Consider the following 72,089-nt stretch of genomic DNA (forward strand, 5'->3'; position numbering starts at 1 on the left):
GTCTACCGGGCTTTTGAACTTTCTTCCTAAATAAGGCAGACAGTGTTAGTTGTTCATTTTCCACTTTTCATTACAAACAGAGCTCTAATTTTGTATATGGTGGTAAATGTGACTCTCTTAAAAATAATCACGTTTCACAGTCTCCCCTGAGGCTACAAGCAGCCTCTTGCCAATGGTCATCTCTGGGAGGGATTTCAGAGAAAGCTCTTTAAAAAGGGGTTGGGGATTGATTTATCTGGCATGCTCCTTTGTCCTTGGACTTATCCTTCTTAGAATGTCACATGCTAAAGATGGTGGAGTGGAAAGTTAGACATATCTTGGGTCCCTCATGGAATCATGGAGACAGTGTTCCAGCCCTGGTCTTCTTACCTCCAGGCCTCTTGCTTCGTGAGAAGAATAAGCTCCTTCTATGGTTAAGCCCCGGTTTTCGTGTTCTCTGTTTCATTAACTCTATGATTCATTATTTCTTCCACTCTTGTGGAACTTATTCATTTCTATCTCTGATTCTAGTATTCTAGTACATTGTGCATGGGTCTCTCACCAGGTTCTAAACAACTTGAAGGAGGCAAATTACCAGTGGGTAGGAGCACAGGCTCTGGGGTCCTGTACACCTGGTGTATCGGTTAGGATGAGTGGTGCTAGGTGCCACAACAGATGAAACTCAAGGTCTTTGTGGCCTCAACAATAGAAGCTTAACTCTTGGTCCTATGAAGCCCTTTGTGGTACACGCTGTCACTCAGGGAACTAGGCCCTTACTGTCTTATAGCTCTTTACAAATGCCTAATCCTGTTAGAGTGGTTTTCTGATGTGTGTAATTAAGAACTTGGATAGATAGAGCTACTTATTAGATTGAGTTGTAAGAAACTGACATTTGAACACAAAAGTAGCCTACAAAATGGCAGTTTCATATGATTCTACCTAATTTTATATGTGTGATTTTAAGCAAAAGACTCTCTACATCCATTTCTTCAGCTGTAAAATGGGGTACTCATACTCCCTTCCTCTAGCGAGGCTATAAAGATTAAATAAGAGGGTGAATGCAAAGGACACACAGTAGGAGGCTCAAATGATTAATTATTTTTTACCCAGTGCCTAGCACAGGATCTCTGGCACATACTAGCTACTCCTTAATTACCTTTTTAAAAATTGAGATATAATTCACATACCATAAAATTCACCCTTTCAAAGTGTACAGTTCAGTGGTTTTTAATGTATTCATAAAGTTATACAGAAATCATCACTAAATCCAGGACATTTTCATCATCCCCCAAAGAAACATTTTACCCAGTTAGCAGTCACTTTAATTATCTCTTGAATGAATAACCTTCGTCTAAAAATGGCTGAGAATATCTGGCTCATAGGACTCACTCAGTATTTATTGATTTTATTGGCACCTACTATAGAGTTAAAGAACAGTCCTTGTTTATTCAACAATTCGATAACCTAATTTAGTGTGTGTGTGTGTGTGTGTGTGTGTGTATAATCACAAGCATCCCACATTTAAGCTCAGGAAATCAGATTCTCCCACACCAGAATAATAAAAAGACAAAATAGTAACAACAGCCATAATGATGTTGATAGTAATCCTGGCTGTGTATTGAAGACTACATGAGGAAGGTGTTGTGATACTGTGAGGCTTCAGGACTCTCCTCCTCCACGTCGGGGAGACAATTCCCCAGGGAGGTTGCAAGGAAGAGCTCCAGTTTCTAGATTCTTCTCACCTGAACTGACCTCCTTCTTATTCTCCCGCTGGCAGTCACTGCAGCTCTTGTGGCTGCAAGAGAATAAACGGAACCAGTATTCAGGAGGGTACCTCGAAAGCTCCTCAACTGTATTAATCTTTCACTTCAGAACATTTTATAAATAGCTCTGTTTTGGGCACACACAAAGAAGGGCAAGTCAAAGTGAAAATAGCCTACTTCTTCTTCTTAGCTAAGAATGCTTACTTTCCACACCTGTCAGACTGGACAGGATGTGTCACTGGGGGAGTTTGCCTGATTCTGTTCAGAGTGATAGCTGCAGAAGCAGATGCATTTTTGCCTACTTTACATTCTTAAAGAAAGGTCATCCTGGAAAACAGCCCGATTTAGTGTTTATGTTACTCTGCTCTGGTGATGGTTCCAAAAGGTTAATCACTGTACTATACTTATTTTGGAGACGGTTCATTGCTTATTTCGAAACAGCCCAGTTCTCTTTTGCACCTGCTGTGGCTACCAGGGCATCGTTCCGGTGTGGGTCCTTCCTTAAAAGTGCGAGCTGCTGTCATCTTAGAAGGAGCAAGAAATACTGTGCACTGCATGAAAATTGAAATATAGGCATACCTCAGAGACATTTCGGGTTCAGTTCCAGACCATAGCAATAAAGCGAGTCGTGTGACTATTTTGGTTTCCCAGTGCATATAAAAGTTATGTTTATACTATACTGTAGTCTATTAAGTGTGCAATAGCAGTATGTCTAAAAAAGCAATGTACATACCTTAATTTAAAATACTTTATTGCTAAAAAATGCTAACCATCTGAACCTTCAGCAGGTTGTAATCTTTTTGCTGGTGGAGGGTTTGAAATATTGTGAGAATTACCAAAATGTGACACAGAGACATAAAGTGAGCAAATGTTGTTAGAAAATGGCACCAATAGACTTGCTCAATGCAGGGTTACCACAAACCTTCAATGTGTAAGAAATGCAATATGTGCAAAGGACAATAAAGCAAAGTACAATTAAACTGGTTACGCCCGTAGTTCCATTATCTTAACACCTGATGCCTGAGAATGAACAGATACAACAAAGAAAACTTTGTTTAAAAAGTTTAAAGAAAAAGAAAAGTTTAAAGTTTAAAGAAAACTTTAATTGTGGATGTGACCAGTCTAATGGCAAAACATTAAAAAAAAAAGGAACAATCAAAATAAAACTTACACACCAGACAAAGAAGCAAAAGTGAAAATAAAAACAGCCCATGGTGGATCCAGCCAACTGGTTACACAGTTGTCTGGAATCACACGGAATATCTCGTGTGACCGTTGACAGAGCAGGAAATTGAGGCTCAAAGGGGTGAAATGACTTGCCCTATCCCTTTTCTGGTCAATATCACTTTTGGCCTCTGGACTCGGCTCTTTAGCATTTTTCTGTCACTCTATACAGCTCCACATGTATCAATTCTGAGTGACAATAACAGAGTTTGGGTACCTGTAACCCCTCTTACCTTGAATTCAGCTAGCTTAGTACTTATATTCAGCTGATGAAGTCTGGAGCAGCCCTGAGTAGGTTTGGGAATCAGGTGGCAATAAAAACCCTCCTTGGTATCATGGACTATGGGTTATGCTTGATATTTGGGCAGAAGCAATTGAGATCTAACTCCAGCACCTTTGTTCACCAGCTGCGTGATGCTGGTGTTTACGTGTCCTAGAGTTGCCAAAAACAAATTACACAAACTGCGTGTCGTAAAATAACAAACATTTACTCTCTCACAGTTCTGGAGGCTAGAAGGCTGAAAGCCAAAATCAAGGTGTCGGCAGAGCCATGCTACCTCTGAAGCCTTCAGGGAAGAATCATTCCTTGCCTCTTCCAGCTTCTGGTTACTTCTAACAATCCTTGGTGTTCCTTGACTTGTAGATGTTTTATTCCAATCTCTGCTTCGGTTGTCACAGGGCTTTCTTCTCCATGTCTCTATATCCAAATTTCCTTCTCCTTTTTCTTATAAAGGCACCAGTCATTGGACTTACCTAATTTAGGATGATTTAATCTTAACTTGGTTACATGTGCAAAGACCCTATTTCCAGATGAGGGCACATTAACAGGTACTGGGAGTTAAGACTTGAACATGTGCTTTTGGGGACACAACTCAACCCACAAACTTGCGTAACTCCTTTTGCCAACCTGTCTGCCTTTCCTTTCTTTGTATAAGGGGATAAAATACCATCTTTCCCGGGGCTGACGTGAACACTCAATGAGATAACGTGTAATGTGCCTGGCACATAGTAGGTGCTTTATCAATGACACCAACTTCCCATCAGGCCTCTTTGTTCCTAGAGTCAAGCTCCATGACTAACACATAGAAGGTACTCAGTAAGTTTACTAGTGTTTGGTTTTTCAGATCAGAGCGGTTAATTCCTGGTAGACTAGGCACCAGAGGGCCTGAAGAAGGACCAGCCATTCGTTCTCTAAGTGTCTCTTCACAAAGCATGACTCTCCTAGTCCCTCTTGGAGAATTGCTGTTGAGACACATTTTCTGGTTCTACATCCTTTCTACATCAGATCACAATGGAATATGATCCTTTTTGCAAATCTAAGGTTCTGCTTGGATTTAGCAGTAACACTTTGATATTATATTATGAGGAAGAAATCTCCACTTTCTGTGTAGAGTTGACACAAAGACATTTGCACTATTGAGTTAGGGCTCCTAATTTGGCTTTATAGGTGAGTCTAGGTTCAGAATACTAAAGAATTAATTTAAATTGCATATATTTTAAAATTGCATAAATGACCTAAAGAAATGTGAATTAGTATAGTGTTTAAAATGGGCAAATTTTATTAGAGAACTGTGTCCTGGAGAAGAACTGTTCAAATTCATAGATGAAATATCTCATTTTAAAAAAAGATCTAGATCTTCAGAGCAAAGAAATTAGTAGTCTGAGTAATGAGTAATCTGCTAATATTTTAGCAGAATCTAATATGGTAAGATGTCTCTAGAAGTTTGTTTGGAGGCAAATTTTAAGCAGCAACTAAAAACAAGGAAAAGCAGAAAAGTAAACAGTGGAGTAATAGAAAGGAGAATTGTTGAGGAATTTGTTTCATAATTATGACAGTTGATGTTCTTTTAGAAAATACATTTAAAAAATTATCTGGACAGAAATTATTTACCAATGTTTTTTAAACCATTTAAAATAGCTTTTTATTTATTATTATTTCTCTAAAATTTTTAAAAATTTAAAATTTATTTTATTGAAGTATAGTTGATATACAGTGTTGTGTTAATTTCTACTGCACAATAAACTGATTCAGTTATACATATATACATTCTTTTTCATACTCTTTTCCATTATGGTTCATCCGAGGATATTGAATATAGTTCCTTGTGCTATACAGTAGTACCTTGTTGTTTATCCATTCTATATATAATAGTTTGCATCTGCTAACCCCAAACCCCCAATACATCCCTCCCCCACCCCTCCTCCCCCTTGGCAACCACAAAAGTCTGTTCTCTATGTCTGTGAGTATGTTTCTGTTTTGTAGATAAGTTCATTTGTGTCATGTTTTAGATTCCACATATAAGTGATATCTTATTGTATTTGTCTTTCTCTTTCTGACTTACTTCACTTAGTATGATAATCTCTAGGTCCATCCGTGTTGCTGCAAATGGCATTATTTCTAAAATAGCCTTCTAAATAGGGTGAGAAAAATCATTCATGTTTTTCATCAAAAATAATTAAAACAGAGATGATGGTGCTGATTTCTTCACCTTGCTATGTCCCTCTGTGTGTAGGTCCATGTTTTCCTAATTGGTTCTATATCCCAGTCTGACTTAGTTAGACATACTTATACTTGACTTTCCAAATTCAGCATCATTGGCGATATAAAGCCTAGATCCTACTGTGGAAGAACAAAAGTATTTAGGTCTTGCAGTCTAGGCCTGGTAATCTAGCAGAAGTCTCTGAGGGATAAGGATGTCCCTGTAAGGTGTTACTAAAAAGTAGGCCTTTTTAAAAACAGAGACACGAGAAGCTATACACTTGTCTTGCTTGATTAAACATAGCTAAATTTTTGAAACTGAAAGTAATGAGCTGATTTTTTTCAAACAACACATGTTTACTAAAGAGACAGTGATGTGAAAAGACCACAGTTCTGAATGAGATAAAGTGGCATTGTCATCTTGACCCTGGGCTGTTGGTTTCTGTGATGGTCCAGAGTCAGATATCCTATGTAGCTATCCTGAACTCCAGTATTCTGAGGTGTTGTCAGATTGGGTTTTTTTGAGTTTTCTCAACACAGGCATCATTCAGCCCTGAGGTCTTGGGTTACGTGGCTTTGCAGGGCTGTTGGTGGATTGAGTTCTTGTTTCAGCAGAGACCATGACAGTATTTGATTGTCTTTTTAATCACTATTCCTAACTTCTTGGCTGATACAGTTCATGCTGTACTTCTGGACAGTCTCCCTAGGGATGTGATGGTTACCCAGCCAGGTGAATCCTAGCATTGGGCCCCAGCTAAAGAGGAGAATGCTTGGATTAGATTTTCATATTGGTTTCATTGACTGTCACAGGCATAGCAACATAGGATGCATGTTAAGTTTTGAGGACTCCAAAAAGTTTACCTAAGCAAGATGACATCTAAATGGACTGTCCTCCACGGTGAACCCTTGGGAGGTTGTTGAAACACTGATAACACATTTACAATCACCTTTTTTTTTTTTGAATTGCCAGCAGGGCCATTAATGATCCATATAAAAATATCATTTTGTGAATGTCTTAATCACTTGTATTACTGATCATGGATCTGAGAAATTTTTTTGCCGTTTACAAATATAAATTGACCTCAAAAGCTAAAGATTTCCTGTCACAAGTGACATATAAAAAACCATGCCTCAAGCTCTGACAGTTATTCTTAAAACAGAGTTCTAAAATTCACTTTGACCAATGTCAGAGTCATTGCGATGATTATATAGCTTTAAAGAAAATGACTTTTGAAGGGGAAAACACTCAGTTGGATGTAAGTTATGGCATATTTTCTAGAAACTAATTATATTGTTTTATTGAACATTAAAGAAGTCAGGTATAGATAGTAAGATGAGTTATGCTATTCACCTAGTAAAAATGGTATGTTTATTTTTGCCATTATACAATGCATTCTTCTATAAAAGGTGACAGTGAAAGCTGGATCTAATGAAAGTTGGATCTAAGGATAGCTCTACTACCAAGTTCAGAAAATTCACCCTAGGGGAAAAATGCTTAGCAGTTTGTATTTAAACAGCTTTCTTAAATATATTCCTGTTACTCATTGCATATGACCTTACATATAATTCATGTTTATTTATAACTACTTGAGTGAGAAGGAGTATTAAACTTTTGGAATTACAAATTATTAACTTTAATAGTGTATTATGAAAGTTAATTTCAGCAGATACATAGAAGGCCTGCAGCAGCTTGTTTGATAAGAAGGGAATTTTAGTGAGTAGGTCTTAGCCCTGCCTGTTCAGGAGCAAATACAGCCCTTCCTTCTCCTGCCTCATTCATATCATCTTGTTCATTTTGGTCTTCAGATGACCAGCATTACCTATAGCTGCTGACAGAGGAATTTTGTTCTCTTTGCTTTTGATTGCTATGGCCCATTGAGTTGAATTGTTATGTCCCATTGAATCCAAGCCCACATAACACCAGGTAAATATTCTTGCTGGTTCCTCCTTCCCATTCTGTCTCTAGGCCTAACTCTCCAGACTTTTAGCAGGATAGGAAAGGGAGATAAGAAACTACTTTTCCCACCTCCTTTAAAGCCTGTGAAACATGACTTTTTTCCCTTAGCTTTTGCTCACTTCACTGTGTCTGAGGAATGTAAATCATACCCTGCAAAGATAGATGCTTCCTTTTTACCACCCCCTTTACATTGTACCTCTCCCTTCCCAACTCTTGAGGAGGGATGCCCAGGGCTCCCTGTCATTTGTTTTCCCATTTGCATGTAAGATCCAGTTGGCCCCATCCTAGGTGTTCCCAAGACCTCTAGACTTCCAGAGCCACCAATCCTTTAATATTCAAATGGAATGATTGTTGTTTCCACCTCATGTGCCATGGGACCTCCAGCATTCTCCCTTAGTTTTCCAAAAATTTTTTGGAGAGAGTTAAGATCTGGTCATTTGGTGCTGTGGTCTGCTTCCCTGCTTTAGCCTAAGTGAGGGGCTGCTGGCCTCCCCCTGTGCCCACCCCATCCCTTGCACACAACACTGCCCCTCTTCCTTTATTTCTTGTTCTCTCCTCTTTGTATGTTTCAGGTGTGGCTCTCACGTTACAAACTCAGGCTGAAGAGAAAGGTGACTTTCTTAATTTTTCTACGATTGTGTCTCGTGATCACCATTCTATCCAGTCAGAAGCTTCATCTTAGCCCATTTCAGGTTAAACTCATGATTTATCCCCTTCTGTCTTTCTCCCCTTTAAATTCTGGGCAGGGGTGGGATGGGCTTAGATGGTGTCAGAGCTTCGAGGGTGGTGGTGGGGTGTGGCCTTTCTTCCCCCATCTGTTCACACTGGTCTTCATTTGAGTTTATCTTGTCTGGTTTTGTCCCTCTTACTTCTTCACCCTGGCATTTGTTGAGATGTTCTTTGTTCTGTTCACTCTCTTCAGATCAAGGCTGGTGAGATCTCCTTGCCCTGACTGCAAAGCCTCCGGGTCTGCTGCTTGTCAGTGCCACATCTTTGCTACTCTTGGCCAGTGAGGAAGATATTCTGCTGAGTCCTGCAGCACCCTGAGGAGTCCCAGGATTCAGTGAGGCTGCCTTAGGCTTGCCATCCTTGACGTGTCACATAGACATCTCTACCCACACCCTGGGGGTGCAGAGGACCTCTAAGAGGGTGCGCATCTGGAAAGCAAGGCACTGGTTCGCTTTGCTCCCAATCCCCAAACTCTGCGGGGATCTTCCCCAGGGCTGGTCTGGGGACAGGGAGCAGAGATGTTTTTCTTTTCTTTTCTTTTTTTAAATATTTATTCATTTTTGGCTGTATTGGGTCTTCGTTGCTGCGTGTGGGCTTTCTCTAGTTGCAGCGAGCGGGGTCTACTCTTCGTTGCGGTGTGCGGGTTTCTCGTTGCGGTGGCTTCTCTTGTTGCGGAGCACGGGATCTAGGCGCACGCCCTTCAGTAGTTGCAGCACGTGGGCTCAGTAGCTGTGGCTCGCGGGCTCTAGAGTGTAGTGTCAGTAGCTGTGGTGCACAGGCTTATTTGCTCCGCAGCATGTGGGATCTTCCCGGACCAGGGCTCGCTCGAACCTGTATCCTCTGCATTGGCAGGCAGATTCTTAACCACTGCGCCACCAGGGAAGTCCAGAGCTGCTTTTCAAAGGCACTAAAGAAAAGTTTCATTTCTCTTCTCTCTGACCTTCCCTTTCCCTAGTCCAGAGAATAGGGAAAATCTCGAAGTGGGAGTAGGGGCAGAAGGAATAGAATTTGACTAATTACATATTATTTAAAATCTATAATTTATGCCTGGAATCCTAAGATTTTAAACGCCAAAAGCCAAGAATCTGACCCCTTTGCTCTGCTCCGACATCCTTCTCTTTGTGTAATGCCGGAGCTGAGAATATGGGGATGTGGGAGGAGGAAGGTCAGAAAGGAGGAAGTGCTGGAAATGGAGCCACAATGGGTAAGGTTTCAAAATAATATCCTGCTGCTTGTATAAATCTTTTTCTGAACTTTTGGGAGAAATGAGTAATGGAGGGTGTTAACGGCGCAGTGAAGGGCAGGGAACCACTTAAAAGTCCCCCCAACCTCTCCAGGTCTCCAGGAATTTCTCTCTAGCTGTCTCTTCCTCAAGTTCTGCTCTTTCACAGTTCCTGAGCTGTTTCCCTCACTCTTTTTCTTCTCCTCCCATCTCCCCAAGCCGCCTCCCTTTCTGGTCTGCCTACAGATACTCCAAGTTCAATTCATTTACTTAGCCTCCTTTTTGTATTATTCACTGCTTCCAGACCCAGGCCTGGACAGGGTGGGGATGCGGGGGAGTCCTTTCACATCCAAAGATTCCCTCTAGGAATTTTCTGTAAAAGGAGCAACTCCCCATCCTCATCCTCTGCAAATGCATGTGAATTACGCCTCCCTCTTATTTGAAAGCAACTGCAGTCCTATTTTGCTGTAAATAAAATTTCCCCTTTCTCTTTCACTCAAATGTAAACATTTATTTTTGTTTATTTTTTGAATTATATTTACTTAAAAGTAATGGAAATCACTTCTGAACAAAGATTTGCTAGTAGTTTCACCAGGAACCACAACCCAGGAAAACGGAGCCAACTAAATTTGCATGCAGAGCATCACATCTCCCTGCTTCTAAAAATTCATACTTCCTTAACCGTTCTCCACCTCCTGGGGCTCAGAGAATTGAAACCCAAACCTACCACAGGCACACCGCCCAGTTCCCTCAGTGACACAGAAACTGAATGAAAACTGCTGTTAAAGGGGCAAGGGATGGAGGCGCCGAGGACGCTATATTCATTTACGTGTTCTTGGTTTACCTCGAATGTTAAGCATGATTTTGAAGTGGGCCAGATATGTCACCCTAAAATATGCCTTAAAATTGATATCAACGTTATTTTGAGCTAAAGGCACTTTAAAAACCAGCACGTACAAGAAGGATACTCTGATCCTCCCTCCCCTTTTTCCTTCTAAAAACAGGGGATAAAACCCTCATATGGAAGATGTCTTTCCCATACCAGAAGGAAAGTAGCCTACCTGTCATCAAGCCTGGAAATTGAGACTGAGAAAATTCGTACAAATAGACCTTGTTCAAATAATTCTTATCTTCCTTTAGCCTCTCAGCGGGATTTAGTTACTTTGCCACAATTACCATTAATTCAACCTAGTATAAAAGCATCTAGATTTTGCCACTTCCTTGGGTCTTCATTTCCTTTTGAGGGTTTCTGTGTTATGTATATCATATGCTAAATAAATGTGTATGCTTCCCTCCAGTTTATTTATCTTTATTTAATTCTCAGTCTCAGTGAAGACCCTAAGAGGGTGGAGGTAAACTTTTGGCTCTCCTACAACTTCTTTAGGTAGGTGCGTGTGTGAGAGAGGGGTGAAGGTGTGCAGGGGCCCGAGCCAGCAGACCAGCTCAATGTTTATTTTCATGGCCTTTTTTTCCCCCTCTTTCTTTCTTTCCTTCATTTTAAAAAAAAATTATTTATTTATTTATTTATGGCTGTGTTGGGTCTTCGTTTCTGTGCGAGGGCTTTCTCTAGTTGTGGCAAGCGGGGGCCACTCTTCATCGCGGTGCGCGGGCCTCTCACTATCGCGGCCTCTCTTGTTGCGGAGCACAGGCTCCAGACGCGCAGGCTCAGTAATCGTGGCTCGCAGGCCCAGTTGCTCCGCGGCATGTGGGATCTTCCCGGAACAGGGCTCGAACCCGTGTCCCCTGCATTGGCAGGCAGACTCTCAACCACTGCGCCACCAGGGAAGCCCCTCCTTCATTTTTTTAATTGAAGTATAGTTGATTTACGATGTTGGGCCAGTCTCTGCTGTACAGCAGCAAATGACTCAGTTATACACATATAGACATTCTTTTTTTTCATATGCTTTTCCATTATGGTTTATCACAGGATATTGAATATAGTTCCCTGTGCTATACAGTAGGACCTTGCTGTTTATCCATCCTATATATAATAGTTTACATCTGCTTATGGTTACTTTATTTCATTATGATTCAGAGTTTCGCAAAATATGTTTTTTAAGGAATTAATTTGTATTTTTGTCTGCATTTATTCTTTTAAACGTCAAATAGCACTAGAAGGGGAAAGAGTCTGGGGAGGGATGTTTTCACATTAATGTTCAGACTTCGACTCAGTCTCCTGCAAGTCTATTTGCCCCTCTATCTCTTCACACATACCATCCCCTCTCCGATTTTTCCAGAAAAGATACAACTCCCTTTCTCCTATGAGGGTGGGGTGGATGGGCACCATGGATCTAATTGCTCCATATGTAGACTCAGTTGTTCACTTTTTAATTCACCCACATCCCCTGCACCTCTCAGACTTCCATGGTGTCTCGTGTTCGTATTCTGAGCTTCTCAGGATTCTGCTTCTACTTTGCCAAATCCCTAACCATCCCTCTACCTGCTGTTTCTCTTCATAATTTGGGCTTCTGCACCACATACATTTACTGCTATAGTGGCCACGAGAAGGCTCTTCTTGTATCTCCCACTGCCGGGAGTGAGATTGATCCAGGGCGTGGTGGTCACCACTGAACACTGTTTTTACCAGGTGTTGTCCTGCTGGGGTCCATGGCCTCCTCTCTCTCCTGGGTACGGAGTCCTCTCTTGTTGCACACTGGGGCCTAGGAATTTATTTTTGGTGGCCGCCTTGAGCCCACACAATTCCACAGCTGTGCTATAATCAGTGGTAAAGGAGGAAGGTTGCCTCGCTCCTCTCTGCATTCAGGCAAATGGGTTTCAAAGCAGAGTTACTTGGACCTAGTGGTTTAAGTTTAGAAGAACAGATCTTTCTTCCCCTTATTACTCCCAGTGCTCCCTCTGTTGGACCCACACATGTGCACAGACATCTCAGCTGGGGCCAAGTCCAAATGAAAGTCACTTTGATATTGTAGGAATGCATCACGTCTTACCAGGGCAGTTAGAGCAACCTCCTCTACAGTGTTCTAGCTTCCAGCGCTTCCTTCTTTTTTCAACCTGTCAGGCAGGGGAAATGTCCCGCCTGCCCCTCTTCGTTCTTCTGGCTGGTCTAATAACTAACTTGACACAAGACAGATTAACAGGAGAAAAATTTAATTTGTATGTATGGGAGCTCATGGAACATGAGACTCAAATAAGTGACAAAAGCAGGAAAATTTTTATACGTTTTAGACAAAGGAACAATAAATTTGTGAAGAATTGACAAGACAAAAAAGTTTGTACTTGGGGTAGTAAATTAGTAAAGAAGTAACAAGGTTTGTTTATACAGCCTTCTTGGCCTTGAAGTCCCTGTCTCTGGTGATAAGGATGTTTCTCTATTTCCTGGTACAGGGAGGGTACCTTTCACATGGGAGGTTTACTTCCTGCTTTCAAGGGGACAAAGAGGGTCAGAATGTCCTTCTTTTTTTTTTATAAATTTATTTATTCATTTATTTTTTGGCTGCGCTGGGTCTTCGTTGCTACACGTGGGCTTTCTCTAGTTGTGGCGAGCGGGGGCTACTCTTCATTGCGGTGCGTGGGCTTCTCATTGCGGTGGCTTCTCTTGTTGCGGAGCACGGGCTCTAGGCGCACGGGCTTCAGTAGTTGTGGCACATGGGCTCAGTAGTTGTGGCATGTGGGTTCAGTAGTTATGGCTCGTGTGCTCTAGAGTACAGGCTCAGTAGTTGTGGTACACGGGCTTAGTTGCTCTGCGGCATGTGGGATCTTCCCGGACCAGGGCTCGAACCTGTGTCCCCTGCATTGGCAGGTGGATTCCTAACCACTGCGCCACCAGAGAAGTCCCTGAATGTCCTTCTTATATCTGCTGTTTCTTAAGTAATTTTAATTCAAAATAATTGATGGGCCAAAGTGGCATATTTTGGGGCTGCCTGCAATCTTTATATCACCCAAGACATGCCACACTCACTCTCTTCTTTTTCACATGGGATAAAATCCAAACTCCTTGGACTTCATTTAGGGCCCTTCACCATCTGGCTTCACCCCACTTTTCCAGATGAATCTCCTACTCTTCCTCTATGCCAGCTCTCTACACTGACAAGAATTGACTGCTCATAGCCTCTCAATGTGCCTTACTCATTTTGTGGTCATACCTAGCTCAGAGTTTTCCTCTTTTCCCACTCCAAATGTTCTCTCTCATCTCCCTAGGTCAAGCTTAAGGCTGTTCTCTTCAAAGCATCCTCAGTCTATTCCAATTCAGAGGTCCAGCTCTCTGTGAAGCATTTGATAGCATTTATGGTTATAGCTTTCATTTGACAATTATATGGAGTCTTGCACTATTTCATGTATAGTGATACCTCAAAAAGCAAATTCTCGGCTGACATAGATCTATTCATCTGAGCACAGACCCAGCTGGAGGGAAGCTGCGGGATTCCTTGGTGCTAATTAGTGGTAGTAATAGGTGAGGAGGAAGAGGCAGTGATAGGTGAGGAGGCGCTGTCTTGGATCTTGGAGAAAGGCCAGAACTGGGCTCCGGTAACTCTGCAAAGCCAGCGCTTCCTGGGGCTTGGGCAGCCCTGGCACTGAGCCTAGGGAGGTACTGTGTGGGCTCCGCCTCTGTACAGCCCATGGTCTCCAGTGGAGTTCCACATCAAGAGGATTTTCCGTTCTTTAGACTCATCTTAACCCTAGGGTCTTTGCACAGCTGCTTTCTCTGCTTGGAACCCCCAGCACCCAAATTTTACCCTGGCTGCTCTTTTCATTAGGGTCCCTGCCCGAATACTCCCACTTCATCCCTTTCAGATCTCAATTAACCTCATCCCAACACTCTTTACTGCATCATCCTGTTTTTCTTTTATTTTTTATAGCACTTATCTGAAATTACCAACTCTATTTAATTCTTTACTTGCTACTGTCTGCTCCATGAGTTTACAGTGACCCTGTCAGTCTTGTTCATTCCTGAATTCCCAGCACTTAGAGCAGCACTGGAGTATAGTAGGTGCTGAATACATTGTTTATGAAATGAGTGAATAAACTGGGGAAGGACCTTTGGGCAGTTTCCTACACTTGAGTAAAGAGAGTTGTAGCTCTTTCTTGGAAGATAGGGAGAGGAGGTTGTGAGTCACATGACTCCAACCAGTGCCCTGAACTCTGTCCTTTCTCATCCAGCATCCAGGTTTCGAGAGAGAACCATATCCATGGCTACCAGGGCCCAGGCCACCTGCTGATCTTCTAGTTACCCCACTGTATTAGCTCATCCAATCAGACACCCCCTACAAAGTCCAAGGGAACTTAGGTCAGCTGGCCATAGTCATTGAAGGTGCTTCCTTAACTGCATTTGGGTGTGTAAACTCCAGGCTGGCAAGCTACCGTGCTGGAACAGTGGTTCCTGAGTGAGTTTCATCTTTTTACAGTCTAATTTTCATATTTTTATTTTTGACTTTTTCATCTTTCTCATTGAAGTGTATCTTGTATAATGTAAGATGCACGAATATTAAGTGAAATTTTTACATCCGTACATGCCTGTCTAACCACCACCCAGACCAAGATGTATTCAGCATCCCCACAGGTTCCGTCATACTCACTCCAAGTGATATCCCCCAAGGGTAACCTGAATCCCCATGGATTATTTTTGCCTTTTTTGGAATGTTGTATAAAAGGAATTATACAGCAAGTGTTTCATTTTTAAAAAGTGGTCATCTAATCTGACACTGAATGAATAGAAGTGGCCTAGAGCATTTGCAATCTGCCTCAGTCTGCAGTAAGCAGTGGGACTCAGGCAGTGCCGGGTTTGAATCATGATTCACTCCCTGTATAACCTAGAGCAGAGCTTATTTAAACTTTTTGACCCTTGGTCTCTTCATCTAGAAAATGGAGAGAATAATCATTCCTACGTTGGAAAGTGCTTGTTAGGATGATAATTATATGTAAAGTGCCTCATTGCAGTACCTGGAACATAGTGGGTGCCTGATAAATGTGTGTTGAATATATATTCTTGGCTATAGTCGGCATTCTTTAAATATAGATTCAAAGACTCTATTAGCCATATTCCTGCTTGTAGTATGGATTTCTCTTGCCTTCTGTGAACTACCTTACACCTCCAGGACTTCAGTTTAGGTACTTTTTTTTTTTTTTTGCCCAGTGGCTTTCCGGATCTTTGTTCCCTGACCAGGGATTGAACCCAGCCCTGGCAGAGAAAGCGCCGAGTCTTAACCACTGGACCGCCAGGGAATTTCCCAGGACTTCAGTTTAGGAATGTGTGTGGGTGTGTGGCCAAGGACTTCTGCAAAGACTTTTCGCACTTTCTGGCATTAAACGTTATGACTTTGGCTTCCTTCCCTCGGATTTTACTAGCCAGGATTAAATACCAGAGTAGGGGGTGGCGGGCAAGGATCATTTCTCGGAAAATGGGCCAGAAGTGTTGACCTTTTTCGATCTTTTTCAGACATTTCACTTTAATACAAGAAACATTTATGGAACAAGTGCAAAGCTCGGTGCTTGTCATTCATGTTTTATTCGTTCCCTCACTCACTCACAAGTCAAATCCAACCTTCGCTGCATCTCACTTCCGCGGCATCGGTTCAGGATGAGGGGCGGTCCCTTTAAGGCCCTGGAAAGGGTCTCGGTGTTGGTTTCGGAGGGGAGGCCACGCCCCATCACGTGCGCGTGGTCTCAGCGGGGCGGGGCCGGCGTCTCTTTGCTGCCGTCACTTCCGTTTCTCTGTCAGTAGCGAGCGAGCGAGCTGGAGGCAGTTCGGCTACAAGAGCGGAGCGTGAGTGCTCGGACCCCGCCCCCACCCCCTCGAAACCGCCCTCGGCCGGCCCTCACCTTGCCAGCCCGGCGGCTGCGCACCCGCAGCGCCGGTCCCTCTCGTCGTCGACGACGGCCGCGGGAAATGGCGGCGCTGCCTGATCTCCCCCATGCTTCCTCGGCCTCCCCGGTCCCCTCCTCGTCCCCGACCCCGCGCCCCACGCGCTTCAGGCCTCTCGGCCCCCGAAGCTGGCCCCCGGGAACGACCCAGGGGCGGCGGGGGAGGCGGCGCCGGGCGGGGGCGAGGAGCCGCGGGAAGGGGGCCGGGGTGCCCCCGGGACAATGCAGCGGCGGCCCGGGCGGGGGCGCGTGCGGGGCCTGCGCCTCCCCAAGGTCTCTCCGGGGTCCTCATCCCTGCCCCCAGGAGGGGGCACCCGGTCGGAGGAAGGCCGGCGGTGCGGCGGGGGAGACTGGCGCTGGGGGAGTGAACGGCTGCTTTGCTGGGGGGCAGTGAGCTGTTCGAGGGAAGAAAATGGCGCTTGGTGCAAGTCCCTCCTCTCCCACGCCGTCTCCTCCGCACTTCGCCGCCTCCCACGCCCCCTCCGACCGACCTGTCTCCCACCGCCCAAGGCGTTGTCAGCCCCGGGGTTCTGGCGGCTGCCTGGCGTCGCGCGGCCCCCTTCCTCCGTGTTGGTGCTTATCACCCTCGTACCGAATTCGCGTGCCTTTTAGTCCTAGTTTGTTTTCACCTCTTGTTTTCTAATCCCTCCTTCCCCATGCCTTCATCAGAGATCGGAGATTTCATTTTTTAAGTTGTGTTTTGTATATATTCCACACCAGCGCTGTTAGTAGCGCCTTGCCAGAATTGCGAGCCTGCCGCCCTGCCCCCGCTTTTTTCCCCTTGAACGGTAAAGGCTCATTAAGTAAAAGTGAAAATATATTTTGTTAGAAGTTCAAACAGCCTGGGTTTAGTTACCGTTACCTTGTTTTCGTGTCGGATGGACTTATTTGGGTTAAACACGAGGTGGTTCTTTGAAATGATCTTAGGCCCCCAGGAACCTTTCATGAACAGATGGTATAGTTATGCCTGACCGTTTCAAAGTGAAAAACAGGGTACGTTCAGTTGGATTACCTTTTAAAAAAAATGCTTCTTGGCATTATTAGCTAGCATGAAAAACAACTAAATTGATTTTGGAGATTAGGTTGGAAAGCGGAGCAGTAACAGGATTAATGTATAAAACGTGGATATAGATGTTGCTTGCTCCCCTCTGAATTTACTACTCTTGGCATCAAGAAATTGCCAGATAAAATCAACATGGCTGGCTTGGGCATGGTTTGAGCTTTTTGAATTTAGTGGCTAGGCTAGGGATGGCCCATTTCTTTTTCCTTGACTTCCTGTTTTGGGATACATTCAGTGCCCTTGCTAATGGCAAGTTTAGTCGAGATCTGGATTATTTATGGTTTTTTTGAAGTCTTTTTTTCCCCTTTTTTCAGCAAACATTATAGTGTGTGTTGTGTATATTGGACCCTTTAGGGCATACAGAAGTTAATAGGACTCAAGTCTCTACTGAGATGGAGGTGGAGAGAGCAAAAGATACTTGTTTTGAAAATAAGCATTTTACCACTTGGTATTATAAGTGCTTTGAAAAGAGGTACAGCGTGAAATTCCTTGAATTTTGGGAAACATAGAAGCACAACACTCTGCCTTGCCCTCAGGCACTCTGTAAACATCCACAGGGAAAGCAAGGCACTGGCCTATGTACCTCTGTCTGGGGGGACCTGGGGAACTAGGGTCATAGTAGGAATTGGAGGAAAGGTTTTGCCCCTCCCATAAGCAGATTCTTCAAATTTTAGTTGTATTCCAGAGTAGAAAATCAGTGTAAAATGTAAATGAACTGTGAATTTGTATAACTTTGATTCAGTACTTGCTCCTTTGATTGGCATGGTCAAAAAGCCAAAAAAATTAAGAACATATACAAAATATGAAAAATAGGATTATAATGGTAAAATTAATTAGATATCCACATCTGTATAGTACAGTTGGTTCACCATGCTGTGTGTAAGTTGATATCAGTTCTGGCAGTGAATAATTGTACATAAGTCTCCTCAGTGGCAAGTATAAAGCAGTACTGAGAATTACTCACATTTCTTCTTGGTTTTAACAGTGATTGCTGTCAGCTGCCTTTTTGCAGTTTACCCTAAACATAAACATCTAACCCTGCTAAAATGAAGTATAAAAAGCCCCATTGACTTTGAGAAAGAGAGAGGTGTAGGAGTATGAGATGTGTATGACATTTAGTTCTTCTTGCTGGGTTCAGAACTCTTCACTTTGCATGTTATTTTCAATTTGGAAGAGCATAGATTAAGAACATAACTTCTGTGCTCAGTGTAACAACTCCAGTACCAAAAATGGTAGAAAGAACTGTGGAACTTCTTGAATCTTTGATTGGGGGAGAGTTAAGTTGAAGGTAATAGAGCAAATTATGAATTATTTACATAATGTATTTTTCTTTCAGAATGCCGAAGTCAAAGGAACTTGTTTCTTCAAGCTCTTCTGGCAGTGATTCTGACAGTGAAGTTGACAAAAAGGTGACTATACACCATGTGATTTTTGTGATACTTAATTCAGCAGTATTGCCCACATCCAGTTCTGAAGGACTGCACAGCATATCAGAATTTTAAAATGAGAGCCAGGATGGATGTTTCTGAAAGTGCAGATGGCCCCTGAACCACTTGACTAAAGTGCCTAGGGTGCTTGTTGTACACGCACACGCCAAGCCCCACGTCAGACTTGAGCAAGTCTTCTGACATTAACAAGCTTCCTGTTGTGGCTTTTTAGGACTCCTAACGCTCCCTAGAGGAATAGCACTAGATTTAGGCCAAAGCCATTATTTGCCATTATTTAGTAATCTTCCTAATCTGTAGGTATTCTGTGTAGTTGTTGAGCCAAATTATCTGAACTCCTTGAAAGCAGATGTCAGTTTGACAGTCTTCTCAGCCTTGATGTTTATCCAGCCTTCAAGGATTACATAAAATTTGGCTTGGTACGTTTTAAATTAGAATGTTATTTACTCTGGTCCCCTCCTTTTAGTTAAATGAACACCCAGCAAAGCTAACATGAAATTACCCATTTTGATGGAAGAGGCTTTTTCTGCATTAGGTGATAATTGTGCCGTAAGCTTAACTGTGCATTCTGCTTAACTGAGCATCTCACACTGTAGTCAGGGCTTCTTCCTCGCAGAATTGTCCTTTATCTCCTAGAACCTTACGTAGTTGTGTCTCTGAGCTCAGTTAGCAGTGTTAGTTAAAAGAAAAGAGAGCTTATATGAGAATCTTGGAGGAGATGGACTTTTATAGGGAAGTACATAGTATAATATCACCTGGAAGGTTGAAAAAAAACTTCAAAGAGCATGCATGGCTATATTCGAGAAGGGAATGTCTCTTAGTTTTTTAACTTGCACACAGTATAGCATTTGAATACATGGATTTAACAAGTTTTTTATTGAGCTTTTATGTGCCAGGTATGTGCCATTCCACAGGGACTATATAGACCCTGACAAAAAGAATAATTGCTTTCTGCTTATTGAGCTGAGGTAATTTTTGCTATTTATCCCAAATAATACTGTTAATCCTGTAAGCACTTACATTAAATGAATCCAGTCTTTCAGTTTGTATACATAAATACATACATCATATCAGTATTTTACCTACCGTCACATAATTTGGTAAAACATTAATAGTTTATACCTTCCACTAAGGAACATGACTGCCCTCTACTGTTTGGTTTGGGAACTCTACTGGATTTCATGGACTGTTGGCTCATTTTTAAAATAAATAAATAAATAAAATTAATTAATTAATTTGGTTGTACCGGGTCTTAGTTGTGGCAGGTGGGCTCCTTAGTTGTGGTTCCAGGGCTTCTTAGTTGCAGCATGCATGTGGGATCTGGTTCCCTGACCAGGGATCAAACCCAGGCCCCCTGCATTGGGAGTGTGGAGTCTTATCCACTGCGCCACCAGGGAAGTCCCTGTTAGCTCATTTTGAGAATGAAGTTATATGAAAAACTTTTAGAGTAATGCTGCTCTTAAAACATTGTTTTGATTTTGAATGCTAGTGTAACACATTACTGTTTATCTTAAGTGATTTTTTTGTGATGAGGAAGTTTTGTGATGAGTTGTTGACCTCTGGTGCCCAGTACAAAATACCTTTCTTAGCTTTGCCTACTCATAAACTTGCTAAGCCAATTTAAGTCCCTTTTGGAATTGGCAGAGGCATAAATAATCATAAGTTGGTTGTATTCTTCCTAATTAGTACATTTTCTTTGTAAAAATAAGTAACTGACTAGTTTACTAGACTTGTGGTTTCCAAAAGTTTAAGTTTATTCAAAAGCAGCAGCCCCCGTACCCCCATCTTTTTTCTCTCCCAAGGAAATTTTATGAGGGATCCCAGTCTATAAAATAACTGTTTCTCTGGTGAATACCACTCTAATGCCCGAAATATCTTTTGGGTTTCTGAGAGCACAGTTTGAAAACACTATTAGATAGCAGTGCTAGGTTAGTTTCATAGTTCTGTTGTCAAGTGAAACTTGCTTGTGTATATATTTGTGATTTTTTTTATTAATAAATGGAGTGTTTTGATCCTTTAAGTCTTGAAAAGTAATGGAATGTTTTGAACCTGAGATGTGTTTTGTTCTTATGCAGATTTTAACCATATTCTTGTTTTTCTTTCAAGTTAAAGAGGAAAAAGCAAGTTGCTCCAGAAAAACCTGTAAAGAAGCAAAAGACTGGTGAAACTTCCAGAGCCCTGTCATCTTCTAAGCAGAGCAGCAGCAGCAGAGATGATAACATGTTTCAGGTAAAGTGCGTTATTTCCTTAGTTCCAGAGGAATTATTACCTGGCTTGATCTAAAGAATGTTAAAAGTACCTTAATCTGATAATGCATAATAATCTTTTATGTATGTTATAATTCTCTTGACTAAGGATATTCCTTGAAATATAATAACAAGTTAGTAGAAATGAAAGCAATTTATATGATGCTAGATGATTGTTGAAATCTAGAGTTCTGTAGTTTTGCTGTATTTAAAACAATGGGAATTTAAAAGTTAGAGAAATGCAAAAAAAGATTGAGAACTGCACGTTTAGAGAGGAGGTAGGTCTAGTATTGGTCTAGTATTGGTCTAGAACTGCACCTTGGAGGAGGTAGGTCTAGTATTGGGCTGTGAAGTATGGATAGGATGTTACTGGAGGGGAAACAGCAATATGACCTGCCTAGTTTTGGCTTGATAACAGAAAGGGTGAATGGGTTTACTAAAATGGGCCCTCAGTTTATATATTGTGGGGATTAAGGTTGAGTAGTGAGGTAAAGTGAGGGAAGTTCATTAGAGGGCTTTGACGAAATTACTCAGGACTGGCATAGCTTCTTTCCTTGGGTTTCTTATCTTGTTTTAGGGAGACTTGTTATTAGCATCATGGTACAAGGAGGATTTATGGGAGAGGCAGTGGGGATAAATTATGTGAGGTGATAAGGGCTTAGATGGTTTTTCCAGAAGATGAAATAGTGATGATTAAGATCGCTGGTGAGGAAGAATGGACTAGAGGAATGAAGCAATCAGTGAAGACTGGTTTTAAATTTGAGGGACAATAGAGATGAAGGTTTCATTGATAGATATGAGGAAAATAAATTAGTTTTAATGGCAGAGGTGGTCAAGTTTGGCTTTTTGGATCTGATTGTAAGTGTGATAAAGTGTCTCTGCTTTAGAACCTAGAAGGCTTAGTTGGGAACTGTTCATGTGGGATCATTAGTATGGTTGACTGAAACCTTCCACTGAAGTATGAACCAGAGGGAGAAGAGGAGGTGACTGAGGACATGTCTTGTGATACTCAGGATGGAAGGAAAAAAGGATATAGGTTAGAGAAGGTGAAGGAAAATAGGAAGAGTACAGTAATGGGAGCAAGAAAAAAATAAGTGCTTTGTGGGAGCATAAACAAGATAAGCGTTTCAAGGAGACATTAGTATTAGTCGAAGTCAGAAGATTGGACAAAATGAGACTGCAAACATTTACTTGACTAGAGACAGTACCAGGATTAATGTGAGAATGGGAAAATAGAAGTTGGATATTTTTACTCAGTTTTGTTATAACTCTAGATAAAGAAATAGACACATGCTAGCTATGCTTAATACTGTATTGAACATTGGAGATGTACTAAGTAGATTTTCAGGCGCACTGATCATACAAAAAATGGTAAGTATAAGGAGAGGATATGTTAGCTTGAGTGTAGTAGTCTTTCACTCGGAATATGTACATTGAATACTAAATCTTAAATACATACATTTTTAAATTAAAAATTATGTAAAAAAGAAAAGTGACAAAATGCAGATCGATTTTTACGGGTTTTAGTCTTCTGACTTTTGTATATTTTAGAGGAACTAGGAGCAGATTAGATTAATTTGATAGAGAATGTGCAGATGCCTTGAAGTGGGAAAGAGCTTAGATTGTGCAGGAATTATGAAGCCCTTGTGCCTGGAGCCTAGAAAGTTGGCTGAGAGTGTAGGTAGGAGGTCTAGTTGATAAGGAGGGTGAAGGCCAGATCTTTCAGGGCTTTCCTGTTGGGAGACCAGTTTTAGGAGTTTTAGTTTTATTCTAAGTGCAGTGGGAAGCTATTTTAAGGGGCAGAATGAAATGTAAAATCTGCAAGAAAGTATCCCTTCCTTTCATAGACTTTCCTTCTATATAGAATGAAGGACTGCTTTGGAATATTTCAACTTAATGTTTGTACTAAAGGTAAAAGCTTTCAAGTATTTGCTTGGCAATTATCTTGGGCTTTTCTCTGATCAATTCTGTTCACTGTATGCCTGCTTGTACTTGGATAATAGAGCATCTGTGGCCTATTAATGGATTTCATCTTGTCTCCCTTACTCCCGATTGTACAGATAAAGAAACTAGGGCCCACATTTAGAGATTTTATTCTATTAGAGCAGTTTTGGGAAACCAGTTCTTTTTTTTTTTTTTTTTTTTTTTTAAAATGGTAAACTTACTGACACAGGATATTTAATATTTTTTTTAATTTATTTATTTTTATATTTATTTTTGGCTGTGTTGAGTCTTCGTTTCTGTGTGAGGGCTTTCCCTAGTTGCGGCAAGTGGGGGCCGCTCTTCATCGCGGTGCGCGGGCCTCTCACTGTCGCGGCCTCTCTTGTTGCAGAGCACAGGCTCCAGATGCACAGGCTCAGTAGTTGTGGCGCACGGGCCTAGTTGCTCTGCGGCATGTGGGATCTTCCCAGCAGGGCTCGAACCCATTGTCCCCTGCATTAGCAGGCAGATTCTCAACCACTGCGCCACCAGGGAAGCCCCAGTTCTTTTTTTATAGGGAGGTTATCTCACCAAAAGAAGTGAGTTCAGTTCTTAAGCCCTCATTTGGAAGGTTCCCAAGCCTCAAAGGCTATTAGACTCCTCACCCTTTTGAAAGTGTCTTTAGGAGGATCATATAGGCCTGATTTTCAGAGTGACTTTTCACAGACCTAGTGAATACATTGGTTATGTAATTTAAAAAGAGGACTTCATTTTTATTAGTAATAATGGTTTGATAATTTTATTAGGAAAGACAGGTGAAGGATGGGGTTTTTGGAAGGAAAATCAATTATGCTCATTGTGTTTTGTAAAGTTTTAAAAAATTCTATTTATTTAATTAAAAAAATAGAGATATATATTTCCTATATTTTTCATTTACAAGAAATGCCTTGAAGACAGCTCCCAGAGTGGAACTTTTTTAGACATTGCTAGTATCTTTAAGGACCTGGGTTATCAGGTATACTTTACCAAAGACAAATCTAAAATCTAAATTAAAGTTGTTTGAGTATTGCTTAGTAGCCATAAGACAGGGTTTTTTTTTTTTTTTTTTTTAACCTAAACACCCATCTCTTGAGAATAGAACTGGAGGAAATGATCTTAAATTTTGGAAAAGCAATGTGCATCAAACATAAGCAGCTCTCTGAATGTAATATTTGAAGAGAATTGTGCCCAAGGAAAGTCACTATGCTAATCTTTTAAACTGTGGAATGATTTGGGCAGATTCCTGAGTAGAGAGGAGATACTACTAGATGCTTGCTTTTGTCTGGTTTCTTCAGCTCTGAATTTTGAGAATTTGGTTCCAAAGGGATGTAATTTACCTGAGATGACTTATGTGATGTGGATTGGAGAACTATCTTGTAATTACTTAGTACCTGTGTCTTAAAAGGTCAGAATGATTGAGGCAGGGGACTTTGATCCCTATTCTTCTTCAGAGGGATCCCTATTCATCTTCAAAGTTCAGCACAAAGGATCAGTAATACTGCTTTAGTTGATTTGATGATTTTAAGGATAAACCTGTTACTTTTTAAATTATGTTATTACAGAGTCAAGTGTTCTTAACCTGGGGGTTTATTTTGGGAGTCCATGAAATTAATATTTTATTTGGATTTTTTTGTATTGAAGGGATTATTTATAACCATCAGTACCCCAAAGGGGACAGGAAATCAAAAAAAATTTAAGAATCACTGTTCTGTATGACGTACATATTATTTTTTTCCTGTTAACCTCCAGATTATGTGTGTGTGAAAATACATACATTCTGTTGTGTGATTGTTTTCTCCTATGACATGTAAGTGCAGTGATCTTTATTCTTTCTACCTTTAATTATATCTATACTACTACCTCCTCATTTTTCTGTGGTTTTTTTGTTTTTTGTTTTTGGTAAGAATTTGTCAGCTTTATTTCTCCTCAAGGAAGAGGTGACTATTGGGCGAGTTCTTTTCTTTTTTTAAAAATAAACTTTATTGAGATACAGTCCATATACAATAAAATGCACACATTTAAAGCATAATTTGGTGAGCTGTAAAAAAAAGTACATGCTTTTTAAATTTTTATTTTATTTTTGTTTTAATTTTTATTGGAATATGGTTGATTTACAGTGTTGTGTTAGTTTCTGCTGTACAGCAAAGCGAATCAGTTGTACATGTACATATATCCACTCTTTTTATTGGGTTGGCCAAAAAGTTCGTTCGGGATTTTCCTAACATCTTACAGAAAAACCCGAACGAACTTTTTGGCCAGCCCAAGTCGATTCTGTTCCCCTATAGGTCATTACAGAGTATTGAGTAGAGTCCCCTGTGCTATATAGTAGGGTCTTATTAGTTATCTATTTTATATATAGTAGTGTGTATATGTCAATCCCAATCTCCCAATTTATCCCTCCCCTCCCTCCCCCGACTTGGTAACCATAAGTTTGTTTTCTACAACTGTGACTCTATTTCTGTTTTGTAAATAGGTTCATTCGTACCATTTTTTTAGATTCCACATATAAGCAGTATCATGATATTTGTCTTTCTCTAAACGTACATGCTTTTGTAGTGAGGCCGTTTCCATCACCCTGGAAAGTTCCCTCTAGACCTCCCTTTATAGTCCATTCCCTTTCCCCAGGTAAGCACTGATGTAATTTCTGTCCCTAGAGATTTATTTCGCCTGTTCTAGAGCCTCATATAAATGGAATCATACAGTCTGTATTGTTTTGTGTCTGGCATCCTTTGCTCACCATAATGTTTTGGGATCATTCCTTGTTTCAAGTATCAGTGGTTCTTTTTTATTGCTGATTGGTATTCCATTGTATGATTGTACTACAGTTCGTTTATCCATCCATTTTGGGTGGACATTCGGGTTGTTTCTAGTTTGGGGATACTAGGAATAAAGCTGCTGTGAATATTCTTGTACAGGTCTTTTTGTGGACATTTTCGCCTTTTGGGTAAACACCAGATGTATTTGCTGGGTCATAGGCTAAGTGTATGTTTAACTTTAAGAAACTGTCAAACTGTTTTCCGAAGTAGCTGTACCATTTCACAGACCCACCAGCAGTGTATGAGATTCCAATTGCTACACATCCTCACTGGGTATCACCAGTCTTAAAAATTTTATCCACTTTAATTAATGGATGTGTAGTTTTACTTTGTATTTCCCTAATGTCTTATATTTTTGTTTGAAGATTCTATTCAGATCTTTTGCCTATTAAAAAACGGTCATTTGATTCATTGAATTTGAGGGGTTTTTAAAAAATATTTTAAATACAAGTCCTTTGTCAGATACAAGTATTGTGAATATTTTCTGAGTCTGTGGTTTACTTTTTTAATTTAAGTATCTTTAAAAAGCTTTGATTTTGAAAATGTCCATTTTCATCAATTTTTTGCTTTTTTGGTTAATGCTTTTTGTTTCCTGTTTAAGATATAGTTCTCGACCCCAATGCCACAGAAATTTTGCCAATGTTTTTTTTGCTACACTTTTTATAGTTTTAACTTTCATGTTTAGGTCTCTAATCCATGTAGAATTAGTTTTTTCTGTGTATAGTGTGAGATAGGGGTTGAGACTGATTTTTCACCCCTGTACAGATAATCGAGTTGTTCCAGTACCATTTGTTCAAAAGACTATTCTTTTCCTGTTGAATCACCTTGGATCTTTAAAGAAAATCAGTAAATATACAAAATATTTATCTGTTTCTAAACTCTGTTGTAGTCCATTGATCTCTATGTTTGTCTTTAGTACCACACTGTCTTAATTACTATGCTTTTATGGTGAGTCTTGAAATCAGGTAGTGTAAGCCCTTTAACACTGTTCTTCACTTTCAGAATTATTTTTGCTATTCTATGTATTTTGTATTTTCATACACATTTTATAATCAGCTTGTCAATTTTTATCAAAAAGTCTACTGGGATTTTGATTGGGATTGGGTAAAGCTGAAGATCAATTTGGGGAGAGTTGGCAACTTGACAATATTGAAGTTCCTGTTCATGAATATGGTATCTCTGTCCATTTATTTAGATCTTTTTTGATTTCTCTGTTTTGTGATTTTTCTGGTACATCTTTTGCTAAATTTATTCCGAAGTATTTTGTGTTTTGATTCTATCGCAAATGTATTGTTTCTTTTTTTTTTGATTTATTTTATTTTATTTTTTTAACATCTTTATTGGAGTATAGTTGCTTTACAATGGTGTGTGAGTTTCTGCTGTATAACAAAGTCAGTCAGCTATACATATACATATATCCCCGTATCTCCTCCCTCTTGCGTCTCCCTCCCTCCCACCCTCCCAATCCCACCCCTCTAGGTAGTTACAGAGCACTGAGCTGCTTCCCACTAGCTATCTGTTTTACATTTGGTAGTATATATTAAGTCCATGCCACTCTCTCACTTCGTCCCAGCTTACCCTTCCCCCTCCCCGTGTCCTCAAGTCCATTCTCTACGTCTGCGTCTTTATTCCTGTCCTGCCCCTACGTTCTTCAGAACCACTTTTTTAAAATGTGTTGTTTCTTAACTTCATTTTCCAGTTCATTGCTAAACAATATGTACAATATTACATAATATATGTTAAGTATACATATAACATATATTCTATATTTTATATATTTATATGTTACATATGTATTTTTTAGGACTTCTTAGATTTCTCTGTTGATGATTTTTGTTTTTACATCATCCTTTTCATTTTTTTTTTAAAATATTTTTATTTTTAATTTTTTTAAATGCTATTCTTGTCTGCTTACATTCTTTTTATGTATGTATGTATGTATGTATGGCTGTGTTGGGTCTTCGTTTCTGTGCGAGGGCTTTCTCTAGTTGTGGCAAGCGGGGGCCACTCTTCATCGCGGTGCGGGGGCCACTCTTCATCGCGGTGCGCGGGCCTCTCACTATCGCGGCCTCCCGTTGCCGAGCACAGGCTCCAGACGTGCAGGCTCAGTAATTGTGGCTCATGGGCCGAGTTGCTCCGCGGCATGTGGGATCTTCCCAGACCAGGGCTCGAACCTGCGTCCCCTGCATTGGCAGGCAGATTCTCAACCACTGCGCCACCAGGGAAGCCCATCCTTTTCATTCTTTTTCTTGCTTTATTGCTAGTATTTCCAGTACAATATTGAAAAGAAGTGGTGAGAGCAGACATCCTTGCTTTATTCCTGATGTTAGGGGCAAAGTATCCTTCTGACTCTTCTTTTTCCTCTAATGCCTCTATTGCTTAAACTCTGGAATGAATGTGCATACTGTGGATTTGGTGCTTTGGGCTGGGAGAATGAAAAGTCATAGGATAAACGTGGTGCAGTTTTCTGTAGGGCCCATCTTTATTTGAAAATTCGCGTTAAAGCTTTTTATGCTAAAATGAACACTGGAGAAAAAAATTAAGTGAACACTGAATATATTAAGGGGCAGTATACAAAAGAAAACGCACAGTAAGTTTTTGGTTACAATAAGGGGTTCAGATGTTGGTAGAGCAGCGTCGGTCTGCGTCCTCAGGCTTCCCCTCCTTTCACCCCCACAGTTCTTTGGTGCTGGTGTTCCCTGAATCATTATTGCCAGATTTTAAGAGAGTCAGTTTATTGACCTATACCTTTTCCCTACTTTGTATAGTTTCTTATTTAGAATAGTCAAACACAAGTTATTTGAAGAGTGATTAGGGACTTCAACATGTAAATTCACAAAGTTTTAAGTACGTGGAGGGTCAGTCACGTTTGGGAGAAAGAAAATGCCTCTTTTTAAGTTCATCTGTAGCAAACAAAAACATTTATACACACCTCATTGAAACTGTGGGTGAGGAAGCTTGTTAGAAGTTTCTAGGGATCTAGGGTAGAAGTGAAGCTAGCTAACAATGTGTTGTGTTAACTGTATTGTACCATGCTTTTTACATAAAATAACTGAGTACTTGTTATTACTAATTTAAGACTGGTAAAATGCCGTTCATATACTTATAACTGTTTTTTAAAAAAAGGTTGCTTTCAGTCTTGATCTTTAACTTTTTTTCTAGTGAAATTTTAAAGTTGTAACCCTGTTTTTCTGCTTCTGGTTTTCTTTTTTTCTTTCTTTTTTGTCCTTAGTTCAGGGACCTATAAAGGCTTCAGAATTCTCTTCCTGGCTTTTCAAGTCCTTTTCAGTATAGCTCCATCTATTCAGCCTTTTGAATCTCATCAGTATTGTATCTTTCACTTTTTTCTCCCTTTTGCTTAATTAATGGCCTGTCATTTTTCAAGGTCAAATTCCACCACTGGAAGTCTCTTCCACTACTCAAGCCCACACTGAATGCTTACTTGACTTACCTGATCAATATTACTCTAGTAGGTTTTCAGTGTATTTTAATTTTATCTGTTCATCTGTCACATGAGCTTACCTTAAAAACCAAAATGAAACAATGTTCAGTTCAGTGCTGTAGGTGCCTAAGATACTTAAAAATATGTTAGGAATTAAATCAGTGTTATAAATCACTATTGGGAGTTTCACTGTGATAATTATTTTGGTCTTATTTATTTAGTTCATCCATTAAAACAGTTTGCTGGGAACCTGGTATGACAGGCACTAGGGGACACAAAGAGGACTGTAAAAAATAAGCCGTTAGGGCTTCCCTGGTGGCGCAGTGGTTGAGAGTCTGCCTGCCAATGCAGGAGACACGGGTTCGAGCCCTGGTCTGGGAAGATCTCACATGCCGCTGGGCCCGTGAGCCATAATTACTGAGCCTGCGTGTCTGGAGCCTGTGCTTCGCGACAAGAGAGGCCGTGATAGTGAGAGGCCCGTGCACTGCGATGAAGAGTGGCCCCCGCTTGCCACAACTAGAGAAAGCACTCGCACAGAAACAAAGACCCAACACAGCCATAAATAAATAAATTAAAAAAAAATGCAAACCTTTAAAAAAAAAAAGTAAGCCGTTAAAAATGACAGTAAGATCACTGGTGACTTTAGCATAGGCATTGGGAGTTTAATCAATGGAAACAGCAATTCTTGCCTTTCAAAGGTTAGCAGTAAAGGGAGGAAGGAAACATGAGGAAAGTTATACAATGCAGATTAGGGAAAATGCCTTATAGAAAGAGGAGAATGAGCATGTTTGGAAATGGTAGATAAGAAACCAGCGGAAAGGGAAAGAATGTACAGTTGACCCTCAAATAATGCAGGTTTGAACTGCCTGGGTCCGCTTGTACACAGATATTTTTCAATACTAAATACTGCATGGTTTGTGGTTGGTTTAATCCTCGGATGTGGAGGGCCGAGGTATAAATTATACTTGAATTAACCTCTGAGTTGTTCAAGGGTCAGCTGTATATGCAAGAAATGGGATACAAAAGGTAAAGAAGAACTTAAGAATTGATGAAGATGTGGGTAAGTACTGAGAAGAGAGATTTGAAGGCACTTAACCACACCTGATGGACTGTATTTTCTCCATAAAGCATGAGGCATACCCTGCAAATAGGGGCCACACCAGTGGGACGAGAAATTTGAGAACGAAAATGAACAAGACCCGAGACAAGAAAAAGCAGCCTGAGAGGACATAGGCAAGATGGAAGCCATAAATGTGTACTTGTATCAGCACAAGTGTGCTTCTACTATAGCAATACTTGATATCCCAATAAAAGGGATTATTTAATCATTAAGGGACCCAGGTTTGTAGGGAAAGCAACTTTTACACGATGATGTGTTTCAAGCACAAGATCATAGCTAGTATTTAAGTCAGGAAGATTGAAGAGTACGTTTAAAATGAGTCAGATAGGTAGAGGTAGTAGAGGTTTTGATCAGATACCCTGTAAAGTGCTTATAGACACTTAGTTGAGTAAGCCTTTTCCTTCCCTGTGCAATCTGTAGTTTGTGTTAAGCAGCAGTAGAAGGTTTTTGAGAAATAGTTTTCTGTGGACAGTTTTAAGTTCTCAGCTTGAGACTGTAAGTGGAGTGTAATTATTTTTTAGGACTTCTTAGATTTCTCTGTTGATGATTTTTGTTTTTACATCATCCTTTTCATTCTTTTTCTTTATTGCTAGTATTTCCAGTACAATACTGAAAAGAAGTTATTTGAAATGAATGTCTAAAAGGAAAAGCTATCTCATGTTACTATTGACTGGAACTTTGGATTCTTATATTCAGAATGGTTGCTAAACCAATGTAGCTAGCTGAGTCTATGGATTCCTGTGGTCGTGGTTTGTGCAAGATTTTGCTTTGTAATGATCTTTATGGTAAAAAAAAAACAAAACACTTAACATAAAACTTAACCATCTTAACCATACAGTAATGTTAAGTATGTTCACTTTATTGTGAAACAGAGCTCAAGAATATTTTCATCTTGTAAAACTGTTACATAACAATTCCCCTTTTCTCCCGATCTCCCCCCAGCCCCTGGTAATCACCATTCTACTTTCTATCTTAATCTGACTATTCTAGGTACCTCGTATTTTTTTTTTAAAGCATATGAAATTTAAAAAAATTTATCTATTTTTTGGCTGCGTTGGGTCTTTGTTGCTGAGCGGGGGCTTTCTCTAGTTGCGGCGAGTGGGGGCTACTCTTTGTTGCGGTGCGCGGGCTTCTCACTGCGTTGGCTTCTGTTGTTGCAGAGCACGGGCTCTAGGCACGCGGGCTTCAGTAGTTGCAGCACGTGGGCCCTAGAACGCATGGGCTTCAGTAGTTGCAGTGTGTGGGCTCAGTAGTTGTGGCGCAAGGGCTTAGTTGCTCCGTGGCATGTGGGATCTTCCCGGACCAGGGTTCGAACCCATGTCCCTGCATTGGCAGGTGGATTCTTGACCACTGTGCCACCAGGAAAGTCCCTAGGTACCTCATATTAAGTACTGGAATCATCCAGTATGTATCTTTTTGTGATGAGCTTATTTCACTTAGCATAGTGTCCTCAAGGTTCATCCTTGTTGTAAATAGCATGTGACAGAATTTCCTTCTTTTTTAAAGCTGAATAATACTCTGTTATTTATGTCCCAATTTAATGTAAAAGTGATTGGAAACGTGAGATATGCTTTGTTTCATCTTTTTAGAAAGATTTCTTTTTAACAGTGATAGTTCCTTTGGTGTAGTTTTGATATTGAGAATAGTAATTATTTTTGTGACTAAAAGTAGAGTGAGTGTGCAGCAAGTGTGAATATAAATATGGATGCCATTGTTGAACACCTTTTTATGTTTTTGTTTCTTTTGCAGATTGGGAAAATGAGGTATGTCAGTGTTCGGGACTTTAAAGGGAAAGTCTTAATTGATATTAGAGAATACTGGATGGATCCGGAAGGTGAAATGAAACCAGGAAGGAAAGGTAAGATTTAATTTCCTGAATTTGGTCCTAATGTTGGGACTAAATTTAAAATTATCTAAGCTTGAAATTGTTTGGACTTTATTTGAAATTGAAATAATGTTGATGGTGCATAGGGCATGGGAGATCCTCCTTGAGCTGATTCTCTTTATCTTCTGTAGCCTTTTTGTTTTTGTTTTTGGCTACACTGTGCGGCATGCAGGATCTTAGTTCCCTGACCAGGGATGGAACCTGTGCCCCCTACAGTGGAAGCGTGGAGTCTTAACCACTGGACCACCAGGGAAGTCCCTGTAGCCTTTTTGGACGTGACACTTAACTTATTTTAATGAAATGTCTTAAATAAAGCTTGTTGAAATATCTCCCTCCCTCCCCCCAGTAATACCCCTAATATCACTTCAGTTGGCTGCTAATTTACTTGAATGTACCTTTAAAAAGATTACATCAATTCTGAAGTAGAATGGGGGCACTGGGAAGGTGTAAAATCAGGAATGGAAAATCCTGGTTTACAGTGTTTCCTTTTGGTTCATCTCCAAACAGATATTCTTTAGGGTGGTATCCTTTAAGTGGGTCTTTGTCCTCCTTCCATTTTTGCTTCATCCAGTCCCAAGCATGTCATCATCACAGAAGCATGCTTTATTCATTCACCAAATAGCTACAGAACATTTGTGTACCAACAGAAATTCATATATTTGGCTGGTTAGCTGCTTTAGGTTGATCCTTAGCTAATGAAAAAAATGCCTTCTTATTTTCTTCTACTCTGCCTGCATGTCATTTTGAAAAATACCACTTGTTTGCTTCATGTAATTTTTGACTGTATTAAACTTAACCTTTATATGTTTTCCTACCCTTTTCTTCTTCAGGCTAATTTTGGATTGATCATTCAAGTTGTCCCAGTGTAGCCAATGCCAGATTTCTTTTCTTGTTCCTGCAAACATTTACTAAAATGATTTGATTAGCCCTTCCTAAGTATTGCCCTAATATATTCTCCTCTTTCCTCTCAATTTCATGGCCTCCCAGCAGTTTTCTGAGAAATTCATTAATCTTCCAATTCTAGTTTATTTCTGTGCTTGTAAGGGTCAAGCATTAGAACATTGTAAGTTTAAAGCACAAAGTACTTTCTGTTCATACTTTTACGTCTTAAATAGGAACATGTCATTAGCTAATGTTTTAAATGTTTACGTGTCTGGTGATAGGCTGAGATCTTATTCACATTAGCTAATTTAATTATTCACACAACCCTTTGAGTTATAAGCAGCATTTTACTGATGAGGAAACTGAGGTTTAGAGGTAATTAATTTTTTAAAGGCCATAGAGTTAGTGGCAGTGAGGCTGGGATTTGAACCCTGGCAGCATGACTCCAGAGTGCATTCTTAACCAGTATGCACAGTCTAAGAAGTCCTGTTTGGATCGTGTCTCGGGGATTTTTCCAAAGTGAAGTGAGTGCTTCTGGAAGAACTCAGCACAAAGTCATTCATGCTGAGTTCCTGTGGAAATTTTGAGCAAATGTTGGAAACAACTGGTTGTAGAAACAGGGTGTCACATACCGAATCTGGGTCTGGCCACATAGCCTGGAAGTTTGCAAGCACTTGTGAGATAAATCTTCAGATCATCATTTGCGCTCACTGGGTATAATAGGCATTATGCAGGATGCAGTGTTGAAAGTAAAACTGGGTATAAGATTGACCTGCTAAGGTAATTGTGATGAATGTGTAATTAACAAATGTAAGGGATTTGATTCTTAATGTACTATTGTGCCATTCAAAATGGCAATTTAGATAAAACAATATTTTAGTTGGAAGTATGAAAATCCTCAAGAGAGCTTAAGTAGATACTCAATTTTTGATTTTTAAACTTCTTTTTTAGGTATTTCTTTAAATCCTGAGCAGTGGAGCCAGCTGAAGGAACAGATTTCTGACATTGATGATGCAGTAAGAAAACTGTAAAATCAGAGCCATGTAAAACCTGTACTGTTCTAGTTGTTTTAATCTGTCTTTTTACATTGGCTTTTGTTTTCTAAACATCGTTTTCCACGCTATTGTATATTTGGATTGCAGAACAATTTGTAAGATGAATACTTTTTTTTAAATGCGCATTATTAAAAATATTCTGAGTGAAGCTAATTGTCAGTTTTATTAAGGAGGATTGCTTTTGTGTCCACCACCTAGTGTAAAATAAAATCAAGTAATACAATCTTAACTGTTGTGGCCTTCTTTGATCAGAAAAGTTGGTACTTTTTAAGGCCAAAAGTAACAGTTTATCGACCTTTTAGTTTCAACTCAGCTTTTACGTTCAAAAGGATTAGCATTGCATTGAATTTAGAAAATTTTGGTTTGTGAAATTCATGGTTGATCTGTTTCCTTCTAGTCAAATATCCGGACTTGTTTGATTTTTTTCTTTTCCCCCCACCCCAATGATATTTCACTTTCCCCTTTTTTTCTTCACTTCATTTTCCTTTTAATAACTTGTTATGTTCAGTTTTCATTTTGCTTTTTGCTCTTTTTCTTGAGTATATTATGCTAATTTGGAAATTCTGAAACTGTCAAAATGTTACTTATCTCAATAAGGTACTTGTAAGTAAAATATTATATGAGAACTACAATCACTAATTCTACTGTATTAAATATTAGGCGATATAGTTTGATAAACAACATGGCTTGTATGAAAACTCCGAGCAAGTAAATGTATGTATGTCATTACCTATAGTGTTCTGTGTAGTTGTTATCTTATTGCTTAGTCTGCAGAAAATAATGACTTAGATGTCTGATTTGCTTTCACTTATTAAACATATTCACCATGGGATGATGTCTATAAAATCAGATATTGTTAAATTAGACTAGGATTTAATAAAAATTGTGAAAGCTTACTGGCCTAACATCTTATTTTATGACATTGAGTATGGATTATATATAGCCAGAGATATAACTGAGCTTAACTGTCATAGTAGATAATGTGGTCAGTTTTTAGGGGAAAGAGCACAAAGAGCACATACTTGTGTTTTTTGGCCTTTGCTTCAGTAGACTTGGTTTTTTTGCAGTTCATTTATGGGACAATGGCATTCTAGACTTAATGTTACTAAGTTTTAGCAGGCACTCTCAAGTGATTTTCATTGAACCATAATGATGAAGCAGACATAGGTTGAGACACAGATTTCAGGGGCTTTGCAGCAATAAATAGGGCATGGTGTGCCTTAGGAGAAGAATGTAAAGAAACTATAACTGAAATTTAAAAAGGTGGCAGTGAAGAGGAAGCAATTCTCTTCACACTAAATGATAACACATGATATTTTGATCACATTGATAGGACACAGTTCTAGATAGAATAGTAAAAAGAAAGGTTTAAAGACATGTAAAAAATTATTGCTGACATTTGGTAGCTAATCTCAAATGGTTACTGCCATATCAGAGAGTTGCACTATTATACCAAGTTTGATTACCATGTCTAAAACATTTTATAGTAGAGTTGTCAAGGACTTCATTTCAAAACCATCTGCCAGGCCACATAGAGTTATCAGTTTTTTTCTGGCAGCTGTTCTAAGTGTTTCTTTTACATTTTTAAGATTTTTAAAAAGTGTTTTTTAGCAGTAACCCTAATATGTGCATAATTGGGGAAGTAAATCCTCTTTTCTGGTATTTTAGCTTTCATCACATAATAGATACCAAAGTGTTCAGAGTACGTATTTTAGACAAATCATACTTGTTTGAAAACTTTCCCCTTATTTGGGAACATATTAACTGAATTGGGTAGATTTGTAAAGTATTCCTTATTGTATATACAGAAAGGGTAGTTAGAAAACAGAACTCTGATCTTGGTGTAGATGAAGAGGGAATAATGGGTAAATTTCCTAGGTTTATGTGAAATTACAAGGTGTATGCATTTTGAAACAATCTGTTAATACAGAGATGTGCCGAAATCTGTTACCTAGGCATTTTCTAGCTGTTTAGTATTATGTCATTAAAACTTTCAAATAAGGAGTGTTTCTCTGGCAGATTTTGGTAATGTTCTTGGTAAATTCATTTAGTACATTACTGGATATGTAATATACAGAAATTATTAATCTCGTGTGTGTGTAGAAAAGGATGAGAACTGGGTTGAAAGAAGAGACTTTTTAAAGTAACTTGTGCTGGAAAGAAAAGATAGGGTATATTGTTTTCTATTTAAACTTTACCTTCTTGGTAAGATTTCTTCCAGGAAGAAAGTGTGACATTTTCAGGCACTGGTTTCTTACCTGATAATGCCAAAATGAATTTAATTCACGCCAGCCCATGAATCTGTGCGGTAGCAGGGCCTTTCTAGTGGATTTTTGTCTTTGTCTTTTTAAAGTACAAGCAGCATTTGACCAATTTCTAATGCTTTTGGCGTTTGAAGAACAACCACTAATGAAAAACTCTTATAATTTTATTCTTTTTTATTTTGCTTCATAAATTCTTAAGAACTTCTTTTGAAAGAAGAATACTCCTACCTCATTAGCTAGTCAAGATGCTGTGATGGTCAAGCCTATTCTTCATAATGTGTTTAGGAAAAAAGACAGGAAAAGTAAGTACGTCCTGGCTTGGCTATTGAGGGGAAAAGAGAAGGAATTGAGTATTAATTATTTAAATGTTCCTGATGGGGGTATGTTAGAAGAGAACTATAAAAGTTTGAAATTTTAAAAAAAGTGCTAATATTTAGGTATCGCTCCTTAAATTCTTTGCAACTCACTTTTTATGGAAAATCCAGTGAAACACTCAAAAGTTTTTGCTTTTTTTCTTTAAAGCGGTGTTTTTCCAGATAAACTCTAGGGGTGTAAACATTCACATAGTAACAAATATGTAATTCTGTAATTGTGGAATACCTGTCTGCTTGTTTGGTACATCTTCCATGGAGATGTCAATGAATATACTGCATCTGTGAATATTTTAAATGTTGAAATAAAAACAAGAAATGTGCCCTGTGTGTCATCCCAGTTTCACAAACCCAAAGGTGAATCGCTAAGTTATCTGTTGAATGGGTTTTATTAACAAATAGGATACCTTTCTGTGTGAATGCTTTGGAATGTGAATTAGCCTTTGAGTGTTAAATCTTCTGAGGACCTCTGGGACTGGGTGCTGTGGTCTCATTTTTTTCATCTACTTGATCCAAATGAAAAAATGCAAATATTAAGCTGTACGTGGCCTCTTTTACTTTACCTGTATGAGTGCTTTGTGGTCTGATTATTCCTTGTTATAATTAATGTATAAAGTCTCTATTTTTCTCTTCTTGATTAGTAGTTTTGTTTATTAATATTGAGATCTCTCATTGTTTAAATTTCTATTTAGGGAAATTTAGGCAGGGATAGAGAGATCCATGGAAGGTTACTTATAACTCTTGTTCCACTTTGAATTTTAGTGAAACATATTGACTTAAAAATCTAGTTAAGAAGAAAATAGTACTTGAAATTTATACAGTTAATCACTGACTTTCCAGTTTTGTTGTATGGTTCAAAGGAGTTACGGGATAGAAAAGGAGTTTGAAAAGTGTGAAACATTAAAAAAATTATGTGAAATTATTTACTATATAACATTTTATTCAAGACTTACGGCCATCTGTGTCAAAGATCTTGCTACACAGGCATTCCCCTCTTCCCCCACTCACTTCGTGTAAATTCATCACAGAGTTCAGACCTTCTCAGACCTCCTTTTGCAGCCATTTAGTCCTGGACTAACAATGACCTACTGTTTCTACCTCAAGTGAAGCATCTTATTTCACTCTTTGGCTCTTGATAGAGTTTAACTAGTTTATCTTTCTGCTAGATAACTTATTTTAGCATGGAAATGATTTAGGCCACTTCCTTTTTCTAAACTCTGCTAGAAAAAAAAAGCACTTATCCTGAATCTCAACAGTTGGATACTAAAACCTGCCTTGGTAACAGAATGCTGTATGCAAGGCGCTTCTCCTACCAGCCAAGCCAGAACTTAACTAAAATTGTGTGTGTTGTAGCTCATGTGTTTTGGAAAGTGGTGTGAAGTTCCAGTTTGGCCCTCTTCTGATTAAGCCCAGTGTACTGATTGCTCTTACTCTGGCTTTGTTTCTCAAATGAGTTATTGCAAGAATGATACAGAGAATTCCCATATATCCCTTCACCCAGAGATTCCATTCAGATTTTGCCAATTGTTCTAATAATGTCTTTATAACAAAAGCTTCCAACCAATTTCATTGTTAGTCTTCACTCTGACACAGTTCTTCACTTTTTCCTTTGCTTTTACAACACTGACGTTTCTGGTGTTTTGGAGGTTCGAAGGTCACGAGTGATGTAGACAAGGGTGGACAAGGCCTAGAAGCTGGTTGACTGAGGAGTTGGAGACTTAGCTTGGTTGTGAATGAAAAGTGGGATGGCAGCTGTGGAAGCATGTGGGATCAAGGGCGGTTGTCTGATTGAAAGAAACACAGTGTGTGCAACATCTGTGACATGCAGAGTTGGCTGCGTTCAGTACATGTTTAAATTGACCTTTGATGTCAGCTACAATTTCAATCACTTCCCACTTTTGTTTTCTGGTGACTTTTTCATAAGTGCCGCCTGAACTGTGAGTACTTCTAATAATTTTTTTTTTAACATTTAATTGGAGTATAATTGCTTTACAATGTTGTGTTAGTTTCTTCTGTATAACAAAGTGAATCAGTTATATGTATGCATATATCCCCATATCCCCTCCCTCTTGCATCTCCCTCCCACCCTCCCTATCCCACCCCTCTAGGTGGTCATAAAGCACGGAGCTGATCTCCCTGTGTTATGCAGCTGCTTCCCACTAGCTATATATGTCGGTGCTACTCTCTCACTTCGTCCCAGCTTACCCTTCCCCCTCCCCGTGCCCTCAAGTCCATTCTCTACGTCTGCGTCTTTTTTCCTGTCCTGCCCCTAGGTTCATGAGAACCTTTTTTAGATGCCATATATGTATTAGCATACGGTATTTGTTTTTCTTTCTGACTTATTTCACTCTGTATGACAGACTCTGGGTCCATCCACCTCACTACAAATAATTCAATTTCTTTTTTTTTTTTTCAATTTCTTTTCTTTTTATGGCTGAGTAATATTCCATTGTATATATGTGCCACTTCTTCTTTATCCATTCATCTGTCGATGGACACTTAGGTTGCTTCCATGTCCTGGGTATTGTAAATATTGCTGCAAAGAACATTGTGGTACATGACTCTTCTTGAATTATGGATTTCTCAGGGCATATGCACAGTAGTGGGATTGCTGGGTCATATGGTAGTTCTATTTTTAGTTTTTAAGGAACCTCCCTACTGTTCTCCATAGTGGCTGTATCAATTTACATTCCCACCAACAGTGCAAGAGGGTTCCCTTTTCTCCACACCCTCTCCAGCATTTATTGTTTGTAGATTCTTTGATGATGGCCATTCTGACTGGTGTGAGGTGATACCTCATTGTAGTTTTGATTTGTATTTCTCTAATGATTAGTGATGTTGAGCATCCTTTCATGTGTTCGTTGGCAATCTATATCTTCTTTGGAGATATGTCTGTTTAGGTCTTCCGCCCATTTTTGGATTGGGTTGTTTGTTTTTTTGATACTGAGCTGCATGAGCTGCTTGTATATTTTAGAGGTTAATCCTTTGTCAGTTGCTTCGTTTGCAAATACTTTCTCCCCTTCTGAACGTTGTCTTTTCATCTTGTTCATGGTTTCCTTTGCTGTGCAAAAGCTTTTAAGTTTCATTAGGTCCCGTTTGTTTGTTTTTGTTTTTATTTCCATTTCTCTAGGAGGTGGGTCAAAAAGGATATTGCTGTGATTTATGTCATGGGGTGTTCTTCCTGTGTTTTCCTCTAAGAGTTTGATAGTGTCAGCCCTTACATTTAGGTCTTTAATCCATTTTGAATTTATTTTTGTGTATGGTGTTAGGGAGTGTTGTAATTTCATTCTTTTACATGTAGCTGTCCAGTTTTCCCAGCACGACTTTTTTTTTTTTTTAATGTTTGTAAAGCGTGTTTATTTTTTTAATTTTATTTATTTATTTTTCGCTGTGTTGGGTCTTTGTTGCTGCGCGCGGGTTTTCTCTACTTGCGGTGACTGGGGGCTACTCTTCGTGTGGTGTGCAGGTTTCTCATTGCAAAGCACGGGCTCTAGGCACACGGGCTTCAGTAGTTGTGGCACACAGGCTCAGTAGTTGTGGCTCGTGGGCTCTAGAGCACAGTCTCAGTAGTTGTGGTGCATGGGCTTAGTTGCTCCACGGCATGTGGGATCTTCCCGCACCAGGGATCAAACCCGTGTCCCCTGCAGTGGCAGGCAGATTCTTATCCACTGCACCACCAGGGAAGCCCCCAGCACCACTTACTGAAGAGGCTGTCTTCTCTCCATTGTATATTCTTGCCTCCTTTATCAAAGATAAACCCACACACATATGGTCACCTTATCTCTGGGCTTTCTATCTTGTTCCATTGATCTGTATTTCTGTTTTTGTGCCAGTACCATACTGTCTTGATTAATGTAGCTTTGTAGTATAGTCTGAGGTCAGGGAGCCTGATTCCTTCAGTTCCGTTTTTCTTTCTCAGGCTTGCTTTGGCTATTTGGGGTCTTCTGTGTTTCCATACAAATTGTAAAATTTTTTGTTCTACTTCTGTGAAAAATGCCATCGGTAGTTTGATAGGGATTGCATTGAATCTGTAGATTGCTTTGGGTAGTGTAGTCATTTTCACACTGTTGATTTTTCTAATTCAAGAACATGGTATATTTCTCCATCTAAACAGTATTGTCTTTAATTTCTTTCATCAGTGTCTTATAGTTTTCTGCATACAAGTCTTTTGTCTCCATAGGTAGGTTTATTCCTAAGTATTTTATTGTTCTTTTTGTTGCAATGGTAAATGGGAGTGTTTCCTTAATTTCCTTTTCAGATTTTTCGTCGTCAATGTATAGGAATGCAAGAGATTTCTGTGCATTAATTTTTTATCCTGCTACTTTACCAAATTCATTCATTAGCTTTAGTAGTTTTCTGGTAGGATCTTTAGGATTCTCTATGTATAGTATCATGTCATCTGCAAATAGTGACAGCTTTACTTCTTCTTTTCCGATTTGGATTCCTTTTATTTCTTTTCTCTGATTGCTGTGGCTAAAACTTCCAAAGCTATGTTGAATAATAGTGGTGAGTGGGCACCCTTGTCTTGTTCCTGATCTTAGAGGAAATGGTTTCAGTTTTTCACCATTGAGAATGGTGTTGGCTGTGGGTTTCTCATATGTGGCCTTTATTATGTTGAGATAGGTTCCCTCTGTGCCCACTTTCTGGAGAGTTTTTATCATAAATGGGTGTTGAATTTTGTTGAAAGCTTTTTCTGCATCTATTGAGATCATATGATTTTTTTCCTTCAGTTGGTTAATATGGTGTATCACATCGATTGATTTGCGTATATTGAAGAATCCTTGCATTCCTGGGATAAACCCCACTTGATCATGGTATATGATCCTTTTAATGTGCTGTTGGATTCTGCTTGCTAGTATTTTGTTGAGGATTTTTGCAACTGTGTTCATCAGTGATATTGGCCTGTAGTTTTCTTTTTTTGTGACATCTTTGTCTGGTCTTGGTATCAGGGTGTTGGTGACCTCGTAGAATGAGTTTGAGAGTCTTCCTCCCTCTGCTATATTTTGAAAGAGTCTGAGAAGGTGTTCGCTCTTCTCTAAATGGTTGATAGAATTCACCTTTGAAGCCATCTGGTCCTGGGCTTTTGTTTGTTGGAAGATTTTTAATCACAGTTTCAATTTCAGTGCTTGTGATTAGTCTTTATATTTTCTGTTTCTTCCTGGTTCAGTCTTGGAAGGTTGTGCTTTTCTAAGAATTTGTCCATTTCTTCCAGATTGTCCATTTAATTGGCATATAATTGCTTGTAGTAATCTCTCATGATCCTTTGTATTTCTGCAGTGTCAGTTGTTACTTCTCCTTTTCCATTTCTAATTCTGTTGATTTGAGTCTTCTCCCTTTTTTTCTTGATGAGTCTGCCTAATGGTTTATCACTTCTGTTTATCTTCTCAAAGAACCAGCTTTTAGTTTTATTGATCTTTGCTGTTTTTTCCTTCATTTCTTTTTCATTTATTTCTGATCTGATCTTTATGATTTCTTTCCTTCTGCTAACTTTGGGTTTTTTTTGTTCTTCTTTCACTAATTGCTTTAGGTGTAAGGTTAGGTTGTTTATTTGAGATGTTTCTTGTTTCTTGAGGTAGGATTGTATTGCTATAAACTTCCCTCTTCGAACTGCTTTTGCTGCATGCCATAGGTTTTGGGTCATCGTGTTTTTATTGTCATTTGTTTCTAGGTATTGCTTGATTTCCTTTTTGATTTCTTCAGTGATCTCTTGATTATTTAGTAGCGTATTGTTTAGCCACCATGTGTTTGTATTTTTTACAGTTTTCTTCCTGTAATTGATATCTAGTCTCATAGCATTGTGGTTGGAGAAGATACTTGATATGATTTCAATTTTCTTAAATTTACCAAGGCTTGATTTGTGACCCAAGATATGATCTATCCTGGAGAATGTTCCATGAGCACTTGAGAAGAAAGTGTATTCTGTTGTTTTTGGATGGAATGTCTTATAGATATCAGTTAAGTCTATCTTGTTTAATGTGTCATTTAAAGCTTGTGTTTGCTTATTTATTTTCATTTTGGATGATCTGTCCATTGGTGAAAGTGGTGTGTTAAAGTCCCCTACTATAATTGTGTTACTGTGGATTTCCCCTTTTATGGCTGTTAGCATTTGCCTTATGTATTGAGGTGCTCCTATGTTGGGTGCATAAATATTTACAGTTGTTCTGTCTTCTTCTTGGATTGATCCCTTGATCATTATGTAGTGTCCTTCTTTGTCTCTTGTAATAGTCTTTATTTTAAAGTCTATTTTGTCTGAAATGAGAATTGCTACTCCAGCTTTCTTTTGATTTCCATCTGCATGGAATATCTTTTTCCATCCCCTCACTTTCAGTCTGTATGTGTCCCTAGGTCTGAAGTGGGTCTCTTGTAGACAGCATATATACGGGCCTTGTTTTTGTATCCATTCAGCCCGTCTGTGTCTTTTGGTTGGAGCATTTAATCCATTTACATTTAAGGTAATTATCAATATGTATTTTCCTATTACCATTTTCTTAATTGTTTTGGGTTTGTTTTTGTAGGTATTTTCCTTCTCTTGTGTTTCCTGCCTAGAGAAGTTCCTTTAGCATTTGTTGTAAAGCTGGTTTGGTGGTGCTGAATTCTCTTAACTTTTGCTTGTCTGTAAAGGTTTTAATTTCTCCATCAAATCTGAATGAGATCCTTGCTGGGTAGAGTAACCTTGGTTGTAGGTTTTTCTCCTTCATGACTTTGAGTATATCCTGCCACTCCCTTCTGGCTTGCAGAGTTTCTGCTGAAAGATCAGCTGTTAACCTTATGGGGATTCCCTTGTATGTTATTTGTTGCTTGCTGCTTTTAATATGTTTTCTTTGTATTTAATTTTTGATAGTTTGATTAGTATGTGTCTTGGCGTGTTTCTCCTGGATTTATCCTGTATGGGACTCTCTGTGCTTCCTGGACTTGATGACTCTTTCCTTTCCCATATTAGGGACATTTTCAACTATAATCTCTTCAAATATTTTCTCAGACCCTTTTTCTCTTGTTTTTCTGGGACCCCTCTAATTCGAATGTTGGTGCGTTTTTTTATTATTAATGAATTTATATTTTATTTTTGTCTGTGTTGGGTCTTCGTTTCTGTGCGAGGGCTTTCTCCAGTTGTGGCGAGCAGGGGCCACTCTTCATCGCGGTGCGCGGGCTTCTCTGTCGCGGCCTCTCCTGTTGCGGAGCACAGGCTCCAGATGCGCAGGCTCAGTAGTTGTGGCTCATGGGCTTAGTTGCTCCGCGGCATGTGGGATCTTCCCAGACCAGGGCTTGAACCCGTGTCCCCTGCATTGGCAGGCAGATTCTTAACCACTGTGCCGCCAGGGAAGCCCTGTTGGTGCGTTTAATGTTGTCCCAGAGGTCTTTGAGACTATCGTCAATTCTTTTCATTCTTTTTTCTTTATTCTGCTCTGTGATAGTTATTTCCACTATTTTATCTTCCAGGTCACAACCGTTCTTCTGCCTCAGTTATTCTGCTATTGATTCCTTCTAGAGAATTTTTAATTTCATTTATTGTGTTGTTCATCATTGTTTGTTTGCTCTTTAGTTCTTCTAGGTCCTTCTTAAACGTTTCTTGTATTTTTCCATTCTATTTCCAAGATTTTGGATCATCTTTACTATCATTACTCTGAATTCTTTCTCATGTAGACTGCCTATTTCCTCTTCATTTGTTTGGTCTGGTGGGTTTTTACCTTGCTCTTTAATCTGCTGCATATTTCTCCGTCTTCTCATTTTGTTTAACTAACTGTGTCTTGGGTCTCCTTTTCGCAGGCTGCAGGTTTGTAGTTCCCGTTGTTTTTGGTGTCTTCCCCCAGTGTGTGAGGTTGATTCAGTGGCTTGTGTAGGCTTCCTGGTGGAGGGGACTGGTGCCTGTGTTCTGGTGGATGGGGCTGGATCTTGTCTTTCTGGTGGGCAGGGCCACGTCCGGTGGTGTGTTTTGGGGTGTCTGTGAACTTAGTATGATTTTAGGCAGCCTGTCTGCTAATGGGTGAGGTTGTGTTCCTGTCTTGCTATTTGTTTGGCATGGGGTGTCCAGCACTGGAGCTTGCTGGCCGTTGGGTGGAGCTGGGTCTTAGCGTTGAGATGGAGCTCTCTGGGAGAGCTCTCACCGATTGATATTAAGTGGGGCCTGGAGGTCTCTGGTGGTCCAATGTCCTGAACTCAGCTCTCCTATCTCAGAGGCTCAGGCCTGGTAGCAGGCCAGATCACCAAGACCCTTGTCAGGCACACTGCTCAGAAGAAATGGGAGAAAAAAAAGAAAGAAAAAACATTAATAAAAATTATTCAAATAGAAAATAATAAAAGAGCAACGAAACTAATAAAGAAATCCACCAATGATAACAAGCGGTGAAAACTATACTAAGATAAACATAAAAAATCAGAAACATATCAGTCTCAGACAGCAAACCCCAAGTGTGTAATTTCTCCCAAAGTCCACTGCCTCAATTTTGGGATGATTTGTTGTCTACCCAGGTATTCCACAGATGCAGGATCCATCAAGTTGACTGTGGGGATTCAATCCACTGCTTATGAGGCTGCACAGAGAAATTTCCATTTCTCTTCTTTGTTCACACAGCTCCTGGGGTTCAGCTTTGGTTTTGGCCCCTCCTCTGTGTGTAGGTCACCCTCAGGCATCTGTTCCTGCCCAGATAGGACGGGTTTAAAGCAGCGGCTGATTAGGGGGCTCTGGCTCACTCCGGCCCGGGTTGGGGGCGGGGGAGGGAGGGATACAGTAGTTAAAATTGAAATGCGGGGCAAGCCTGCCGTGGCAGAGGCCGGCGTGATGTTGCAACAGCCTGAGGTGTGCCGTGTGTTCTCCCGGGGAAGTTGTCCCTGGATCACGGGACCCTGGCAGTGGCGGGCTGCACAGGCCTCCCGGGCGGGGAGGCGTGGATAGTGACCTGTGTGCTCGCACACAGGCTTCTTGGTGGCTGCAGCAGCAGCCTTAGCGTCCCATGCCCGTCTCTGGGGTCCGCACTGATAGCTGCGGCTCGTGCCCGTCTCTGGAGCTCCCTTAAGCAGCACTCTGAATCCCCTCTCCTCGCGCACCCCGAAACAATGGTCTCTTGTCTCTTCGGCAGCTCCAGACCTTTTCCCGGACTCCCTCCCGGCTAGTTGTGGTGCGCTAACCCCTTCAGGCTGTGTTCACACAGCCAACCCCAGTCCCCTCCCTGGGATCTGACCTCCGAAGCCGGAGCCTCAGCTCCCAGCCCCCACCCGCCCCTGTGGGTGAGCAGACAAGCCTCTCGGGCTGGTGAGTGCTGGTCAGCGCCGATCCTCTGTGCGGGAATCTCTCCGCTTTGCCCTCCGCACCCCTGTGGCTGCGCTCTCCTCCGCGGCTCCGAAGCTCCCCCCTCTGCCACCCACAGTCTCTGCCCACGAAGGGGCTTCCTAGTGTGTGGAAACCTTTCCTCCTTCACAGCTCCCTCCCACTGGTGCAGGTCCCGGCTCTATTCTTTTGTCTCTGTTTTTTCTTTTTTCTTTTGCCCTACCCAGGTATGTGGGGATTTTCTTGCCTTTTGGGAAGTCTGAGGTCTTCTGCCAGCGTTCAGTAGGTGTTCTGTAGAAGTTGTTCCACATGTAGACGTATTTGTGGGGAGGAGGGTGATCTCCACCTCTTACTCCTCCACCATCTTGAAGGTCCCCTACTTTTAATAATTTTAAAGAAAAATTTATTACCTACTTTACCCTGTTTTAACATCAGGAATCTGATCATTTTGGTTCTCAAACCAGTCTCCGCTACTCCCCAACACACACACACACACACACACACACACACACCTGCACTTCTTACTTTTGGCCCATGGACTTGTCCAACACTGTGGGCAGCTGTGTGGTCATGTTTGGTGTGTGAGCCAGTCATGAGCCTCCCCAGTTTATTGTTTTTTAAAGCATAAGCTCTGTTGCCTCTATTCACTATTGGCCTTGGAAGATAAAAAGAAAACATTTTCATTTATTCACACCTGAGTGATCCAAAAAGATGAAAGGGTAGTGAGAATATATATAGTAGAAATCTGAGGATTTTGAGGAGTTTAAGAATTTCAGTCCTCGATCTAGGATCGCAGTAGTGAGGTTTGAAGACTAACTCTTTAAAATTTTTTTGGTAAATATTTATTTATTTATTTTGGCTGTGCCGGGTCTTAGTTGCGGCATGTGGACTCTTAGTTGCGGCATGAATGTGGGATCTAGTTCCCCGACCAGGGATTGAAGCCAGGCCCCCTGCATTGGGAGCTTAGAGTCTTACCCACTGGACCACCAGGGAAGTCCCTTTTTAAATTATTAATTGAAAAATAATTTCAGAAGCCCTATGGTTTTCCTTAAAATTCTTGGTTCAGAAACAAAGGTCTTTTGGTATTCAGGCACTCATAAATAGGTTCTTTTTTGATCTGTAACTTTTTTTCCCCTGAATATGGAGAAATGCTTCTTGCTCACTGCAGAGTGGTTAACTGGTAGGCAGAGAAAGCTCTTAGAAACAATTGAGAACATTTTCAACACATTGGAGTCCTGTGACAATGGTTCTTGAATTTTTAAGTTGAAAGAAAGCTATTACTTGCTGTAAAGAAGTACTCAAAACAGTGTTGTCAGCAAGCCACTTCCATTAGAAAACTGCCTCCAGAAGGTTAATGGGTGTGATAACTTTAAAAGAAATAAAAAAATACTTTATAGTCTGGGTTTTGCAACCTTTTTTATTTTTTATTTTTTATTTTTGGCTGCGTTGGGTCTTTGTTGCTGTGCGTGGGCTTTCTCTGGTTGTGGCGAGCGGGGGCAACTCTTCGTTGCAGTGCACGGGCTTCTCATTGCGGTGCTTCTCTTGTTGCGGAGCATGGGCTCTAGGCATGTGGGCTTCAGTAGTTGTGGAATGCGGGCTCAGTAGTTGTGGCATGCGGGCTTAGTTGCTCTGCGGCATGTGGGATCTTCCTGGGCCAGGGCTCGAACCGCTGTCCCCTACATTAGCAGGCGGATTCTTAACCACTGAGCCACCAGGGAAGACCTGGGTTTTGCAACCTTTTAAACTCTAGCAATCTCTAAGGGGGGAAAAACTAGAGTGCTTACAACTCTTTGCTATAAGTATTGGAAAGGATTTGGGTTAGACCTTCCCATGTTTGAAAATTTTTTATCTTTTTTATCTTACTGTATTGTAAGTTTATTTAAACCATCCCTTATCGTAAACTACCCAGTGGAATAATAACTCCATTTGTTGAGTGCTAAGGTGGAGAAGTGTCGACAGTGGCAGATATTGGGAATTTTATTTATTTTTCCATTTAATATTCATCATCCCATGAGGAGGTACTCTCATTACTCACATTTTACAGGTGGAAATGGAGGTTTCCAGGGAAGAGTTGATTTGGTCAAAGCGACACAGTAAGTTGAAGAAGCAGGATTGGAATCCACATCTGGCTGATTCCAAAACCTGAGGCTGTGTTTACCTCACTGTGTTCCTATGGTATATACCTTAGACAGTGGCAGAATTCTCTTGTGGTTCACTGATTCAGCAATGGACTCTATTGGAAGTAACCCTCACCCTGATTTCCCCTGTCCTCATAAGCTAGAATTAGTGCCTGACCCAGCACTTCTTGTTGAGTTTCTCAAAACCATTTCCCCACATTCCCAGCAGCAGCAGAAGGGGCTGTTGTCCATACTTGCATCCTCAGCACCTGGTAGCATGTCAGGGTATGTTAATTTGCTGAACCCTTTAATCAAGGCTAAACTCTATGAAAGTTGGTGTTGGTTTGCTACAGTTAGATTTTGCCACTAGCCACAATTCCTGAAACGGGTAGGTTGAATTCTTCTTGAGTATAGTGACTAGGATTTCCTTTTGGCCACCAACTTGAGGTACCACAGGCCTTGTGATTGTGTAGAAAAGCTTAACTTGTAATGAAGACACTGGGAAAGAGAAGAGAATTATGTAAAATCAGACTTGATTCTCTTTCCTCCCAACTTTTTAATGGTTATAATGAAATTGAAGCCTAGAGGCTCTGTATACCGTATGTGGGCTGTCTTCTGGGCACCTTCAGATCCACTCTCCGCCCTCCCACTCTGGTTGGCTGGCCTGGATGGACATGGCAACAGGCTCCCCTGCTTTCTGGCTCCTGGCTGGCTTTGGCCAGTGCAGAGCCCCACTAGGAAATTGGAGAGACGGAGGAACGGAGGTCAGATATTTATTCCTCTGGCTCTCTCCCTTCAAGGTCACCTTGGGCTGGCTTTGTCCCTCAACTAAATGTGACCTCTTGAGGGGGCCTCTACCCAATTCTCTTCTGATTTCCAGTAGTCCCTTCCCTGTCCCTTTGAGCCTAATGTATTAACTATCCCTTCGGTTTTCCTATACTCATAGTTGTAATTGGTCTCTATTGAAGTCTCCTCAAGTCGTGATTTGTGTGCCATCTGCTTCCTGTTGATACTGTGACTGCTACAGTAGTAGGCACCAGAGATGGCCCCAGGAAACGTCAGAGTGGGGGCAATGGGACACTAGTAAACTGTGGTATGTGGTGGTGTCACAACCACTTAAGCTAATCAGTGTGGTAGCATGGAAGGCTTCCAGTTGGAGGGCAAGACTTCGATAGACCAAATGGCTGTGGCACCTCGTCACTATGGCTAGTTGTGACTATAAAGATTTTGCAGACACCTCGCTTTTGACAGTCCTGAGAAGGCACTGGGGAAAGAAGTAGTAAAAGCTGTGAACATAGAAGAAGTAAGACACATGAGGAGCTAGAGAGCCCCTATGGCAGCTTTGAAGGGGTCCCTCATATGTGGTCACAGCAGTTCGGGGACAAGCCCAGGCAAGGGATGCATAGTTGTAACACCAATTAAATGCTCAGTCCTATGAGACCTCTAAGGGCGCTAGTTGGGAAAGGAGGTGGCATTTGGGCTCCAAATCTCCCTGGGCCTCTATTGCCTGCAGAGGCAGGCCACACTACCCCTACTGCCTCTAGTTCCATAACTCCCAACATGTCCCGGTTAGACTTACAGGGCCTGCTCCCGGAGGAGAACCTATAAACAGAGGAAGACATTTGAAGATTTCTCCAGTCTACTGGAGGAGCCTAGAGAGCCTTTGTGGGAGTAGCTGCTAAGTGTGTGAGGTCAGGGGGGGTCATTGGTGGGAGTGGCTCCTTACATCTAGTGACCACTTGAAGAGTGCTTGTTCCATCCCAGTGACCTTAGACTTGAATATCTCCCTCCACATATTTTATTTTGAAACTTTTCAAACCTACAGAGAAGTCGAACAGTAAAAGGAACGCCCTTATATCCTTCACCTATTAATTCGCAACATTCTGTTTCCCTTTTTGCTGAACCGTTTGTAATGATGTTTGGGTTGCAGTATGTGAAGAAAATTCAGCCTCCCAGAAATATGTAGTTGGAAAAGGGAGGAGTATTTTAATAGACTTTTCAGATAATTGTGGATACTCTTTGATAACAACCACAGAACTTGACAAGTGGTAGTTTCTTAAAGGTCAGTTGCACTATGTAATTTTTGCTCGAAAGCTTGAATTACACCATTGGCAACAAATGCTGTCAGTTGTTTTCCTTGAAGTGACGAGTTCAGTTTGTTCGTTTTTGAGAGATGTCTGCTAATTCCACAAGTCAGAGTAATCATGGTTTGTCAATTGTTCTTGCAAATAAAAGTGGTGCTCCGTAGAAAGAAACGGTAGTTCAGTTCATGTTCTAGACAGCTGTGCTTTTTCTTTTCCTGTGCTTAGGCTTAGGCTTTTTCAGCCATTGAACTTCAGTGTCTTTCCCAAGAATAAAGACATTCTTCTACCTAATCTATTAGCACAACTTGGGAAAATTCAGTAATTTTATCTAATAATCAGTTTGTATTTAAATTTCCCCATTTGTTCCCCCAAATGTTGTTTCTTCCCCGATGCGGTATCTAATCAAGGTTCATGCCATTCATTTGGTTATTAGTCTCTTTTAATCTAGAATAATTACCTACTATTTATGTTTTCCATAACATGACTTTTTAAAGAGTCCAAGCCAAGTATCTGGTAGGATATCCCACATTCTGGATTTGTCTATTTCCTCATGGCTCAAGTCAGGTTAAATGTCTTTTTGCAAGAATACTACAGAGGTGAGGTCCTGCACTTCTTGCCTCACACCGGAAGGCACATCAGGCCAGGTTGCTTCACTCTGTTTGATCACTAGGCTAGTTACGGTGGGGATTGCCAGATCTCTCCATTTTAAATGAAGATACCTTCTTCCTTCATCCTTTTTATTAAATTCTTTGAAGAACATGTGAGTTTTGGGGACTTAGTGTGGAGGGGAGGAATGGTTCCAATGAATTGGCAGTGGAGATTACCCTCTGGCCATCTTGTGCTTCTCATGCCACTGACCAATAATAGGCAGAATAGGGAGGTTTTGTATGGATTGAATTGATTGATCTTGATTGTCTCGAGGAAACTAGGCTGTGGAGAACTATGTTTGGAAACCAGGGATTTATTGATCTTTTATACTCCCTTGACCAGTTGTCCTGGTAAGTAAAAGACTGCGGTGACTCACAGAGAAAAGACTTCCAAGAACACAGACACTGTAGCAGTGAAGAGTTTGGACTCCCCATCTAGTAAAGAACCCTGGTCCAGCCAAGATGCTGGGAGAGGTTAAGGGGCACATGGAATGGGCAGTGGGAAAAGACAGCTACAATGACCAACACAGACCTTTTGATGTCAGGAGTGTCACAACAATGTTTTATGTAACTTAATTGTTTCTTGTCTCCCTCCTTTCCTCTGAAGTAAGTTATATGGATAACAACAATGCTAGCAAAGTTTTAGGGTTTTGTTATTTATTTATTTAGGCTGCACCGGGTCTTAGTTGTGGCACACGGGATCTTTAGTTGAGGCATGCAGGCTTCTTAGTTGCGGCATACATGAGGGATCTAGTTCCCCGACCAGGGATCTAACCCAGGCTCTGTGCATTGGGAGCGCGGAGTCTCACCCACTGGACCACCAGGGAAGTCCCATGTTTTAGGTTTAGATGGGAGTATAAGAAAATTGATACCAATTTGGTATCTGACATGGTAGCTGATAGAACTTCATGCCCACTCAGTGATGGGGGCTCAATCTTTCCATTAGATGAAGGACCAGAAAGGATGCTGAGGGCAAAAAGGCGTGGGTGGTATCTCTAGCTCTAGATCTGTATCTCATATCTATCTACTACCAGTCATCTATCTATATTGTGAAGTGTATACATACACACACACACACAGCACACACACATATATGTATATATATGTATATATAGATATGTTCTATCTCTCCAGATCCATCGTACCTGTTCTATGTCCTGGGAGGCTGCTGTGTATAGATTACATCGGTGGGCTGTGCCCTCTCATTTCTGGTTGGGGTTGGTCCATGGTGAAAGGAGACTGAGGTGGAGTTGGGGTCACATCAGGCTCCTCCTATGTGAGTTTCTTGTGTTGGGCTCCAGTGACTGCTCCTGTCCTTCACCTTTTGGCTGTGGAATGGTGACAGTTCTTCCATTATTAGTAGTTCAGGGTTATAACATGGTTACCCTTTGGTTTTTCTGACCTTTACCCACTCTTTTGTAAATAATCTATTTTAATAAACATACTCCTTGAATTAGCTTAATTTGAGTATATCTTTTCAAATTGGGAAACTGGTAATTGGCAAATAGAATTAGCAGAGAGAACTGTTTTCGGGAAGAATCTCTGTTGCCTGGCCCTCTGAGTGTGTCTTCAAATCTCTGTCTTTGGCCTTGCAAAAAACTTTGTTCACTTATTTTTAGAGTGTTTGTTCCTCTCGTGCTGTGTGGCTTCTAAAAACAGTCATATACATGACCATAAACATCTCCTAAAATCATCAACCAGAAATCAATCCAAGAAAGAAGAGTTTTTCAAAGTCTAGTCCCCTAATTGAATTAGGCAAACTCCTCTCTACTCCAAAGCTACATATTCTCTTTGGCCCATCTCAGTACCAGAGAGAATCACAGCTGTCAGGGGGACACGAGATTACTGGCAATCGCTAGGGTGGCTGCCTGCCGCTGTGCAGGGATGAGTGCCAGGGGCTGCCATTCCACTGCACACGTCCCTTGACGGAGAAGCGGTTCCCAGCATGTTCAGCCCCCAAGGTTGGTTGCCAAGTGGCTCAAGCAAACGTGGTCAGAGTTAGATAGGGAGACGAGGGCGTTTCTGAGTGCTTGAAAGGTGTGGGAGATGTTGGCCATCTTAAAGCATGGCCAGAGTAAATCCCCAAGGCGGGCACCCAAGTTGGACATCAGAATCCCAGTCTCAAGTGGCAGACCTGGAAGCCTGGATACTTTATTACATGAGGTGATGTCAACTTTTGGCCGCAGACAGGTTTTCATTCTCCTTGTCTGCCCCATGGGTACAAATCTTTTTACAGGGGAGGAATGTACTGAAAGCCAAAGGCTTTGGCAGTTTATAAAGCCCAGCATCCTAACCACTAGGCTACCAGGGAATTCCTACAACCCTGTATTTTTAAATACAGGAATATTCTGTGAGTGGCTTCTGAGGGAGTGGCAGTCAGTGTCACGGGGAGCCGTGATGACAGCTGTTTTAACAGCTTTAGTGTATAGATATGTTCCTGTGCATGCAGGAAGCCTGTCAACAACTGGCAAAACATTTATATGAACACCCACATCTTCCTTTGTATCAGTCTCAACATTTACAAAATGTCCCATATGCAAGGGTGACCGAATTGCCTTCTCTATGGGCTTGACAAATAGGAAAGTTCTGACAACTGTGCCAGGCTACACTGGAAACGTTTGTAGCATATGAAGTGCCTTTTTACTTCTCCATTGGAGGTGCCATTCCAAAGGTCACGCAAGCAGTCAGGGAGAAGATCCTTGGTCACCACCTAGTGGCCATCTAGGGAATGTCGAGGGTGATAGTGCTGCTCAAATTATCTGCGGTGAAAGACTTGTCATTTCCAACCGGTTGTGGACCAATACTTTTGTAAAATACAACAAAAAGTTGTTAGAAAAGTTATGTAAAAAATACAAAATGCAAGTTGAAATTTTTTATTCGATTCAACACACATTTTAATAAATGTAATCAGAACAAACAAAACACGGGGAAATGAAAATAAAAACTGTACACATAGTTCATTGCAAGAGTAAACAAAACTAAACAGAGTGAAACAGCTCTTTCCCCATGTTAAATGCCTAAACGCAGTTTTGAACAAACACCATATGTACCAACGTTCAAGTTTTCTACCAAGTATTTGATGTAAATGAGTATCAATGTTTGTTATGTAGAAATAATAGGTTTTTAATGTGTTAAATAAACTTGTTTCTCACTCATTAAAATTTATCTAATCTAGATTGAATTGATGACAGTGTTACTGATGGGGGTAATGTACATATAAACTATTTCTGTGTTTTGTTTTAATAACATATGTAGTAGAGAAACCAGTTCACAAGGACAGGTTCAAGATACTAATTTTTGACTTTTATGTATAATGAAGCAAGTGAGGCTATATTTCCAAAATTGATCTTTAATTCTTCATAAGTAGTCAATTCTAACAACTTACTCTGTATTGTTACAGTTAAATTGTACATTGACACGAAAGAGATGAATTCAAGATACATTTCCATCTTTTGATGAAAAATGTAATTAAAAACATTCTATCCAGTATCTAAACTATTGATTGATAATTGTTAAATTATGGTAATGTTATTACAGTCTATATAAATTTTGTTTTCCCAAGTTGTAACACTTTGATCTAATTTGCCATTGAAAAACATGTTGCATGAAAGTATTAAAATCATTAAAAGTACTGAAGCTATCAGGCAAATAAGTAGACATGGCTGTTCAAATTGTATCATTAAGGGCTTCCCTGGTGGCACAGTGGTTAAGAATCCACCTGCCAATGCAGGGGACACGGGTTCGAGCCCTGGTCCGCGAAGGTCCCACATGCCGTGGAGCAACGAAGCCTGTGCGCCACAACTAGTGAGCCTGCACTCTAGAGCCCACGAGCCACAGCTACTGAGCCCACATGCCACAACTACTGAAGCCTGCACGCCTAGAGCCCATGCTCCACAACATAAGAACCACCACAATGAGAAGCCCGTGCACTGCAACAAAGAGTAGCCCCCGCTCGCCGCAGCTAGAGAAAGCCCGTGCGTAGCAACGAAGACCCAGTGCAGCCAAAAATAAAAATAAATAAATTAATTTAAAAAAATTGTATCTTTAAAAAGTAGAAACCAACTTTTAAAATTAAGAGTTTGTTCCTGAGTTCAAACATTCCTATTTCAGTAACTACCGTACTTCAGCAAACAGAAATAGTTGTTTATGATCAGCTTCTGTATTACCACATAATAAAGGTAATATTCTTGATGTCAAAGCATTAGCTTTTACGTCATTCACAATTTTTGCTCTGTCAATAAACATACTAAGAACATCTGACTTTATATATGTATATGCACAAATTTATAAAGTAAACTGGTGAAATATTAAAAATTGGTGAATCTAGGTTAAAGGGTTTATGGGAATTCTTTGCACTATTCTTGCAACTCTTCTGAAAGTTTGAAATTATTTCAAACTAAAAAAAAGTGAAAATAAATGATTATTTGATTGGAGAGTAACCAAACTGCCAAAATTTTGTCTACTATCATGACTGTAAACATTATTAAATCCTTTAAAATAGTAAATCCTTTAAAATGGTACAAGTTAGTAACATAAATTGCTTCACTAATTTAGGTGGTAGTGTAAAACCATAGATTGAAAAAAATTAACCTGATTAAAAATTAACATTATTGTAAAAATTACAGTTATAAAAAGAAATGCTTACATCTAGAATCGTATTGGGTGGGCCAAAAAGTGCCTTCAGTTTTTTGGGGTTTTTTTAAACATCTTTATTGGAGTATAATTGATTTACAATGGTGTGTTAGTTTCTGCTTTATAACAAAGTGAATCAGCTATACATATACATATATCCCCATATCTCCTCCCTTCAAAAATATGGAATGCTTCACGAATTTGTATGTCATCCTTACACAGGGGCCATGCTAATCTTCTCTGTATCGTTCCGATTTTAGTATATGTGCTGCCGCAGCGAGCATATGCCTTCAGTTTTTTGGTTTTTTTTAATATTTTTATTGGAGTAATATTCCATTGTGTACATGGACCACTTCTTCTTGGTGCATTCCTCTGTTGATGGACATTTTCGTTGCTTCCAAGTGTTGCCTATGGTAAATATTGCTGGAGTGCAGGATTGCCCCCCTGTGACTTTTTTTTTAAATTAATTAATTAATTAATTAATTTTTGGCTGTGTTGGGTCTTCGTTTCTGTGCGAGGGCTTTCTCTAGGTGCGGCAAGCGGGGGCCACTCTTTATCGCGGCGCGCGGGTCTCTCACTATCGCGGCCTCTCTTGTTGCGGAGCACAGACTCCAGACGCGCAGGCTCAGTAGTTGTGGCTCACGGGCCCAGCTGCTCCGCGGCATGTGGGATCTTCCCAGACCAGGGCTCGAACCCATGTCCCCTGCATTAGCAGGCAGACTCTCAACCACTGTGCCACCAGGGAAGCCCCTTCAGTTTTTTAAGTAAAAATAAAAGACACATTTTTCATTTTCCCAAGGACTTTATTGAGCAACGACATACCCTTTTGTTCCACTACCTTAGGCCATTTTTTAGGCAACTTCATAATTCCATCTTCCCAAAACTTTTTATCTTTTTGAGCAAAGAACTGTTCCAGGTGCCTTTTACAGTCTTCCAGGGAATTGAAGTTTTTTCCACTAAGAATTTTGTAAAGACCAAAATAAGTGGAAATCCGAAGATGCAATGTCTGGTGAATATGGCAGATGAATCAGAACTTCCCAGCCAAGCTGTAGCAATTGTTGCCTGGTCATCAAAGAAACATGTGGTCTTATGTTATCTTGATGGAAGATTATGCGTTTTCTGTTGACTAATTCTGGACGCTTTTCGTCAAGAGCCGCTTTCAGTTGGTCTAATTGGGAGCAGTACTGTTGGAATTAATCGTTTGGTTTTCCAGGAAAAAAAAAAAAAGAATTTTTGGGCTGGGACTTTGGGTAAATAAGCTGTAATTTGGGTACTTGAATTCAAGATTTCAGAGGTGGCTGAGGAGACGCAGAAAATTTGCTCTAGATAGTCAGGGAAAGGAGAGACGATATCGAGTGGATGAAGTCATCTTTGATAGTGACCAGGAAGTCTGTAACTGACGGTAACATGGAGGCTTGGTGAGGGCCTTGCAGACTGCAATCTGTAGTTTAAAAACCTTTTAATTTTTTCTGAAATAATTTCAGACTTTAAAAAGGTACAAAAACAACACTAAGGATTTCTGTAAGCACTCCACTCAGATTCTTACAGTGTTAATATCTGATACAACCGTATGATTATAAAAATCAGGACACTAACATTGATACAGTACAATTATGTAATCTTACAGACATTATTCAAATGCACCATTGTCCCACCAGTGTCCTTATTTTTGGTCCAGGATCCAATCCAGGATCAGACATTGCATTTTTCGTCATGCCTTCTTGGTCTCCTCTAATTTGAAACACTCAATCCTTCTTGACCTTGAAATTTTGAAACATACCGGCCAGTTATTTTGTGCAGAATGTCACTCAATTTGGGTTGTGCGATGTATGCTGATGATAGGTTCAAGTTCTGCATTTTTGGCAAGAATACCACAGTAGGGATGTAGCTTTCTCAGTACATTTTATCAGGAGGTACATGATGTTTATTTGTCCCATTACTGGTACCAAATTTGACAGCTTGGTTGAAGTGGTGTCTGCTAGATATTGCCAGGTTAGTTTTTCAAGGGGCGAGGAAGGAAATGTGGTGTGACAAGGGGCATACTTTGGAAGGAGGAAGGAGGACCTCTACCCAGCCTCTTGCCTCCAAGCTACCTGGCAAGTGAGGGAAAACCCCAGCATCCGTGAGGAAGGCTGCAAGGTCATTGTCCTCAGGGGGCACCACATTCTCACTTAAAATTATTCCTCCCAGATTTTCTGCTTGTTTTCTTGGCCACCATTTTGTTCTTTTATTGCCACTGTTGAATATTGTGTGTTAAAGACATTTTAAAAAATTCACTTCTTTAGGTATTGGAGAAGAGAGAGTCTGTGATCTTGCATTCCTCTTCTATCTTTGCCTTTTAACAGCTTTTTTTCTGTTGTTGTTATGATAGATGTGGGTGAAACAAATATACAACGTAAAGTAAACAAAACTATGGAAACTCATTCTAATCAAAGATCATAAGATGTTCATTATTTTGCCAGAAGGTGGTAGCAAAGTTACAATCAGACCTTGGGTAAAAATATTCAAAGTGTCAACACTCAACAAAAAACAAACCAAACCAAATGAAAACAAACAACAAGAACAAACTGGGAAAACAATGAAATGTCACCTACTTATTTAATATTTGATTTTTATCTTATAGTCCTGTTGTAGAACTCAGTATTATTAAAAGAGAAAAAGTTATAAAGTAAATACAATTCTTACATTGTAAGTTTGATGAAACAAATGATTATTTAAAAATTCTTCAAGAGTCAGAGGATCTTTATCAAACTAAATTTTCTTTCTTTTTTTTTTTTTTGGTTGTGCCATGTGGTTTGCAGGATCTTAGTTCCTCGACCAGGGATTGAATCCAGGCCACGGCAGTGAAAGCGCCGAGTCCTAACCACTGGACTGCCCGGGAATTCCCTCAAACTAAATTTCTACTTTGTTGGTAGTACTCTCCACTGAATTAAGAGGTTGGATATGAAAATGAAATTAATAGTAAACCCATAAAATTCACTGCATTCTATATATTTTCACAGTGGTATGCTATTTGGTGTCAAATTATAATATTGAACATGTTCTGCAACAGGAAAATGTTGGGAAAGAAATTAAGATCTAGTAATTAAAACATTCTCTATGGAGACTATCATAATTAATTTATGAAATATTGGAGTAGAGAATGTTGAGAAGAACCTAAACAAATATGTTGTTTTCTTGCTCCTATTTTCTGTCCTGTTCAGGCTATTTTAAGCATTCCCTTATCTCCTTTTCCACTGTTGCCCATCTGATGAATCATTCATTCATTCAAATCAGTCATTACTTATTCTTTATTTAAAAAAATTATTTTTTAAATTTATTTTTATTTATTTATTTATTTTTGGTTGCGTTGGGTCTTTGTTGCTCTGCACGGGCTTTCTCTAGTTCCAGCGAGCGGGGGCTACTCTTTGTTGCTGTGCGTGGGCTTCCCATTGTGGTGGCTTCTCTTGTTGCGGAGCACAGGCTCTAGGTGCACGGGCTTCAGTAGTTGTGGCATGCAGGCTCAGTAGTTGTGGCTCGCGGGCTCTAGAGCACAGGCTCAGTAGTTGTGGCACACGGGCTTAGTTGCTCCGCGGCATGTGGGATCTTCCCGGACCAGGGATCAACCCGTGTCCCCTGCATTGGCAGGTGGATTCTTAACCACTGTGCCACCAGGGAAGTCCCACTTATTCTTTATTGAGTTTACTATATGGTAGGCACTCTTCTAGATGCTAGAGAAGTCACAGTGACAAAGAAAATAAGGACCCTGCTTTGATGGCGCTTTCGGTCTAGTGCAGCGCTACCCAACAGAGTTTCCTGAGGTGCAGGTGATGTTCTCTGTGCGTCCATCACAGCAGCTGGTCACATGTGGCCACTGAACAATTGAAACGTGGCCTTTGTATTGGACAGGTAAGTTCTAGTGAGTGTATTGGACAGATAAGTTCTAGCGCAAGCTGATAAACAAATACACTGGAGAATTTTGGAAAGTGATAAGCAGTACAAACAAAGTGGTTAATGGGATGGAAAGCTGGAAAGGAAAACAATGTTAGTTTCAGTGAGTCAGAGAAGGACTTCGTATGCACAACAACTGAGGTGAGACCTCATGGAGAAGCCAGTCATGAGATAAATGGAGAGAAAAAGTGTTGTAGTTCATGAAAAGGTGCTCGATGGAGGGATAATCTTGTACCCAATAGGAGTCACTCCCAATTCCTCCTCTCCCCTCAGCCATCGGCAACCTTTATGTTTGTTGGTTGTCTCTCCGGGTTTGCTTATCTTGGGCATTTCATATAAATGGAATCACACAAAATGTAAACTTTTGTGTCTGGTTTTTTTTACTTGACATAAAGTTTTCAAGTTTCATTCATGTTGTAGCATTTATCAGTACTTTATTCCTTTTTATTGCCAAATAATATTCCATTGTATGGATATATGCCATGTTTTGTTTATTCATTTATAAGTTGATTGACATTTGGTTTGTTTCCACTTTTTGGCTATTATGAATAATGCTGTTATGGACATTTGTGTGCAGGTTTTTGCATACATGTATTTTCAGTTCTCTTGTGTTTATACCTAGGAGTGGAATTGTTGGGTCATATAACTCAATGTTTAACATTTTGAGGAAATGCCAAACTGTTTTCCAAAGTGGCTGAACCATTTTATGTTCATGTTAGCAATGTTATGTGGCTTCCAACCTTTCCACATCCTCACCAACACTTGTCATCTGTCTTTTTGATTATAGTCATCCTAGTGTATTACTAGTTTTTAACAAAGACTAAAACAGAAAAATTTAAATCTAATATTTTCAGAGGATAAGCCTATCACCTAAAACCTTGTGTTAACTAGACTTTTAGAATTTTGTGAAACCTAGTCTCTTTTTGCTGTCAATCAACAAACAAGCTCCTGTTGAAGGCATGATTGGATTCCTTTGTGCTCTAGACATGAATGCAAGAATCAGTTGCACACAGGGTCTTTCTTTCCTTTTCTGTTTATGGTTTTTCTTCAGAGCTGACCATATAGTCATGGGGTTAGGCAGAGAAGCATCCTTTCATCTCGGTCCTCCTCACAGCCCACACCCTCACACACTGAAGAAACCTCGCCCTGTGCACATGCTCGGAAGTGTGCCATGGACTATAATTTACTTTCTGAGGATTTCCACGAAATTTCCTGACTCTAAGACTTGTGAGACATTGAAAATTGAAGCTCTGTTGCCAGAGGCATCTGTGGAGCAGACATTGGGATGAGAAATGCCTTTTAGCTCAGTAAAGAGATACAAGTCTAGTTGTCAAGAAAAAAAGTGGGCCAGGACTTCCCTGGTGGTGCAGTGGTTAAGAATCCGCCTGCCAATGCAGGGGACACGGGTTCGAGCCCTGGTCCAGGAAGATCCCACATGCCACGGAGCAACTAAGCCCGTGCACCACAACTACTGAGCCTGTGCTCTGGAGCCTGTGAGCCACGACTACTGAGCCCGCGAGCCACAACTACTGAAGCCCGCATGCCTGGAGCCCGTGATCCGCAACAAGAGCAGTCACCGCAATGAGAAGCCCATGCACCACGACAAAGAGTAGCCCCCGCTCGCCACAACTAGAGAAAGCCCGCGTGCAGCAGCAAAGACCCAACACAGCCAAAAATAAATAAATAAATAAAATAAACTTAAAAAAAAAAAAGTGGGCCAAAGTTTTAGAACAATCTATCTCAAAGGATTACTTTTTAAGATGTACTTTTCTACCTCCAATGTTCTCTAATTTATGTAAGGTACTTACAGGCCAACCAGCCAAAGCTCACACCCAACCCAGGGATCCCTTCTCTTACCTGCCTGTCAGATCTGTGTTGCTCTGGAACGTTTGATACAATGGGAGGCCACTGTGACTTCATGACACAATTCTATTTTTGGAAGTGGGTAAGTTTAAGTAACTCTCTGTATATCAAGCTGAAGTTTCTTGCTCGATGGGGTCACCTAGTTTTATGCTTTGAGATCTAAAAAGGAAGAATCTACGCTTCTTTTGACATGAGGAAACCCATCAACACCCAGGTAAAATCCACCCGGGGGTCCCCAGAGGTTGTGTGGAGGGAGTCTCCACAGGATGCTGGCTCCATTGCCCATGCCTTTCTCCCTAGGGACCCCCTTACTAATTAGAGCATCACTAGCTCATTGGCCGTGTGGGGGGTTGTGTCCTCCACTTATTGGAGGGGGGCTGTGCCCACCCCAACACTTCAGTGCTCCTGCCCATTGCCCTTATTTCCCTGCAGTACAGCCAAGACCAAGAGCAGGTCCCTCCCACCGTTCATAGGTTTTTGGTAAACACAATGATTTTCAACAGCGTCTTGTGTTTGCTCCCAGGAGGCCGAGGAAAGAGGGCGTGCTCAAAGATTGTATTCCAAACCCAGTTTTCTTCCAAATTCCATCCTGCTCCCACCCCCTCACAGCTTTTGGCCGAGGCTCAGTGGGAGCCAGCCGTCCAAAGGCAAAGGCAGTCAGGTTGACCCAGACCATGGGTTCCCCTCAGGCCGGTAGGCAGGTGCTCTAAGTAGCCGGGTTCGAGGAGACGCGGTGGGAAGCATGGAGGCCAACAGCAGGTCTGTGGCTGGGTCCTCACCAGCCTTCCCGCCGCCCACCCTTCTCGGTCACCTCCCAGTTGCTGTTTCCTTTACACCTTCTCTTGATTTGTCAAGGACAAGGTGAAATCTACTTAGAAACCCTATCACGGCCTAGTTACTGGTTCCAAAAGGAAAAGAACGAAAAGTTGAAGAAGAGAAGTGAGTAAAGGAAATATTTATGTATTTTCTTCTTACACATGTCTCTCTGGAGAGTGAAAGATCCAGAAGGGGCAGTGTGTTAGGTGCTGTCAGTAGAGGTTTAAATTCAGGCCTGCCTTGGGCGGGACCAGACTCGGAAGGTTTCTTCTAGCCTTAAAATTCTGTCATTCTATTTCCACTGGACAAAATTCCACAGACGCCTTTGGCAACAGAGCTTCAACTTCCAATGTCTCCCAAGTCTTAGAGTCAGGAAATTTCGTGGAAGTCCTCAGAAAGTCAGTTACGGTCCATGGCACCCTTCCGAGCATATGTGCACAGGGTGAGGTTTCTTCAGTGTGCGGAGATGAGAAGCAAGGAGAACCAAGGAGAGGCTGTGAGGAGGACCAAGAATGAAAGGATGCTTCTCTGCATCTAGGAACTCATTAAATGTGAATTCTTAGCCCAGTGGTTGGAATGCTGTAAGGGAAGGAGGAAAATAAAACTCTGAAAATATGAAAAATAAAACTTGGGGAACTGCACACACTTTGCTTCAGAGTTGCAGGCCTCTCTGAAGTCTATAAAGGAAGACTTATCTCCAGGAACTGAGGCCACGGTACCAGGGCCCCGTGGTGGGTGCAGAAGCCACATGTGGACCTCAGCATACTGTGTGGACCAAGCCTGTCTTGCACACTAGCGTGTTGAACGCCTTACAGAACTCATCCGAAGAGCTTCAGTGGTGTTTGCTTTCAGAAATGGCTCCATGTTTCACAACAGGACGACTTTGTTCGCCTGTCCGGTGTTGTCTCCTTATACTGTCCTCACCGTGACATCAACACAGAATTTGGAGTCAGGAGACCTGGATTTCAGTCTCAGGTCTGCCACTCATGAGCAGTGGGGCCTTTATCAAGCTGCTTAACTTCTCAGAGCCTCAATGTTCTCAAATGCGGAAAGGGGATGATATTACTAACAGTACCGTGGAAGTGAAATGAATGCTTTATCATATATGAGCATGTACAGTAAACACTGTACAAGGGATTATTCTTGCTTTTCTCCTTGTAGGATCTTAGGACAACACAGTAAGGCAAGTGGCTGATCAAACTAGCTCATTATGTGGTGCAACCAGCTGTATTCCCTCATGCACCAGTGTGCACGGGCTTGTCCTCCACCTTGGATATTGGTTGGAGTTTGTTTTATAACCATCCAGCAGGGTTTGAGAGGAGAGGTTTGGGTCATGTTTAGAAGCAGAGGGGGAAGTGGAGAAAGAGCTTCTGTTGCAAGCGTTTTGACAGAAGCACAAGCACTGCCAGCTTTAGGAAACCATAGCAGCCAGTCCAGACGGAGTCATAAAGCAGTTCTTCCTTTGATCTCCTCACCTCTCTAAGCAGCCCTCTATGCCCCAGGGGCCGTCCGCTCCACTGCTATTTCTCCTTCAGGGTCTCTGCCTTCACTGGCATCCTAAGGAGGCTCTGGGCTCTCTCAGGAAAGGCCTTAAGATCAACCCACCCTCCATTCATAGAAACCCTTTCTTTCAAGGGTTTACTTTGTTTTCTAAGCTGGTCCGTAGAATATGTATTAGCACAGTTCAGCCCGGCAAGTGAGGAGGGGCCAATATCTATGCCTCCCAGTTCCCCTCTGTGCTTCCCATAGTCTGAGGATTTGAAGGCAAGAGGCAAGAGGTAGAGAAGGAAGGCTCTGAAGATTGGTCACTTTTGTCTCCTCTTAAATTTCCGCACTTACATGACATCCTAGTGACTTCCTGTGCGCTGACCATCGGGAGTAGAAGAGAGAGGACGAGAGCCTGGGGACTTCGAATCGTTGGGCCTGGTCAGCTTCTCTGCTCAGAGGCGGTGATGTCCTTGTGGTGGAGATGTGCTAACGAACGAGCACCTGCAATGAAGATGCCTGCTCTGATCCCAAGGGAAATAATAATAGACCAGCACTTGCATGTGGGCAACGAAATCTTTCAATCTGATAACCTCTCTTGGTCTAGACCTACACTGTCCAATATGCCATTATTTTAAACAATTACAAAAAATTAAATAAAAATTAAAGTTTGTGGCCACATTAGCCACATTTCAAGTGCTCAGTGAGGCTAGTGGCCGTTGTCCTGGACCACACAGGTTAGACTAGCCACCTGTGAACATGGGAGGGCGTTATCATTCTCACCTGGTCCGCTAACCAACATTGGATGCGGATAAGAGGCCACAGACTCAAAGGCCTTCAGGAGCCAGACAGGGAAGGAAAAGGAGTGGGGGGCCGGCTGTCCTAGGGGAGCGATGGGGATGGGCAAATTGAAGAGTGGACGCGTGGTCCAGAAAGCAGCTGCTGCTTGGCTTTGGCCAGAAGTTGCCATTTGAAAATGGAGGCCCAGGGGCGCCAGATCTTTCCTTTTTTTTTGACATCGATAACGAATTTTTAAAAATTCAACATTAGATGAGCCCACAAACCCCCAGATTTCAAATTCTGCGGATGGACCAAACACCTGAAACAACTTTCGTGGAATCACCTTCCGTGTGGAGAGAGGAGATTGTAGGAATGTTGTCTGTAAGAGCCCAGAACTTGTGTGTGATCTTCTAGAAATGGGCAGACTAAATAAAGGAGATTGTGGCAGGAGAAAAAAATCCTAAACCCTCCGAACAAAAACACAAGCTGCTCTTTTTTTTTTTAAGGATCAAAAGCCAGAGAAGTTTCCAGTGTTTGCACAGGCTGATGGAGAACAATGGGGATCGGCCTCCAAACATGAAGGAGCCCGAATTATTATTATTTGTTTATTTTATTTTTGGCTGCATTGGGTCTTCGTCCACGGCATGTGGGATCTTTTCAGACCAGGGCTCGAACCCGTGTCCCCTGCACTGGCAGGCGGATTCTTAACCACTGCGCCACCAGGGAAGTCCAGGAGCCTGAATTAGAGGTGATGATTTTCCCCACTGATCATAACTTTTGTGTGTCAACAGTTTCCATGCCCCAGTGCAGACAGTTTTAGTTGCCTGCCACACCCTGCAAATCTTCATTGTACGACTTCAAAATCATAGTACAGGAAAACAACTCAAAATAACAATACAAACATTTCAACAAAAGGAATGGATGAGGGGGAACAATTTAGTTTAGTTATAGAGACGTCACTTAACTAATGATCATTATGCTGTTATGTGATGAAAGTTATTGCATTTCCAATTCAGCCCGTTGTTCTGACTTATAGGGGTTAGAGACAGCCTTCAAATTATCAAAAGTAAAGAGCATCATACAGAAAGTATCCGTTTTACGAATTCAACACTGCAGAAAAGAAAAGCTGTATGTTAAAGTTCCAGTCTCTTTAATCATCTGTATTACTAGACTGTATTTGCTATGTGTTTCTGGTTCAGAACATTTAAGAAAAAAATGGTTTATTTGCATTTCAAATTCCTGGGTTATGTCTTAGTTATGACTCAGATGTTCTGCTGATTGTCTTAAGACTGCTGTTTTATAATGTTTTTCTGACACGGCGCCAGGAATGTTGCAAAAACAAACAAACAAACAAACCAAAAAAAAAAAAAAAAAAAAACCAGATTGAGAAAAACCTGAGTCAGACTGAGGCAAACATGAGCAACCTCATCCAAATGTGAAAGGAACTAGCAGTTTTCTCCAAATATTTCAAATGGCTGGGTGTTTGTTTTGTTAAATGTCAATGTGTAAGCCAACATTTATTGAGCGACTATTGCATACCCTCTATTAAGGGCCCTGGGGATGGGACATAGGGATAAATTCAACACTCTCATTCCTACCCTTAGCAAGTTCAAAATTCAGAAATGCAGTCATAGTATTTTCTTCTGAAGTTCAGTTGAAGTTGACGAATAATGACTGAGGGTCTAGTGTGTTCCAGGCAACATGCTAAGCATTTGGAAGTCCCTACAGGATGCAGACAGGAATACGTAGCTTGCTGAGTAACACTGTAAAAAGCCACCATGGTGTTTACAGATACCAGAATTGATTCTCTCTCAAAATGTGGATGTTTTCTGGAAAAGGAAATGCTGTTAAAGCACAAAGATGCTATCGTCTTTCGATCATGGAGTGCCTTTTCCCCTGGGAGCCTTGGAGCATGTACTGCACTTTGTTCAAACCAGTAGCAAGTTTGTTAGATGCCTCTTTTCCAGGTCCTTGGAGAACTTACTTACATTATCCTGTGAAGATGTCGGGTTTTAACAGGCACCTCAGCAAAAGGCAAGACTTGTTCCAGGTGCTAGGGGCCTTGCCTTCTGGATTAGTCTGCTTGGGCTGCCGTGGCAAAATACCACAGGCCAGGTGGCTTAAACAACAGAAATTTATTTTTCTTTACAGTTCTGGATGCTAGGAGTCTGAGACTGAGCTGCCATTGGGCTTGGTTTCTGGTGAGTCTGCTTTCCTGGCTTGTAGAAGTTGCCCTCTAGCTGTCCCCTCACATGGCCTCTTCCCTGTGGGCCCGCGGGAGAGAGATCTCTGGTGTCTTTCCTTTTCTTAGAAAGACACCAGTCCTATAGGATTAGGGTCCCACCCTTATGACCTCATTTGACTTTAATCACCTCTTTAAAGGCCCTATCTCCACATACAGTCATAGCGGGGGTTAGGGTTCCAACATATGAGTTTGGAGTTCAGTCTATAACAACTTCTTTCATTATCCATATCAGATCGTTTCATCTAGGAAATGGTGTCTGTACGTAATTGTCCCCCACCCCCAATTTTATTAAAAAAAAAAAACCCCCAAAAACCCAATAACCAGATCATTCAAGGTGAACCCTGGAACGAGAATTTCCTGGAGAAGAGGAACAGCTGGATCTTATAGCTCTGTTGTTTGTCCCCACGTTCCACTGTCCTGGGGGGATCTCTCATAGGCAACCCCAGCACCACCAGCACCCCCATGGGGGTAGGGGTGAAGGTGGGGAGTATCATTTCCCCTTTGACAAAACTGACCTAAACAGGGAAGCGTGACCCTTCCACTCACGCTCGATAGCACAGCCAAGGTCATGTCACTGGAGAGAGGCTTTCCTAAGAGCTAGGACATGACAAAAGGCAGAGGATCATTGAGTGCAACAGGAAGCACCATAGTCCTTTGGCCAAATTGTCCCTGTTTATGGTCCACTGGAGCGAGCTGCCTTGTTCCCTGATTCCCAGGGTATGAGAGATAACTAAAGCTTCCAAATTCTATCCCACGAGAGAATTCTAAGCTCCATTTTTTCTATTTCCCATTGCCCCGCCAGCTGGCTCTCCCAGCAGTGACCACCCCTCTGCAGAGGAAGTCATGATGCGGAACCCCCCTTTCAGGAGGCCCCTCAACATTTTGGAAGAGGATGGCCCTTTGCCGGGAGTCGTCACCCCTTTGTCCCCATGGATGTGGCTCCGTGGTGTCTCAGCCGTACCTCCCCAGTGCTCCAGACCAAGCACCACGATGTGCCAGGCACCCTTTATGGACTACATTGCTCACGTGTCATCTTTCTCTCTGGGTCCTAGATAGTCACCACTTTCCTCCATCTAGTCACTCTTGCATTATCCTTCCTTCCAAATGACAGACATCCATGTGCACAACACAGAAGTCGAGAGGGAGGAGACCAAATATTTATATCAGAACTTGCTTAGAGAGTTTATCTTTCATAATTACTAAACAACCTCAGACAACATGAAAATCCACCCTAAAATCCCTATAGGCTCCCCCAGAGTTGCATGGCAATCATGAAAGGACTAAAAATATACATTTATGCCTAGACATTATGTGAGTCTAATCTTTGTGACAACATTCAAAAAAATACTGTTTTTCATACATTCCTTTTTATCTACCAAATGAAAATTGAAAGAAAAATTTTCGTCTTGTAAAGGAGACTTTTAACAGCAAACCACCAAGGTTTCATTTATTTTCCTGAATCAGTTGAAGCTATAATTGTCAGCCTTCTGATGTCACTCTTCAAAGCTGGTCCCCAGTCTGAGATCTGGGAGATGACGCCAATTCCTGATTCAACTCCTGACTCTCGTGCACAGGAGTCTTCTTTGAGCATTTTCTTGAAGAACTTAAACTAATTTACTTTCTTAAAGAGAAAATTACAGAAACTTAGAGCACTGTGTTGTGGTCTTAGTTGAGACAAATGTCCAAAAGGAGTTTTTTGGTGGTGGTGGTTTTTGTTTGTTTTTGTTTTTATTTTTATTTTTAAACAGGCAGTGATAGAAAAGGCCAGGAAGACAGACTCAATTTTTCTTCAAAAATGTTTAATTTCCAGGTTTCCTGTTTTGAGTATTTGGGCCTGGCGATAGCTATGAGTGAAACCTTTTAAATGCACTAATGTCCTTGAATTAAAACAAGCCTCTCAATCATTCATTCCTACAGTAAGCATTTATCAAGGGCCACCTGTATGGGTAGCAGTGTACCAGGTAGGTCCTGAGGGATGCAGAGTGGGAAGGGGCGCCCTCCTAGCCTTCGGAGGGTGAACTGTCAGGACCTACGGTGGGGGAACAGTGCCCTGAAGGAGCCCACTTCAGTAGTGTGGCCAGTTTCGTGGCCTTGGCGGGGAGAAGGGTGGCTACTAGGTTTAGAGCAGTTTGGAATGATATGGGGTTGTGTCCTTTAGGACCTGAGCTGCTGGCTGATCCACAGCAATATGAAGCAGGATGTGAGGTTGTGACTAAGCAGGGCCCTATGGGGCCTTCCTGGAACGGACCTCCACCCCCCATGTCCTCAACGTGCCTCTTGTCTGTAGGAAAACTTTAGCCTCCTAGGCCTTCCCTGAGTTTCAAAGAGTAAATTTAATCAGAGAAGTGAGAAAAGGCAGAAAGAAAGGAAAACAGTCAAGCAAGACAAAATAATAATAATTTAGCCATTAAGCAAAGTCAAGGACCTTTAATTCCTTCTCAATGACTATAGATAATATTCTGAGCCACATCCTTTCAGCTGGTTTGCAGAGACTGAAACCCCCCACCAGGTGGGAGAAGTTAACTGTATGCTGCCCACAAGCATGTAGACCCTAGACCGGTTGGAACCAGAAGGTTGACCATGTTGACTCCCGATTACCTCACCACCAACCAATTGGAAGAATGTCCACGAGCTGATCACACACCCCACAACCCCCTCCCTCACCCTGTCTTGAAAACCTTTCCCTGAAAGCCTTCGAGGAGTTCAGGCCTTTTAAGCACTAGCTACCTGGACTCCTTGCTCGGCGCCCTGCAATAAACGCTGCACTTTCCTTCACCACAACCTGGTGTCAGTAGATTGGTTTTACTGTGAGTGTGGGCAAGTGACCCAAGTTTGGTTCGGTAACAAGGGGGAGACTGCAGCTTCGTGGCTCCCCAGGTTCAGCAGGGGATTTCAGAAAGAAAGTTATTTAGATGACTCAATAAAGAGAAGAGATAGGAACCCAAACCTCTTAATCAAACATGACTTACTCGCAGGAGGATGGGGCAGGGAGAGAAGAAGTGGGGGAGAAAAGCGTGCATCTGTACATCAGTGCAAAGGCAGAAGAGTCTAAAAGGCAAATGGAATTGACTGGAAAGGGAAAACCTCAAAGTAAACACCACCAGAGTGAGCTGATGAACACAGAAATGTTCTGGTACGGGGCCTAGCAGGGCCAGCATCCCTCCTGGAAAACACTCCAAGGCCTTTGTGATACTATGAAATGAATTTTTATTGTCTATATCACTCTATAATATTTAAAAATCTCTGCGATCTCGCTTCTGCTATTAGTCTCTCTCTCAACCACCCATGGGAATTTCTCCCGTCATTTACATTCCTTTGAGTCTTCAAAGCTGAGCTCATTCAGTTTTGTCTGGGAGGTGGCTGTGTCTAACTCAGTCAGCAGATGTCACTGTCGAGTAGTTATGGAGTCCTCCCCACCAAGTCTTAGGCCGGAAGCTTCAGGTTCCCTTGGATGGATTTACTCTCTACTCGGTTGGCTCTGTAAGGTCTAAAACCTGACAGTGGTGTGGCCACCTCTTCATTTCAGATATGACGTTTGGGATGTGATTTGCCCTGGGGTCTGCAATCCCCGGCTTTCACCGGCTGCCAGCTGCAGCACATTGCCTCATGCCCCAAGAAGCCACAGTTGCCCTTCAAGGCTGATTCAATGGCATCTAATAGTATCTAACCCTGGCCCATTGCCCTCTGGACTTAGATCTTGAAATTGTGGCCAAAGTCTTAGCTCCGAAGATGGAGATGGGATCAGGTACCATAAGGTTCTGAGCGCAGGAGCCAGTCTGAGTGTGTCCTGTCACTTGATCGCAGACAGGCACTCTTCGTCAGCTACTCAGGACTCCAGGCGCCAGGAAGTAAGTTGAGGTCAGGGAGTTTGTTTTATCTACTGATTTGGAAAAATATTTAGCCTCCCTGGAACAGGGATGTGCGTTCCGTGTGCCTGAAGCCATGAAATTTGGCAAGTCCCATATCAGATGCCTAAAACTGTTATACAACTCAGTCTAATTTAGATTGTAAGGCTTCCAGAGGGAACCAGGTCTCTCCCTTGGTCCAAAAGTCCCCTCTGGCAATTCTTAGGGCCCAACACTATCAAACCATAACAATAAAAATGATAATGATAATAATATTCATTGCCCAGATTTGACCTACAGTTCAAGACACACAGTTTTGGGTAATCAGAAGTTGATCTGGCCCAGAGGGAAATATGAGTACTTGTGCAATAATTTGGCCATCCTACAAATGAAGACAAAGGTACTGACAGCGTCAGTTGTAGTGAAAACATCTCCCAAGCTAGTGTTTCTTCCACAGTTTGCTCTGGCAACCAAAAAAGAAAAGCCATCTTTCTCGTAACTTTTCAAAGGAGAGGTTGTTGCATATCTCATATAATTTTTATTCAGAATTGTCTTAAAAAGATTTAATCCTACTTAATGTTGCATGGTATGTACGGATCTGCAAGAGCAAGCACTAAAAAAAACAAAAAAAAACCCCCAAAACCCTTTGTTCTCTAGGAAAGTAACACTTAAAATAAAAGCAAATTCAAAACCAGAATGTCTAACACTTACCTTCCAAATTGGGATTGACATGTATACACTGATGTGTATAAAATTGATGACTAACAGGAACCTGCAGTATAAAAAAACAAACAAACAAAAAACAACTAATACTAAACTTTCTTTGGGTTATTTGTATGGAAATATGTTAATATAAATGTTTCAGACATTACATGAAATTTCTAAAAATCTTGTATGTTCTGGTATAATGTTATAAGTCATAATTCTAGCTATTACTTTAAAATGTATATCTCAGAAATAACTAAATTTCCTTGTCAATTGCAAAAAAAAAAAAAAAAAAAACCAAAAAAACAAAAAACAAAAAACAAAAAAACCCAAAAAAACCTTTGTTCTCTAGGAAAGTAACACTTAAAATGGAAACGCAAACTCAAAACCAGAATGTCTAACACTTACCTTCCAAATGATTTAATGGTACTTGTGTGTGTATATGTGCACGGAACCGTAGAAAGAACGTACGTTTTAGATTTAAGTAAATCTAGGTTCAACTTGTCACTCAGCAGATTCTTCAGGTTTCTCTGTTCTGTTCCTTATACCAAAGTGTATTCTGCTAATTTTGTAGAATAGGAAAAAAAGAATCACAGGAAAGAAAAAGGAACAAATGTTAATTAAGTTTGGGAGATGCTGGCTTGAATAAAGTTCAACTGGCTTTTTAAAAATTAATTAATTAATTAATTAATTTTATTTTTATTTTTCTGCCTGCGTTGGGTCTTCGTTGCTGCGCATGGGCTTTCTCTAGTTGTGGCGAGAGGGGGCTCCTCTAAGTTGCAGTGTGCAGGCTTCTCATTGCGGTGGCTTCTCTTGTTGTGGAGCACGGGCTCTAGGCGCATGGGCTCAGTAGTTGTGGCTCTCGGGCTCTAGAGCACAGGCTCAGTAATTGTGGCTCACGGGCCTAGTTGCTCCGTGGCATGTGGGATCTTCCCGGACCAGGGCTCGAACCCGTGTCCCC

General features: G+C 41.0%; 1 protein-coding gene and 1 non-coding gene across 2 annotated transcripts; one reads left to right on the forward strand and one right to left on the reverse strand.

Moving 5' to 3' along the window:
- Window positions 1–15,966: 15,966 nt before the first annotated feature.
- On the forward strand, window positions 15,967–34,311 carry SUB1 (SUB1 regulator of transcription). Its single transcript, XM_068535203.1, has 5 exons — window positions 15,967–16,074; window positions 18,569–18,641; window positions 20,784–20,906; window positions 32,010–32,118; window positions 33,979–34,311. Exons 2-5 carry the CDS (start codon window positions 18,570–18,572, stop codon window positions 34,056–34,058), a joined length of 384 nt encoding a protein of 127 aa, XP_068391304.1. The 5' UTR covers window positions 15,967–16,074; window position 18,569; the 3' UTR covers window positions 34,059–34,311.
- A 21,325-nt stretch (window positions 34,312–55,636) lies between these two features.
- On the reverse strand, window positions 55,637–55,743 carry LOC137760295 (U6 spliceosomal RNA). The gene has a single exon (XR_011073260.1). It is a non-coding gene; the product is annotated as a U6 spliceosomal RNA (small nuclear RNA).
- Between the last annotated feature and the right edge of the window lie 16,346 nt (window positions 55,744–72,089).

The sequence above is a fragment of the Eschrichtius robustus genome, chromosome 2, assembly GCF_028021215.1.
Source record: "Eschrichtius robustus isolate mEscRob2 chromosome 2, mEscRob2.pri, whole genome shotgun sequence".
In the NCBI taxonomy this organism is placed as follows: Eukaryota; Metazoa; Chordata; class Mammalia; order Artiodactyla; family Eschrichtiidae; genus Eschrichtius; species Eschrichtius robustus.

Coding starts and splice junctions, on each gene's coding strand:
- SUB1 (XM_068535203.1), top strand. CDS start 18,570: ATGCCGAAGTCAAAGGAACTTGTTTCTTCAAGCTCTTCTGGCAGTGAT. Junction 20,907..32,009: donor GAGATGATAACATGTTTCAG/GTAAAGTGCGTT, acceptor TTTCTTTTGCAG/ATTGGGAAAATGAGGTATGT. Junction 32,119..33,978: donor AATGAAACCAGGAAGGAAAG/GTAAGATTTAAT, acceptor CTTCTTTTTTAG/GTATTTCTTTAAATCCTGAG.